Source organism: Bos javanicus, chromosome 20, assembly GCF_032452875.1.
Source record: "Bos javanicus breed banteng chromosome 20, ARS-OSU_banteng_1.0, whole genome shotgun sequence".
Lineage (NCBI taxonomy): Eukaryota > Metazoa > Chordata > Mammalia > Artiodactyla > Bovidae > Bos > Bos javanicus.
In genome coordinates this window covers 64789779-64861867 of record NC_083887.1, presented here as the reverse complement: position 1 = coordinate 64861867, position 72089 = coordinate 64789779, and positions in this window count along the sequence as shown.

Genomic DNA, 72089 nt, shown 5'->3' with positions numbered 1-72089 from the left:
AGGCGGAGGAGGTTGGGGTTGTACCGGACCCTTGGTCTCTCCGTCACTTACTCCCTGTCGTGGGGACGGACACTGTACAGTCTGTGCCAGGACCATGTCTGGTTTGCGTGTCCTCTTTCCTGTGAGTGAGGCTGGAGCAACAGACCTACCCTCACCCTGCCCAGGGGGACGTCCCTCGTGGCTGCTGCTCATTGACGTCAAGCGTGAGTGACGTCAAGCGTGAGTGACGTCAGAGGACAACCGCGTGGCAGAGACTTGGGGTCAGAGGCCTTGAGGACCAACTTTGGTGCCAAAGCCAAGCACTTTAGCTTTCCCTGGTGGATACTTTTACTCAACCTTGCCTGAATCTACTGAATGTCTTTCAAAACACGAAAAGCCATTTGTAGAACATTTTTACAAATGATGTAGGAAATGTTGTGAAATCAAGACATCGTTTGCTCAGGGCGGGTTTTCTCACAGTATTTCCTCTCAGTCATTTTCTTTTCAGGGTTTCTTTTTATGAACGTTCTGTAATTTTCTTTTTTGCAGAACTGTTTGCCTTCACTACACTACACAATCCATTAGAAGAAACAGAATTCGATTTATTTTTACTCTGAACTTATTTTACATTGGAAATTTTCTGTAGCAAATAAGCCCAAATGGCACCCCACTCCAGTACTCTTGCCTGGAAAATCCCATGGATGCAGGAGCCTGGAAGGCTGCAGTCCATGGGGTCGCTAGAGTCAGACACGACTGAGCGACTTCACTTTCACTTTTCATTTTCATGCATTGGAGAAGGAAATGGCAACCCACTCCAGTGTTCTTGCCTGGAGAATCCCAGGGACGGGGGAGCCTGGTGGGCTGCCGTCTGTGGGGTCACACAGGGTCGGACACAACTGAAGCGACTTAGCAGCAGCAGTAGCAGCACTTTATTCTGAAAAAATTACAGTTGTGAAAAAATAATTTGCTAAGAAAAAAAGATAAAAGCAACGTAACCAGTGTTATAACCAGAAAATGCTATGACCTGAATTTTACTGCTTTGTCTAGAAAGTAGGAACATAAAGAGAACTTTCTCCTTTCTTGTGTTAGCTGCAATAGATAATCTTACCAGCTAAAAGTGCTTAGGTTTTTAAGTATTTTTATTTTTCAAATTTTTCTGTGGTCTGACACCTTCCTATGCAAGTGTTTTCTCTCTGTTTTCTCATTGATTTGGACTGAAGGTTTCTGATCCATCAAGGATTAGCGTCTTGCCCTGATATTGAACCATCTATCTTATATGGGACCATGTCAGAATCTTTCTCAGGGATCAACCTGGTTTGCGAGAATGATACATAGGGCGTGATAAGTATTTGATTCTTAGGAAATATGAATATAGATGGTTTGTGTTATTAAATGACAGAGTGACTTGCTATGAAAACAAAAGGTGGATTATAATCATTTCAGTCTTTCTTTATGAATTAAAATGGAGGTGGTATCTGGAAATGAGACAAAGCATCAGTTTTTTTCAAAGCCCTGATATAGTTTATTTTATTATAGGAGAGGGTATGCAGGAGAAAGCAGCCAGATCTGTGTCATACATATTGAGCAGTCACATTTTTTCCTTCATAAAAATGTCTAAGATTTTTCCATATTGTTGTTTAGTGGCTCAGTCATGCCCAGCTCTTTTGTGACCCTATTGACTAAGCCCATGAAGCTCCTGTGTCCATGGGATTTTCCAGGCAAGAATACTGGAATGGGGTACCATTTTCTTCTCCAGGGGATCTTCCCGACCCAGGGATTGAACCTGCATCTCCTACATTGGCAGGCAGATTCTTTACCACTGAGCCACCTGTAAAGCCTCAAGATTTTTCCTAGTGATGTAGGTAATACCTGCTCATTGTACAAAGGTGTAAATATTTGCAACTAGAAAAACAAAGAAGAAACAAATCACCATAAATTTCAATATTCAATACCCAAAAAAGTTTAGTGGCCATCCTTCCAGACCTTTACACATATGCACACATACATACATGTACATATACTCTCTATAAATACATACAAAATGTTCACTGAATATTGTCTTTAAACATACACATATGAAAACACACATATGCATGGGTTAAGGAACAGAGCAACTCTAAGTAAAATAAACTCAAAATGGAAAACGTATCCTACCCACTGCATTTTGAAATATAATTCAGCATTTCCTCACCCCCAACAATCTGAACTCAAAGTTTGATTTTTTTTCCCTAGTGGCATACACTTTTACTGGAAAAATGGTGAAATCCTGCATTATTTGAAATTGCTAACTACAATTATTTTATTCTGTATTACTTCTAGAGCAGCTGGAAGATCCATTTAATGTGATTCAGTTCACCTACCACTAAGCAACCGTCTTGGGTAAAAGCTGCAGCAGCAAGAAAGGATATTCTTTAGGAGCAGCAAATTTTCCTCTGTGTCCATGGTTTTTCTCAATATAGGCAAGGATGCAAGATCTTTCCACAAGCTTCAAATGCTGTTGCTTGTTTCAGAATATAGAAATCCAACATACTGTGGAGGCAGTGACTATGAAAAGAAACTAAAATGGTTGTAGTACATTTGGAAATATTTTTATTTCTGGTTGAATAAATGCATCTGTGTTTAATATAATTCTAATTTATTTTTTTATTGATGGGTAATCAGGTGGCTTGCTTTTCATCTTTATGTCTCCTTGCTTAATGTTCAAGTTGATGTATCTAAATTTTATTTATTTTTATTTTTTTTAATTTTATTTTATTTTTAAACTTTACATAATTGTATTAGTTTTGCCAGATATCAAAATGAATCCACCACAGGTATACATTCTTTCCTTTCTTTTGTGATAAAAATCTTCATACATTCCAGAAACAAGATCTTTGTGACTTTGTCAAATGCTTCACTAAAAGCACTTCAGTCGTTTCCAACTCTTTGTGACCCCATGGACTGTATCCCACCAGGCTCCTCTGTGCATGGGATTTTCCAGGCAAGAATACTAGAGTGGGTTGCCATGCCTTCCTCCAAGGAATCTTCCTGACCCAGGAATTGAACCCATGTCTCCTGTTGGCAAGCAGATTCTTTACCACTGAGCCACCCAGAAAGTCCCACTTCGTATATATTCTATAAGTCTAGAGTGAACCATTTTGATAGTTTCAGTTATTTTTTTCTACAGATAACATTTATTGATTGGTTTTAAAGACCAACTTGGCTTCTTTTCAATGTAATGAATCAAAACCAGCTTAAGTTGAGACACTTCTTCTCAGCTTTCCTGAAGGAGATGCACTTATCCCTGGATACAGAGCAGGTAATCACAGAGCAATATAGAAAGTTGATCATCTGAACAAACTTCAGCTAATAATTAAAAATTCTATCATGTTCAAATGAAGTCTGATTTGTCTGCCTTCTTTCCTTCTCAATTCGTCATGCATGTGTGCTCAGTCACTTTAGTCATGTCCAACTCTTTGCAAACCTATGGACTGTAACCCTTCAGCATCCTCTGTCCATGGGATTCTCCAGGCAAGATTAATGGAGTGGGTTGCTGTGCCCTCCTCCAGGGGATCTTCCTGACCCAGGGACAGAACTCATGTCTCTTAAGTCTCTTGCTTTGGCAGGCAAATTCTTTACCACTAGTGCCACCTGGGAAGCCAAGTCCTTTATGGCACATGCCAAACAGGTGAGAACATTGAGTTGCCTTTCTGGAACTGGACAGAGTATCCACAGGTGCTGGTGTAGAAAGATTAAGACAAGCCCTGAATAGGTGACCCAGATAATTTTCCAGAATGTCATTAATATGTGAAACTGAACTCTTCCCTTACATTCTTTAATCAAGAAGTTTCAAAAATCCTCTGGGTCTCTACCTTAAATGAGTAAGAAAAGTCCAGGGTATAGTCCTTGCCGCAGGTGATGTTCTTTTGGGAAATAAAAATATCTTGGCTTCTTAAAATGTTAAAAATTATAGTAAAATGACTTTGTCATTGTTAGCAGGAATTTTGTCTTTGGCTCTGGGTTTAATCTTTAAATGGAAAGATCATAAAAGTGAAAATCCATGAAGAAACAATAGTCTTTCAATCTGCTCAACCATTTCGCTGTCTTATCACAGATATATTGGTATAGATAAGTGAAGGACTGGTATCATTTGCATTTGTCATAAGATAAAAAGCAATTGTTACCATGCAACAGAGTGAGGTCACAGTTCAAGATCCCACAGCTTTCTTTTCACTGACCCTTCTGCAAGAAGGTCATTTCCCAGCAGAACAACAGCTGCTAAGTCACTTCAGTCACGTCCGACTCTGTGTGACCACATAGACCCACCAGGCTCCCCTGTCCCTGGGATTCTCCAGGCAAGAACACTGGAGTGGATTGCCATTTCCTTCTCCAATGAATGAAAGTGAAAAGTGAAAGGGAAGTCGCTCAGTCGTGTCCGACTCTTCGCAACCCCATGGACTGCAGCCTACCAGGCTCCTCTGTCCATGGGAATTGCCAGGCAAGAGTACCAGAGTGGGGCAGAGTGGATATCAAACAAAGGCCAGGGGCAAAGGATAAAATGGTCTCAACCCTTGTTTGCTGGGGTCAGTAAGTAACTCAGCAGCTTTGTTCCAGGAGGTTCCACTGCTGAAAACTCTTAATCTAAGTCTGAAAAGTCTATGTTGAACACTTTCTATTGTGGGCTTATATCCTCAGTGTTCAGGGGCTAAGCCAAGTTTTCTCAAAAATTAATACGTATTTTCATGTGGGGCTGTCCATGTTCTAGAGCTATTACTGAACCAGGTTTGTGTGTCCAACATGCAACAAGCCAAAATGCTGAGATATTAAGGTTTACAGCAGAGGAAATGTTTATTTACAAGGCAGCCAAGCAAGGAGATGCAAGGGAAAGTCTCAGCTCCACCTCCTGGAAGGTGAAGGGCTTGAGATATGTATGGGATAGAGAATCAAGGTGTTATTAGGCATGGGGCCAAGTCACTCAGTGGTAAAAAGACCCACCTGCCGATATAGGAGATGTGGGTTTGATCCCTGGGTTGGGAAAAGGAAATGACCTCCCTCTCCAATATTCTTGACTGGGAAATCCCATGGACAGAGGAGCCTGGCGGGCTACCGTCCTTGGGATTTCAAAAGAGTCGGACATGACTGAGCAACTAAACAACAACACAGGTGATTGGAGGTAGGAAAAGGTGAGGCAGTCAGTGTTTGTGGAGGTGTATCTGAGTCACACACTTCTTCGTGGGATGCACATTAAAAAATGGAAGTGCTTAGCATGATATGGAGGGGATATTTTTGGTCCTCAGATGTCAAAAGGTCACTCATTGGACACCTGAGCAGGCTCAGTTTTAGAGTCTGTGGTCCCAACCAGTCTTAGCTGGTTTGAATTGAAATTAGGCACAGTTGACCCCAAGTTCCTGGAAAACAAATCAAGCAAACATCTTATTATTTAGGTTATGTGAAGCTCGGAGGGTACGTGATTTGGAACAAAATAATTAAAGTGACCTTGCTCAGGGAAGGCAGGTTGTCAGCAGTGGGGCTTTTAGCAACTTGAAATATAAACTCAAGAATTTCTGTTAGTCACCAGCTTCTGTTAAGCCTGTGGGGCATGGTTTCAGAACCAGGATCACACTAGAGGCAAACCTAAGAACAAAGCCTTGGGTCTTGACTGTCAGCCCCAGGTTCTCAGCCACAGGAAGTTCAACAATCTGTCTTCCTTCCTTGTTCCTGCATCTTTGCCCTCTCCCTCAGTGAGGGGGTTTCCCTCTTCTGGAGAAGTCCTGCCTCGAAGGAAGCTGTTCTGGAGGATGTAAGCTGAGAGTACTCCTTTTCTCAGAGAGATTTGGCAGAAGAGATGGCTGTGGTGACAGTTTCCCTTTATTCCCCACAGCCCTTCAACGCCTATGAGAGGAAGACCTTCCCCTGCAGGGGAGGGATGTTCTGTCTGCAAGGGAAGATAGTGCAGCTGGGTCCCCTGCTTAGGACTTTCCAACGAGCTCTCAGTGCCCAGTTATAGGTGTTCCTTCAGGGCAACACAGAAACAGAAAATTCATAAACTCTTGAAGTTTCTGCTGATTTTCCTCCATAAGTTGCTATAACAGGTGTACGGAAGCAGAATCTAAAGAGAGCAAATAGACTTTTTCCAGATCATTTCCTTTCAAAAGTTATTGCCTGGAAGTGATCAGCATCATATGTTCTGAGAGCACGAAGAGACTAAAGACAGGCTGAAAACAGAAGGCAGCAGGAGACCTGACCTGCACGGGGGTCTACAGTGGACTTCGAGAGGAAGTCCAGGCACGAGCAAACAACACTTGTTTGCAGCCTCCAGAACAGGAGTCTTTCAATCCAGGACTTCTCCGGAAGAGGGACCTGCCCTTGCTGAGGGAGAAGGCAAAGATCAGGAGCAAGGACTCATGCCTGGACTGAGAGCTGCCACCAAGATGAAGGCGTCATAGTGCCAGGACAAGAATGCTCACTGGGGCCTGTGTTTACCGAGTCCTAATTTTCATCTTGCAGGGTTGTCACATCATTTTCATGGGATTTCGGGTCTTGTGGTTCAGCAAGACGTGTGCATGAGTTTGGGGAAATGCCAGGGTCCATGTTTTCCTGGGAAAGTGCCTAAGACGCTCTCCATGTCCCTTCTCACCACGTTTCCCCAATTCTGCAGAACATGCCAACACACACCCCTTTCACACACGTCCTCTCTCACATCCATACACTCAGTTCAGTTCAGTTCAAATCCAGTCACTCAGTTGTGTCCGACTCTGCGACCCCATGGACTGTAGCATGCCAGGCCTCCCTGTCCTTAACCAACTCCCAGAGTTTACCCAAACTCCTGTCCATTGAGTTGGTGATGTCATCCAACCATCTCATCCTCTGTCGTCCTCTTCTCCTCCTGCCTTCAGTCTTTCCCAGCATCAGGGTCTTTTCAAATGAGTCAGCTCTTCGTATTAAGTGGCCAAAGTATTGGAGTTTCAGCTTCAGTATCAGTCCTTCCAATGAACACCCAGGACTGATCTCCTTTAAGATGGACTGGTTGGATCTCCTTTCAGTCCAAGGGACTCTCAAGAGTCTTTTCCAACACCACAGTTCAGTAGCATCAATTCTTCAGTGCTCAACTTTCTTTATAGTCCAACTCTCACATCCATACATGACTACTGGAAAAACCATAGCCTTGACTAGACAGACCTTTGTTGGCAAAGTAATGTCTCTGCTTTTGAATATGCTGTCTAGGTTGGTCATAACTTTCCTTCCAAGGAATAAGCATCTTTTAATTTCATGGCTGCAGTCACCATCTGTAGTCATTTTGGAGCTCCCCAAAATAAAGTCTGCCACTGTTTCCACTGGTTCCCCATCTATTTGCCATGAAGTGATGGGACCCGATGCCATGATCTTAGTTTTCTGAATGTTGAGCTTTAAGCCAACTTTTTCACTCTCCTCTTGCACTTTCATCAAGAGGCTCTTTAGTTCTTCTTCACTTTCTGCCATAAGGGTGGTGTCATCTGCATATCTGAGGTTATTGACATTTCTCCTAGCAATCTTGATTCTAGCTTGTGCTTTGTCTAGCCCAGTGTTTCTCATGATGTACTCTGCATATAAGTTTAATAAGCAGGGTGACAGTATACAGCCTTGACGTACTCCTTTTCCTATTTGGAACCAGTCTGTTGTTCCATGTCCAGTTCTAACTGTTGTTTCCTGACCTGCATACGGGTTTCTCAAGAGGCAGGAGAGGCGTTTATAATAAAGTTTTCCTTAAAAGAAATAGAAACACTCCCTGCTGATCTTCCTCTTTTGTTTTCCAATCCAATATGAATAAAGATTACAAAATAGACAAATCCCCTCTTTAAATTAAACTGGCTTCCTCTGTGGTATTCACGCAATGAGTCAGCCAGTTTATTTTGTTATCAGTGCACCTGCCAAGTAACAAACATCCCTCCGTCTCAGGAGTTCTGATCCCAAGTTTCTGTGCACCCTTGATCATGATGTCTTTTTTTTTTTTTCCTGGTCCATCACTTTTTTAAATGAATGTATTTATTTTTAAATTTTTATTTATTTACAGCTGTGTTGGGTCTCTGTTGCAGCGCATGGGCTCTTTGCCACTGCTCGGGCTCACCCCAGCTGTGGTGAACGAAGGCTGCTCTCCAGTTGTGGTGTGTGGGTCTCTGTTGCAGTGCATGGGCTCTTTGCCGCTGCTTGGGCTCACCCCAGCTGTGGTGAACGAAGGCTGCTCTCCAGTTGTGTGTGTGGGCTTTTGGCTGCAGTGGCTTCTCCGGTTGTGGAAAGCGCTGGTCCTGGGTGAGTGGGCTTGGCAGTTGTGGCTCACAGGCTTAGTTGCCCCCTGACATATGGGATATTCATGGACCTGGGATCAAACCCATGTCCCCTGCATTGACAGACAGATTCCCAACCACTGGACCAGCAGGGAAGCCCCTGGTCCATACCCTTTACGATGTGACTACTGGCCGCTCTCCCAGGTGGTCCCAGTGTGCCCGAGAGTCACGTCCTGGGGTAGCCCTCTCCCACACTGAGGGGGGCTGCTTGTGTAACCAACAGAATGCAGTGGAAGTGATGCACCTTCTGATGGGGCTTATGGAAACCTAGGTCCCATCCCAATCCTGGGCCAGGCTTCTTGTGCACCCCAGAGTGTAGTGCTGCCCTGGGGAGAAGAGAACCCAAGAATGAGTTTCATCTGCAGTTCGCTCTACTAACTTTTCTGACATGAAGAGGTAGCTGGGCTTACAATAATGGGACTCAAGAAATGTAGTGGTGAACATTTTTTTCATGCCTGATTGTGGCCACTACAAATAAACAAATACAATTTCCTGTGTACAAATTTGGGTTTTTCAGCTTAAGCAATTATCTTTGATTTGCAGAACTCATATGTGTGTGTGCTCAGTCACTCAATTGTGTCCAACTCTTTGCAACTGCAACCTGCCAGGCTCCTCTGTCCATGGGATTTTCTAGGCAAGAATACTGGAGCATGTTGCCATTTCCTCTTGAGCTTCCTGACCCAAGGGTTGAACCCTCATCTCCTATATCTCCTGCATTGGCAGGCAGATTCTTTAGTGCTGAGCCACCTGGAAAGCCCTACTTACTCCTATAGTTAAACTTAATATCAGGTTTCCTGACTCAAAGTCAACCACAGTTTTCTTTTTTTTTTCTTTGTTAGTTTGTAGAAATCTGTTGGGTCTCAACCAACAGGGCTTGTGGGAAGAATTTCTTTTCTCCGTGTGCTCATCAGTGACGTCTGGGCAGCTTGCCTCTGGAACACTGAGGAGGCCCTTGACCTTCAGCGTTACATACCATGCCATTGTTGGTTTTGGACACTCATTTGCTGGTAGTAGTTGAGAAATCAGTGCTCTGGTTTCTGCTACAAACTCTTAGGTTTTGGCATCTTCCTTGAACTGAAAGAAATAACGATGTGTACTGTGTTTTACATTTCATTGGCTCTCATTCAAGATACTCCCAGCAGTTGTTGTTTTTACTGCTGTGTGAGTTAGTGCCAGAAAAGACAGTCCTGGCTGGAAAGAGGGGGATGCAGGAAACCGATGCTGGGAAGAGCTAAGGAAACCATCGACAAAATGAAAATACCACCTACTGAATGGAAGGAAATATTTGCAGATGATATGATTAATAAGGGGTTAATATACAAAATATATATACATCTTGTACAACTCAGTATAAAAATCCAATAACCCAGTTAAAATATGGACAGAAGATCTAAATAGATTTTTTTGGTAGAAGATACACAGATGGCCAATAGGCACACAGAAAGATGCTCAACATCACCAATTATTAGAAAAATGCAAATTAAAACAATGAAATATCACCTCAGACAAGTCAGGATGGCTATCATCAAAAAGACAATGAATAACAAGAGAATGTAGAGAAAGGGGAAACTTTGTGCAGTGTTGGTGGGAGTGTAAATCAGTGCAGCCGCAATGGCTGGATGGCATCACTGACTCAAACGACACGAGTTTGAGCAAACTCCGGAAGACAGTGAAGGACAGGGAAGTCTGGCGTGCTGCAGTCCATGGGGTCACAAAAAGTCAGACATGACTGGATGACTGAGTGACCACAACGTTCACAGCAGCATTATTCACAACAGCCAAGATATGAAAGCAGCCCAGTGTCCATCCGCAGGTGAGTGGTTGAAGATGTGGGGTGTGTGTGTGTGTACGCGATGCAATACTACTTGGCCACTAAATGGAATGCAATTCTGCCATTTGATGAACCCAGGGAGAATGATGCTTAGTGAAATATGTCAGAGAAAGACAAGTACTCTTTTTTATCATGTATACATGGAATCTAAAAAATAAAACAAATGGTTGTGTATAACAAAACAGAAAATAGATTCAGGGATATAGAGAAAAAGCAAGTGTTTACCAGTTGGGAGAGGGGCAAAATAAAGGTATGGGATTAAGGAATAAAAAGTATTTTGTATAAAATAGGTAACCGACAAGGATGTATTGTACAACACAAGAAAATACAGTCATTACTTTGTAATAACTTTAAATGGAATATAATCGATGAAAATATTGTTGTGCACATGGAACTAATATAGCATTGCAAATCGACTATACTTCAATCAGAAAAAACACGGTCAAAAAATAAGAAGAAAATTGTAACTGACTAAAAATTTTAATCTATATTTAGGGCTATTTAATATCAGTGAGATAAGTACTTGAGAAACGTATAATAGAGAATTCAGTTTTCTTTCACTTCTTTGCCCTGAGCTTATGATTGTACACTAGATCTAATCATATGAGTCCAATTCAGGTATGGATCAGAGAAGGCAATGGCACCCCACTCCAGTACTCTTGCCTGGAAAATACCATGGGCGGAGGAGCCTGGTGGACTGCAGTCCAAGGGGTCGTGAAGAGTCAGACACGACTGAGTGACTTCACTTTCAGTTTTCACTTTCATGCATTGGAGAAGGAAATGGCAACCCACTCCAGTGTTCTTGCCTGGAGAATCCCAGGGAGAGGGGTGCCTGGTGGACTGCCGTCTATGGGGTCGCACAGAGTTGGACACAACTGAAGTGACTTAGAAGTAGCAAGTATGGATAAGGCCCTTTAAGTATGGTTCCTGGAGTAAAGTCCTAGAGTATCAGATCAGATCAGATCAGATCAGTCGCTCAGTCGTGTCCGACTCTTTGCGACCCCATGAATCACAGCACGCCAGGCCTCCCTGTCTATCACCAACTCCTGGAGTTCACTCAGACTCACATCCATCGAGTCAGTGATGCCATCCAGCCATCTCATCCTCTGTCGTCCCCTTTTCCTCCTGCCCCCAATCCCTCTCAGCATCAGAGTCTTTTCCAATGAGTCAACTCTTTGCATGAGGTGGCCAAAGTACTGGAGTTTCAGCTTTAGCATCATTCCTTCCAAAGAAATCCCAGGACTGATCTCCTTCAGAATGGACTGGTTGGATCTCCTTGCAGTCCAAGGGACACTCAAGAGTCTTCTCCAACACCACAGTTCAAAAGCATCAATTCTTCAGCGCTCAGCCTTCTTCACAGTCCAACTCTCACATCCATACATGACCACAGGAAAAACCATAGCCTTGACTAGACAAACCTTTGTTGGCAAAGTAATGTCTCTGCTTTTGAATATGCTATCTCGGTTGGTCATAACTTTCCTTCCAAGGAGTAAGCGTCTTTTAATTTCATGGCAGCAGTCACCATCTGTAGTGATTTTGGAGCCCAGAAAAATAAAGTCTGACACTGTTTCCACTGTTTCCCCATAGCATCTTTTTATCTGTGTTCTTTGGTCATTAAGTCATGTCTGATTCTTTGAGTCCTAGTGGACTGCAGCCCGCCAGGCTCTTCTGTCCATGGGATTTCCTAGGCAAGAATGCTAGAGCCGGTTGCCATCCCAAGGATAGAACCTGAGTCTCCTGCTGGGCAGGTGGATTCTTAACCACTGAGCCCCCTGGGAAGCCCTATTTTTTTTTTATCTTTGTTGTTCAGTTGCTGAGTTGTGTCCCACTCTTTGTGACCCCATGGACTGCAAGACGCCAGGCTTCCCTGTCCTTCACTATCTCTTGGAGATGCTCAAACTCATATCCATTGAGTTGTTCATGCCATCCAACCATCTTAGCCTCTGTTGCTCCCAACTCCTACTACTCTCAATCTTTCCCAGCATCAGGATCTTTTCCAGGGAGTCAGCTCTTCTCATCAGGTGGCCAGAGTACTGAGCTTCAGCTTTAGCATCAGTCCTTCCAATGAATATTCAAGGTTAATTTCTTTTCAGATTGGCTGGTTTGATCCCCTTGCTGTCCAAGACACTCTCAAGAGTCTTTTCCAACACCATAATTTAAAGGCACCAATTCTTCAGTGCTCAGAATCCTTTATGGTCCAACTCTCACATCTATACAGGACTACTGGGAAAACTATCACTTTGATTATACTGACCTTTTTCGGTAAAGTGATGTCTCTGCTTTTTAATACACTAAGTTTGTCACAGCTTTCCTTTCAAGGAGCAAGGGCCTTTTAATTTTGTGGCTGCATTCACTGTCTGTAGTGATTTTGGAGCCCAAGAAAATAAAGTCTGTCACTGTTTCCATTGTTTTCTCATCTATTTGCCATGCAGTGATGGGACCAGATGCTATGATCTTTGTGTTTTGAATGTTGAGTTTTAAGCCAGCTTTTTCACTCTCCTCTTTCACCCTCATCAAGAGGCTCTTTAGTTTCTCTTCACTTTCTACCATAAGGGTGGTGTTGTCTGCATATCTGAGGTTGTTGATATTTCTTCCAGCAATCTTGATTCCAGCTTGTGAGTCATCCAGCTCGACCTTTCACATGATGTATTCTGAACATAAGTTAAATAACACAATTCATTGGTCCACAATAATTCTGAAATCTAACAAGATCATTGAAGAACACAGTCAGAATTTAAGCATTGAGAATTAGCTCTTGAATCCATGTTTTAGTTGGTTGGTTCCTCATGCCACATCTTAAGACTTTGCATGGCTTTGTAAATGGTTATGGAGACCTGGATCTTGAAAACTTTTTTTTTTTTTTTTTGCCCATAAGAACATAGTTTAATAAAGGAAGCATCAAGATTCTTTTTTTTTTTAAATGTTTGACTTATTTTATTATTTTTTTAAAATTTTAATTGGAAGCTAATTACTTTACAATATTGTGGTGGGTTTTGCCATACATTCACATGAATCAGCCATGGGTGTACATGTGTTCCCCATCCTGACCCTCCCGCCCACCTCCCTCCCCATCCCATCTCTCAGGGTCATCCCAGTGCACCAGCCCTGACCACCCTGCTTCTTGCATCGAACCTGGACTGGCGATCTGTTTCACATATGATAATGTACATGTTTCAATGCTATTCTCTCAAATCATCCCACTCTCGCCTTATCTGTTACTATTTTTTCCCCTTCTTTCACTGCTGCTGGTATATTTTATAAAAGCTTAATTTTTAGGAACTGGCTTCAAGAGTTACCCCAATTGCATATTAATTGACAAAGAAGATTTTTCCAGACCATATGCAGGAGGATCTTTCGGTGAACCAAGAGAATGACTATGAACTAACTCAAAATATATTCTGAGGACATAAATGTGCCCTGTTAATCATTATGGACAAAAGTTATTGATTAAGAAGAGAATGAGATGCCGAGCAAGAGAAACTCTGCCCCATCCCCTGTGTTACATTGCTCAAACTACTTATTTTTAGGTCTTTTCTCTTCAGAATTCCTTAGGCAATCTTAATGAAGATATTATCCAGAGCTATTACCAAATATGAGAGGGATTAAATTTACTCTGTTTGACTGTATTAGGACTTATACAAAACTGTCAGAAGTAAACATGATAGATATTATGCAATGATTTTATGAGATAATTTTCTGAGGATGGAACAGATTATCTAAGGAGGTAATGGATATCTGTTCATAGAGGGTTTAAGGGTAAGTTGGATGGCCATGTGATATGAATTGACTAATTAATTAAACAAGTGTAGCGTTTACTAAAAGTGCTTTCTGTGTGCTAGACATGGTATTTGGCAGCGGGGAGTCAGCTGTAAACAAAATGGACTAGAATCCGTCTTGAAGACTAAACTCTAGTGGAAAAAATAAATTCTAGTTGGGAACGACTAATAAGTTTATAAAAGGAACATTGTATTTTATTATATTTGACATCATGCCATATTAGTGATAGTGATAGATAACATCACCAATGTTAATATTAATGAAATGTGCAATGGGAAGAAACAAATAGTTTAAGGGTGACAGAGAGCGTGAGAAAAGCAGAAGTATCTAACTATGTACTGGTTGTGGACATAGAGGGTGCCAAAACTTTGAGTTCAGAGCATGCTTGTCAGTTTCAACAAGAGCAAGTAGGCCAGGATGCACAGGGCAGAAGAAAGCCAGGAGAGGAAGACAGTGGATGAGATCAGAGAGGTCACAGGAAGCCAGATTGTGGGGGGCCACGAAACTCACGGTGATGACTTTGATTTTCACTTTGACTGAGATCTGGAGCCGTCCAGGACTCTGGGAAGAAAGATGTCATGATCTGATTTGTTCCTTACGAGGATCACCCCAATTTCTGGTTGAGAATAGCACCTAAGGAGTAAATGTAGTAGAAGATCAGTTTTGAGGCTACTGGCCCAGCAGAAAGATAGTGGGGTCTTGGAGAAAGTGGTAGTGGTGGGGGGGTCTCTGTTGTGTTCATAATTTAAAGCCAGAAGGATTTGTCAATGGTTGCACATGGATGCAAAAGAGAAGCAAGGATTATTCCAGGGTTTTTGGTTTTCACAACTGTGAGAGTGGAGTTATCTTTTTATTGATCAAGGGGAGAATTCTAGAGAATCATTTTTTATGTGTGGGAAATTGGAGACTTTGCTTAGAACATGTAAGGTTTTAGGGTATGCATTAGACCTTCAGGTGCAGATGCTTAGAGGATAATGAGATTTACGATCTGGTCTCCTGCGGAGAGACTCGGGCTTGATATAAACTTATTAGCTTATATTTGTAGATAGAAGGCACAAATGTGAATGAGATCCTCAAGTGAGTGAGCATGCATGCATGCCAAGTCACTTTAGTTGTATCTGACTCTTTGTGACCCCATGGACTGTAGACCGCCAGGCTTCTCTGTCCATGGGATTCTCCAGGCAAGAATACTTGAGTGGGATTGCTGTGCCTTCCTCCAGGGCATCTTCCCGACCCAGGTTTCAAACCTGTGTCTCTAATGTGTCCTGCATTGACAGGTGGGTTCTTTACCGCTAACACCACCTGGGAAGCCGGAGTGAGTGTAGACGGAAGAAAATAAGAGTCTGGGTGGCTGAGCCCTCAGGGATTCCAAGAGTTAAGGGGCTGAGATGAGAAAATGTTAGTTTCTCAGTTGTGTCCAACTCTTTGGGACCCCATCGACTGTAGCCTGCCAGGCTCCTCTGTCCGTGGGATTCTCCAGGCCAAAATACTAGAACGGGTAGCCATTCCCTTCTCCAGGGGATCTTCCTGACCCAGGGATCAAAGTCTGGTCTCCTGCATTGCAGGCAGATTCTTTACTGAAATAAGAAGGAACACGCAAAGAAGAGTTTTCTTATTAAGATACAACAGAGATGATGCAGGTGAGCAAGCATCCTGGAAGACACAGGAGGGTGTGTTTTTGAGAAAGAAGAAGTGATAGACTGTATCAAATATAATTAAAGGGTGACTTGAGATTAGCCTACTGAGTTTAGCATAAGGGACTTCACTGGAGACCTTAGAAAGAATAAGCTCCATGGAGCAAAGCAAAGTGAAAGTCTTGTCCAACTGTTGGCAACCCCATGGACTACAGTCCATGGGATTCTCCAGGCCAGAATACTGCAGGGGATAGCCTTTCCCTTCTCCAGGGGATCTTCCCAACCCAGGGATTGAACCTAGGTCTCCCGCATTGCAGGCAGATTCTTAACCAGCTGAGCCACACGGAGCAAAAGTGGCATCAGAAACTTGACTGAAGGGTGAGGCTTTGGTTTGCATTTCTCTGATAATGAGTGATGCTGAGCATCTTTTCATGTGTTTGTTAGCCATCTGTATGTCTTCTTTGGAGAAATGTCTATTTAGTTCTTTGGCCCATTTTTTGATTGGGTCATTTATTTTTCTGGAATTGAGCTATAGGAGTTGCTTGTATATTTTTGAGATTAGTTGTTTGTCCGTTGCTTCATTTGCTATTATTTTCTCCCATTCTGAAGGCTGCCTTTTCACCTTGCTAATAGTTTCCTTTGTTGTGCAGAAGCTTTTAAGGTTAATTAGGTCCCATTTGTTTATTTTTGCTTTTATTTCCAATATTCTGGGGGTGGGTCATAGAGGATCCTGCTGTGATTGAAACATGTATAATATCATGTATGAAACGAGTCGCCAGTCCAGGTTCGATGCACGGTACTGGATGCTTGGGGCTGGTGCACTGGGACGACCCAGAGGGAGGGTAGGGGAGGGAGGAGGGAGGAGGGTTCAGGATGGGGAACGCGGGTATACCTGTGGCGGATTCATTTTGATATTTGGCAAAACTAATACAATATTGTAAAGTTTAAAAATAAAATAAAATTTAAAAAAATGTGAAAAATTAAAAAAAAAAAAGGGATGAGGCTTTGGCAGTGAGTGGATGAGTTTGGTTTGAGGAGGAGCAGAGAAATACATGGTACCTGGAGATGGATATGGGGTGAAAAGACAGTTACACATTTTCTAAAGATGTTCAGAATCAGAGATGGAGATGACCTAGTAGAGAAATATTGGTGAAGGGAGGAGAGAGGGAAAGAATTCCTGGAGCAGTTCCTAGGTTAGGAAAGATGATGGTGGGTTCCAGCTCAGGGCCATTCATCTGTGCACCAGCAGTGGGGCAGAACACGGAGGCAGAGTTGCGTCCAGTTTCCCAGTGAATGGGATGCAGATCTTCAGCTGAGAGGTAGGCTGGGGGAGGAAGTTTGAGAAAAAGGAGAGAAGAGAGTAAGAGTAAGTCAATGGAAGGGAGAAATTAGGTAATGCTAGACAGCATTACCAAGCATTTGATGTTGGAACTCATGCATTTAAAGGGTTTCTGTCCAACCATATTCAGCTATGCTGGTGCAGAGTTGGATCTGATAGGAACTTGTCCTAATTACTGGACCCCCAGGGAAGTTCTGGGACTTGTGTTTTTCTTTGTGTGTGTGTGTGTGTGTGTGTGTGTGTGTGTGTGTTTCTTTTTGAGGAAACAAGAAAACTTGGCAGGCTGTTCAGGCCACATAATTCAGGATGACACCATGGAATGGCCACTTTATTTATTAATTATTTTTATTTATTTATTGGGCTTCCCTGGTGGCTTAGATGGTAAAGAATCTGCCTGCAATGCAGGAGGTTCGGGTTCGATCCTTGGGTCAGGAAGATCCCCTGGAGAAGGGAATGGCAACCCACTCCAGTATTCTTGCCTGGAGAATTTCATGGACAGAGGAGCTTGGTGGGCTATAGTCCATGGAGTTGCAAAGAATTGGGCACGACTGAGCAACTAACACTTTCACTTTACTCGGAAAAGGAATCCAGGCAAGGAATAGGCCTGAACACTTACTGTTCCTGAAAGAGTCTGTCAAGACGGATATTTGCAGGTCCTTGGCTTCTGTTCCTCCCATCACATGTGTATTCTTGGAAGTCCAGGTGACTCTAGCATCTTCTGTAGGAAAATGCTAGGAAAGTGGCCAGACAGTGGACAAGGCCATCCAGCCTAAAATATTTCCTTGGAGTTACTGTCTTTGTGTGAACCCAGAGCTTTGAGAGATGTTTAACTTTATTATCTGGAGGGTTCAGGGTGTGTTGAACCCAACAGACAATAACAAGGGGCCTCCTTTGTGTATGATTTGTTTATAGACTCATCACGGTTTGCTGCTGCAGAGGGTTACAGCTTTGACAATAAAAAGGTTAGAGAGTCTCGTTTTATTGAAGCTAGAGTTTGGAAGACATTTATAGAAAATTCAGTGTCTTTTCAAAATGTGGCATAATTGGGAATGACTCTTTCTTCCTGTCTCCCAATGTGAGTAGAGAATTAGAAATTTAAAAAATGAGTTATAGGAGAGAAAAGCAACCAAGAATATCCAGTCCAAAAAAACCACAGTAAACCTAATCTATTTTGCTGATTTTTCCTTCTCAGTTTTCAAAAACGTTTCTCCATTTGGATTCTGGAAGAAGATCTCTGTAGAGTGAGGTCACAGTGTAGTAGGAAGTGTGTTGACCCAATACCCAGACATTGATTCCAGCCAAATTCTGTTACGAACTTACTGTGGGATTTCTGTCACAAAACAGAATGTTTCTATTCTGTGAAATGAGGACGTTGACTCGAGGCTAGCATGGTCCCAGAGAAATACAATGTGAAACACATTTAAAATATTCTAGTTGCCACATTAAAATAAGTAAAACCAGGTCTAATAATATATTTTGTCAAGATCAATATATCCAAGATATTATCATTTGGGCATGTAGTCAATATAAAAATACTTATTAATATTTTATATCTTTTTTCCCTGGACTAAGTCTTCAAAATCTGGTGGGTATTTGCATTTATATTTCATTCAGACCAGCCAAATTTCTAATGCTCAGTGACCACATGTGGCTAGTGGCCACCATATAGAAGAGTGAAGTTGCAGACGGAGTCAGACGTGACTTAGTGACTGAACAGTGAACAATGACAAGACGGCTATCAGGATCATTTCTGGTCTGACATTCTGAGCATCCAAGTCAATGCCTTTGGAGACACTGTTTTTGGTTTATCTTTTAAATTATTCTGTTTGAAGTAAAGTACCAGGGGTTGTAATATCTATTGGAAAGAAAACAATTGCAACAGTTTACTATTCTTAAAGTGTTAGTCGTTCAGTCGTGTCCAACTCATTGCGACCCCATGGACAGTAGCCGGCCATGCTCCTCTGTCCATGGAATTCTCCAGGCAAGAATACTGGAGCAGGTTGCTATTCCCTTCTCCAGGGGATCTTCCCAATCCAGGGATTGAACCCTGGGTCTCCTGCATTGCAGGCAGAATTTTTACCATCTGAGCCACCAGGGAAGCCCTACTAGATACTCCTAACTAGATGCCAAATATTATACTTAATATTTATATTAACTCATGTAATTCTTACGGTGACACAAGAAGATGGATAATACTTTTTCTGCCCATTTTAGAGATAACAAAGCCGAGGTAGGAGGAGGCTCAGCAAACGGTTCAAGGTCACACTCAGAGGTGATGAGCAGAAATTTCATCTGCAGTTTCAGCTCCAGAACCTTCATGGGGCCCCCCACAGTTCTGACTTCTCCATTCTGTTCAGAAGAAGGGAACCATGGAGTGAAAGTGGACAGACATAGCCCAGGGCGGCAATGTCGTTAGTTATTTCACTTCTTTCTGGGAGCTTTGAACTTCAGGCCTTGCTCGCAGCTAAACTGACTTGTTTGACACATGCTGGAATCCCCAGGAGCTGTGGGGATCATATGGATTGGAAGGCATAAGGAAACCTTTTCTTTGTCCATCTCCAAAGTCTTTCACAAGGAGAGAACTTATCATACATAATTCCTTGAATACCACATTTTCCTTCTTATTTAAGTATGTTCCTCCTGTTGAAGTTGAAACCATAGCTTCTGATACCTCTTCTGCTCATTGTCCCTTAACAAAATTTGAACAACATGTGAGAATTGGACTATAAAGAAGGCTGAGCACTGAAGAATTGATGCTTTTGAACTGTGGTGTTGGAGGAGACTCTTGAGAGTTTCTTGGACTGCAAGGACATCCAACCAGTCCATCCTAAAGGAAATTAGTCCTGAATATTCATTGGAAGGACTGATGTTGAAGCTGAAACTTCAATACTTTGGCCACCTGATGCAAAGAACTGACTCATTTGAAAAGACCCTGATGCTGGGAAAGATTGAAGGTGGGAGGATGCGGGGAGCGAGCTCCGCCTCTGGCAAAGGTCATGAGGAAGGAGGCTTGGCATACGCAAAGGCGGGATCAAGCCTCAGGTGTCTCCCTGGAAATTCTCGAGCAATCTACCCCCAAAACCAGAGTCTGCCTACTTTCTGCTTTGTGCTTTCACCTACACCTCTGACTTTACGGGGGGCTGTCCCCCACTACCTCTCTGAAAAAGAGTTAGCTTACAGCTCCAGTTAATAATTCCTGGGTGTGACAGTGTTTAACCTACAAACTCCTTTGGAAATCCTCTAGCCTGCCTGAATAGGTTTTTCCGGCCACATGTGATTGTTCAGAGCCTCCCAACTGTGAGAGGCAGGAGATGTTCTAAACTGTCTAAACACAGATTCTTTTGAGTAGTTAAAAGATTGATTAGAAATTGTATTGGTGAAGGGATTTTCACTTGTTGGGCCAATGTTTGCTGCTAAGTTTCCATATCCCTTACCTGCTGTGTCCCTGGCAGTGTATTGATTAATATAATTGGTGTAAGTAGTAGCTTTAATGTTTGTAACCTGGGACCCTTGAGTTAATTCTTTTTCTTGTTGTAGCCCACCACACCTTTGCTCTGTAGGAATGCAACTTTATCTAATGCTTTTGGAGGGTGGCTCCTGACCAATCACCTTTAGAGAAAAATAAGTTTTCTGAAGAAAAGGTCTTAAAATGTTAACAGGCCTCCGGGCCAGAAGATGATGCAAATCACCTAAGCTTTTGCATATGAAAAGTTTGCAGGAAGAAAGCCTGGTTTGCTGCAAGACTCTACCCCTTCCCCCATTATCCTCTGTGCATAACTTAAGGTATAAAAACTACTTTGGAAAATAAAGTACGGGCCTTGTTCACCGAAACTTGGTCTCACCATGTCGTTCTTTCTCTTACCTTCTGGCTGAATTATTCAGCCTCTTTTCTCCACTGAATTTCCTCACTGAGCTATCCTTATTCCATTACTCTTTATATCCTTAATTAACGTTTAATTAAGCAATTGTTTCCTGATCTTCGCCTACGCCGTCTCTCCTTCGAATACCCTGGTTCAGCCGGGGCTGGTCCCCGGCAGGAGGAGAAGGGGACGACAGAGGATGAGATGGCTGGATGGCATCACTGACTTGATGGACGTGAGTCTGAGTGAACTCCAGGAGTTGGTGATGGACAGGGAGGCCTGGCGTGCTGCGATTCATGGGGTCGCAAAGAGTCGGACATGACTGAGTGACTGAACTGAACTGAACTGAACTGAATAGTAATCTTCCTGACTCAGAGATGGAACCCTGGTCTCCCACATTGCAGGCAGATTCTTTACCTTCTGAGCCACCAGGGAAGCCCATTAAAGAGACACATTTACCAAATTTATCATATTTAAAGAGTTTATTTACCAAAGATCTTTTAATTTGATTGCAACCTCCCTCTGACTTCCTCCTCTGCTGGAGGTCCAGCCCAGAGCAGACCCTGTTGGGGAGGCAGTAGTCATTTCAACACCCTGTCTTCCTCTTTCCCACCTCAGTGTAACATGCTGCCTTCAGAGCACACAGCATAATGGAGATGTGTGTACAGTTTTCCTTTAATGGACCCCGAGTTTCATGAATATCTTTAAACCCTTCAGGTCTCATTATCTTGATTCCTCAGGACCTAGCCCAGGCTCCTCATTGGGACCCAGTAAAGAAATCTGTTATCATGAACAAGATGATAAACAGAATAAGGGACATTATCTAGGGAAGTCTCAGAGGTCTAAGAAAGGTCTCTAGGCTTCCATCATCCTTTTCAATCCTGGGAAAGAGAAAGGGAAGTATTGACTTGAAAATGACATGTGTTTTTATCTTTGAACGTTTTCATTTCGTCTCATGTTTCAGAGGAAGTATGAAAATACACAGGTAAAAACCAAGTGTAATGTCAGAAATATAGACTTTCTTAAAAACAAATTTTAACTGCAATTACCTTAGCTTTAGTTTTTAAAACATTTCCAAATAGATTAGATCAGGGTGTTGCTTACAACTCTAAGTTAACTTTTGATTAAGCTCCACATGACTTATTTGGGGGAGGGTGTATGGCGTGGCCTGTACAGAATGTTCTAGAATGCTTTTCAAATTATGATTTGGAAGACATTTGTGTTGTGAGCCTAAACTGATAATTTTGAGTACTAATATATAATTTTATGCAAAAACTTTCTTAATGAGCATTTGCTGTTACCATGTTTTTCTGCTTTATGGTATGAGTCATTAAAATAATATTATCACTAAAAACTTGGCCTTGGGACTTCCCTGATAGTCCAGTGGTTAAAACTTCACCTTCCAATGAAGGGGTTGCAGGTTTAATCCTGGGGAGCTAAGATCCTACATGTCTTGTGGCCAAAAAATCAAAACATAAAACAGAAGCAATATTGTAAGAAATTCAATAAAGACTTTAAAAATCGTCCACATAAAAAAATCTTAAATAAAAACTTGGCCTCAACAAAAGAAAAATATGGTTATTTGCAGAAAAAGCTCTAAGATAAAAATCGTAACTTTTAGTGAGCTAAACATTTGCTTGTTCAGTTCAACATTAAGAATTAATTTTCATGGTATATTTCCCAAAGAATGGTAAGCAATAGAATCAAAATCTCATCTTACATCTCAGTTTATGGCAGAATACTTGTGATCTTAGTTTAAGAATGACAGGGCTTTTCATGCTGACCTCTCCATATTCACCGTTTTGGAAGGGTGAATAGATGATAACTCTTTAATCTTAATCCAAATCATGCTATTATTCTCATTTTAATTACATGTCATATAGAAACCCAAGTTAAGTGAAATGTTATCCCCTAAATCAGAACTCCAATTTTTTTCATTAGTAGCCCTGTATTACAAAAATTTCTCAATTATATTACGCTTTAAAATTGTATTGATAGAAAATTTTTAAAAATATTGTTATATAAGTTCTTAAAGGGGCTTCCTTGGTAGCTCAGATGGTAAAGAATCTGCCTGTAATGCAGGAGACCTGGGTTTGATCCCTGGGTTGGGAAGATCCCCTGGAGAAGGGCATGGGAACCCACTCCAGTATTCTCACCTGGAGAATCCCCATGGACAGAGGTGCCTGGCAGGCTACAGTCCATGGGGTCGCAAAGAGCTGGACGTGACTGAAGTGACTAGGCATGGTAAAACACAGCAAGAACTTACAGAGTGCCCTTAGTTTGGCTCTTGGCCTGTTAAACCTAAAATATTCAAAGTTTGAGAAGGAAATGGCAACCCACTCCCATATTCTTGCCTGAATAATTTGACAGACAGAGGAGCCTGGTGGGCTAGAGTCCATGGGGTGGAAAAGAGTTGGACACGACTGAACTCCTTTCACTCACTCATTCAAAGTTCAGAGGGAGACATAATATTAAATGCTTATCTTATAAAAGAAAGATTTTGGAACACCAATTTATGTTTCCACCTTAGAAGCTAGGAAAAGAAGAGTAAATTAATTACAAAAATACTACAAAGATGGAAAGTTCAGAATTTAGGATCAAATACAGTATTCAAAACTGATGGTGAATTAAAAAAAGAGATTGATTTGTGACTCCACAATTAAGGAAAATATAACCATGGGAAATGTAGGAAAGCCAAGGAAAATATAAACTCCAATTGATAAGAAACAATTCCTAAGACTGTCAAGGCACATGTAAGAAATTAATAACTTAAAATTGAAATTCTAGATGATTTTAACACCTGAGAAGTGAGAAGAAATTGATGGATGCATGTGACTGATTTATCCTTTTCAAATCAGAGAGATCTCACAAAGGGTTAAATATTGATATAAAAGTTTGTTTTGTTAAATATTTAATTGAGTCAAATAGAAGAATATAAAAGGCTGTATATTAGTTTTCACAGTAGATTTGAATGAGATATATTTCTTCCCAGTTTGAGATGAAATAAAAATTCAGTTAAAAGTCATTTACAAGGACACACACCAGAAATAAAGCAACACCGTTCTATATGCTGAGTCTGTTAGAAGCACTAGTCCCAGTTTTGCCTGGATCCTATCATCTAATCCTCAAAATGACATTATGAGCAGAGCACAATTACTGACCCAACCGCTTGATTCTAGAAACTGTACTTTGAACAGTTATAAAAAGTGAAAAGGAAGTGTATGGTAAAAGATCTATTAGGAATCAGTTAAAAAAGAAGAAAGTCTGGAGATGTTAGATCAGAATTTCAGCTGAAAAACATTAAATAGGACTGTGCTATGTGTGCTCATTCGTGTCCAACTCTTTGTGACCCTAAGGACCGTAGGCCTCCAGGTTCCTCTGTCCAGGGGATTTCCCAGGAAAAAGTACTGGAGTGGGTTGCCATTTCCTACTCCAGGAGATCATCCCACCTGTATCTCCTACTCCAGGAGATCATCTCACCTGTGTCTCTTGCATCTCCTGAATTGGCAGGCAGATACTTTACCAATACAGCATGTGGAAGCCCCCTATGGAGATAAAAATTATAATCTATGACCAACATAGGGTACATGTCTATTCCTGCTAGTAAAGATGCCAAGTGTATAAACAAACATTACGTAACTTACCAGGAGAAATCTATAACCCAGTTTGAATATTATAATACTCAATATTCAGAATTCAAAGAAATAATTTGAAAAAAATCCAAAGGTGTAATACAATGAACAGCTTTGGTCTAATGAACACACATATACCATTTACCACAGAAAAGGTTTAATATCAAAATGTACAGTGAGCCCTTTGTCACAATAAAAATATACAAATGACCATATAGAAAAGCATTCAGAATATAAATAAGGACATTAATAAAAGAAGTTGAAATGCTAATACACCTATCTGACAACACATTATTTCATAGTAATAGGAAGCAAATTATAAAATCAATTGTATATGTACATATAGTTTATATACAATATGATATTTGCCTATCTCATTGGTAACAATAAACAGATTAATGATGGAAATATAAAGCGATATAAAAAAAGAGCACTTTCACTTTTTAATAGACAGCTTTTCACAGACCATTTAAAGAACAACTTGGCGTGTCTATCAGATATTACGGGTGTGTGTCAAGTGACCAGCACTTCTACCCTTAATATCCCTCACACGCAATGAATAAACCACATGTCCTACTGCATGAGGACAAAGAGTCCTCGGCAGCCTGGTTTGGGGTAATGATCGATCTGAAACAACCTGAATGCTTGCTAGTAAAACGTTGGCTACATGTTCAAGTACACATCTATCAGTCAGTTAGCTCAGTCGCTCAATCATGTCCAGCTCTTTGCAACCCCATGGACTGCAGCATGCCAGGCTTCCCTGTCCAACACCAATTCCCAGATCTTGCTCAAACTCATGTCCATTGAGTCAGTGATGCCATCTAACCCTCTCATCCTCTGTTGTCCCCTTCTCCTCCTGCCTTTCCCAACATCAGGGTCTTTTTCAGTGAGTATCACATTACACTACACAGATTTTAAAGGGAGCTGATATGTATACAACTGAATGCAGTACTATGAAAAGATGGCAAAATCATTTTGTTACATGTAAAGAAGGAAATTTGTAAAAAAGGATATAGAAGAAATTTATCCACTTATGGGTACATACTGTAGATTAGTATGGAAAGGTGGACCCTGTTAAGAGTGATTCCTTTTGGGGAAGAGGTTACAATTACTAACTGAGTGAAGTAGGGAGAGTGAGGGAGAGAAGTTCTGTCCTGGATGGTCCTCTTGTTTTACAGAAAGTATGACATCATATATTACTTTCCAAGTAAAATAAACATGAGGACACTCCAAAGCCCGTAAATATTTCTAGAACAAGTTAAACTTGTTTTACATTAATATTTGATTTTTCACATTTCAAGAAGATATATTTTCAAAATTTGTTTGTGAAGGTTTTAACAATTAAAAATTTTTTGTTAATTTTTTAAAAATTAAAAAAAAATTTTTTTAAATAGGTTTTACCACTGAAGTAACTTCTCCAATGACCTTTTAATTCTCTTGGCTACTGGATTCTTATTTAAATTGTACTTCTGAGGGTTTATTTTCAATTTTATTAGATAAGGCAGTCTCCCTTTTTTTTTTTTTTGCCACCTGTCTGGCAACAAATTTGTGGAGTGAGTTGTCATGGTAACAAGATAAACCCTCCAACAGGGGAAAAGTGAGGATAAAATTGATCCTGTTTTGTTGTCAGTGTGTTGAGGAGCTGACTTAACCCCGGAAAATAAAGCAGAGCTTCAACCGAAGATTCACCCTGGATCTGTTTTACGTATTTACACCAAGCTGGGTGTGAAGAATGCTTGGCAACATCCTTCCTTATAAGACATTCTCCAGCATGCTGCTTCCCACATGTGGTCCTTTACTAACCTCTTAAAAACCAGATCCTCTCTCACGTTTGTTTTCTAAGGTCACCACCTGGGCATCCTGCATGGTTTTAACATCCTCAGCTTCCAACACAGGCCCCACAGCATCTTGCTCCAGGCACCTGTGAACAGCACGTGGGGCTCTGCACACTCAGATGGTGTGAGCAGCATTTGGTATGCATCTTTCACTGGTGTATTTGCTTATTCACACCCCTTGGTGAGGGGGTGTGAGTCTTGTGCCCTCCCGTCGTCTCAGTGTAGGGGAATAGTCACAGGCCAGAAGGCAGACAGGTGGGTTAACATCTCCGTCTGGGTGGTCTCACACTCAGGGCAGGCTGTTACACATTACGGTGGAGACCGCCATTCCCCCGACCCTGCGGATAACTGAGCTCAGACACTGCCAATGCAACCAGTGATCTTCCCGCCTGGAAGATGCCCTGGAAGATGCCCTGGAAAATAAATCAGGGGTGAAGGATGCACCCCGCTGGCATTGTCGCCACCACCCCAGAACCTAACACAGGTCTTCACCTTTGCTTTGGACCCCAGACTGTGGGCTCGGGGGCCAGTAGGCCCCTCCAGGATCTGTTCAATGTTGGGGTTCTGCTGTGACACCGCCATGTGGAGGCTGGTCTCCTCTGGGTCCGCAGTGATTCATTTCAGATGCCTCCCTGCGTCTGATTCATTTCAGTCTGGTTGCCTGTGTTCCTGGGTTTTCCCAGCGCTGTCAGAGACTCATTGTTATTTTTCATAATTAATCCTCCAGAGGCAACTCTGTATTTTTCTCCCAACTTACTTCCCTTCGCGGCTCATTATCATGCTGCCAGGGACACCTGAGCATGGCTCTCCCCTATCTTCATCCCATCCATCCATGGATGTGTGTTCCCTATTGAAATGTGCACCTTCATTTCTTGTATAGTGTGTGCTATTTCTGTGGCAGGCAGAGAGAGGGAAAAAGTGTGGCGAAGCCCTGCATTTCTGAGCAATAGATTTTCAAAGGCTAAAATGTTATATCTTGAAATACATCTGGGTCTACACTCTGTAATCAAAGCATCTTGATGAGTAAATTGAGAAATGGTGAAAATCAATGGGTAAGAATAACCAATCAACTGTCTACCTATCTCACTCAGTGGTTAAGTGTAAAAAGGATGAAATAAGGCCATTTGCAGCACCATGGGTGGACCTAGAGAGTGTCATTCTGAGTCAGATGGCATCACTGACTCGATGGACGTGACTTGGAGCACACTCTGGGAAACGGTGAAGGACGGGGAAGCCTGGCGTGCTGCAATCCATGGGATCACAAAGAGTTGGACACGACTAAGTGACTGAACAATAAAATCAACAAAAATGGCTGAGTAATATTCCGTTGTGTATATATATATGTATATATGTACCACATCTTTATCTAGTCCTCTGTCTACGGACATTAAATTGTTTTCATGTCTTGTCTTGGCTGTAGTTTACTGGCATGGTATTGATACAGTCTTGTCTCTGCTGACCTCAGTCTCTGCTTCCTCCCTGGTTAATCCTAGCTAGCCTCCCAGGCCCTCTGCATGCTGGGGCTACATGTTCTGGCCTTCCTGTGGAGTGCACAGGTGAGTTATCTGGGACCCTAGAAGGTAGATGCCCAGGCTGAGGGTATGTGTAGATCTCAGGACGCCTGTGGCCTCAAGCAGACAGTGTTGTAGCCAAAATGGAAATGAGACTTTTCTTTTCAGATAAAGAAAATAAGGAGGGTGGGATGATTTGGGAGAATGGCATTGAAATATGTATAATATCATATATGAAACGAGTCGCCAGTCCACTTTCGATGCACGATACTGGATGCTTGGGGCTGGTGCACTGGGACGACCCAGAGGGATGGTATGGGGAGGGAGGAGGGAGGAGGGTTCAGGATGGGGAACACATGTATACCTGTGGCAGATTCATTTTGAAATATGGCAAAACCAATACAATATTGTAAAGTTAAATAAAATAAAATTAAAAAAAAAAGAAAAGAAAATAAGGAAACAATGAATAGGCTGGGAAAATAACATAAACAGACCTGAAAGAGTTAAGCAATCTTGGTTATTCTTTAGCTACTACTAACAAACACTTGTAGCTGGACTTGTCCTTCACAGAGCTAAACAGAGCTAATTACTCTCTGACTTCATATGAGTTGTACTCTGCACCTGGCATGCTTCTCCCCCTACAACACTCCTGTAGCATTCTGCACTTCCAGAAAGAAGGTCATGGCTGATAACTTCAGGGACACTAGACCCAGCTGCTGAGTTGTCTGATACCAGCTGCGGCCGTTTTGAAACTTTACAGAAGAAAAAAAAATGCTAGACCCTCAGAGGACATAAAACATCTCCCTATTCCCCAAAGAAAGGGGCATAGTTCTTGAGGTGCTGGCCTGCGTTTTCCCCTTTGCCTAGTAAAAGAATAAAGTCATCTCTCTTTTCCTCCAAGTCTCTATCTCCGTGTTTTATTTTTTCAGCATCGGTGGAGATAGAGTCAAGATTTTTGGCATCAAGAGGACAGCTCATCCAGATTTAACAAATTCTAAAAATGTTAGTGTAAGATCCATGCAGGGCTCACCATCCATGGTCCTCTTTCTCTCCAGAGTAAACGGGTAGGTGTAATGGAAGCCAGTGAAGTTTCCTTTCGTCAAGGTGAGGGGAGATAACAGTGAATGGTTGAAGCTGACTAAGGAGAGAATACAAAAACAGCCTCTGGCAAGATTGTTTAAGAGCTGCCCTCTTATACCTGATGTTTTTGCAAAAGCCTCTGAGTCCCCCAGATTGCAATACAGAATATTTACAAATTGACCTGAGTAAAAGGAAGGCTCCTATATGTGCACAAATGCTTGTAAATGTGTACAGTCAGGACACACAGAAGCTTGTCCAATCATGTGACTCTTGGGAGGTTATCCTGGGAAAAATGGGTGGTGGAGACTTAATTTTCACTATTTACCTTTTTATTTCATTAAAATGTTGTGCCCCTGAAATTTTATTTCATTGAAATTTATGCGTGTGCATTACCTAGCTATAAAATAAAATGGAAACAGAAGAGATAGAGAACACAATATAAAAACAGGAGAAATGCTATCTTGTCCAGCTGCTATGATTAAAAACAAACACTAGGGAATGGCATTTGCATAAGAGAAGATCGTGGTTACAGAGAACCCACAAAGACAGCAATGCTGCAGCTACCACTATATTATTTTTCTTACCTACAACCATGACAAATTAAAGGGTTTTTAGTGCAAATGTTTTCAGGCTATCTATTTTTAAAAATGTAAATGATATTTTTTCTTTCAATGCATTAAAAAAACCCCTTGATTTATGCATAAATAACTAACAGAGCTAAGGGGATCTTTTTTTTTTTTTCCTCCTCTAAGCTTTTCAAATAAAATTTATCTTTGGCTTGAAAACAGCAAGAGAAATTTAAGGCTAATGTTTTTTCCCAAGAAGTTAGAAGTGGCTAAGAACAAGACTTTAGCATGAAAGTAATTCTTCAACCATAGCTAATGGTATTCCATAAATCTTCCATGCAATTCTGAAATAAACTGCAGACAGAAAATTAGACTAGAGAACAGCCCAGGGGAGAGAAAATGGGCCATTTTTAGTACAATATGGCTTTCTCATTTTAACCCAATATTTCAGATTTATTTACTGATATATATATAAGCTCACATAAACCTCCTTTTCCCCCCAGAACTGAAATATAGTTGAAAAAATATGCATTCCTGGTGAAAAATTCTAAATAATCCAGAAAAAACTGCAATAGGTAAGCAATATTCCCAGATACTTAGCCTCTCACATATTCTTAATAACATGCTTTTTCACTAAATGCTATTACATAGAGATCTACCAGCTGTACTAGGGTTCTTTGTACACTTGCATAAAACTTTTCTTAATCGGTCTCCTATGTAAGGCCATTTAAGATATTTTCAAGTTTTAATGTGTGATGCAATGAAATAATTGTATATACATCTTTGAGAACACTTCTTTTAAGGTAAGCACATTTTTATATTGGATTAATATTTATCTCCAATTGTTGTCTTGATGAATCTTTAACTGGTTGTGGTTGCCTCTGTAAAGAATCAGATCATACTTCAAGTATATTATTTAGATTAAATATATTTAAGAGTATGTAGAGCATACAGATTTAAGAATATTTTAGGCTATCCAAATTTAAGAGTATTTCACTTTTTATTAGTGCAAAATGCTCCTCAGGTACCATGAGTGCATGCTAAGTAGGTTCAGTTGGTTGGTTCAGTGGTTAAGCTGCTAAGTTGGTTCATGCTAAGTCCGACTCTTTGAGATTCTATGACCGAAGCCTGTCAGGCTCCTCTGTCCATGGGATTTTAAAGATGAGAATACTGGAGTGGGTTGCCATGCCCTCCTCCGGGGGATCTTCCCGACCCAGGGATCTAACGCAGGTCTCTTTTGTCTCCTGCGTTGGCAGCATGTTCTTTACCACTACTGCCACCTCGGAAGCCACCTCAGGTAACATAAGCGATTGTAATTCCTTGCTAATCGATGAGTACTTCCACAACCACATGCTTGAATTTAAAGAAAAGAAAATAAGTATATAATCCACAAGGGACAGGTACTTAGTTGTGTTCCTGTAAAACTGTATTTATGAACTTTAGGGTGCACAAAATTTTCATGTGTCATAAAATATTTTTCTTTTTTAGATTTTTAAAAACCAGTTAAAATATGAAAAAAATTCTTTTTTTCTCTTTTTTAAAAAATAAATTTATTTATTTGTTTTAATTGGAGGTTAATTACTTTACAATATTGTATTGGTTTTGCCATACATCAACATGAATCCGCCACAGGTATACACGTGTTCCCCATCCTGAACCCTCCTCCCTCCACCTTCCCTGTACCATCCCTCTGGGTCGTCCCAGCGCACCAGCCCCAAGCAACCAGTATCATGCATCAAACTTGGACTGGCGATTCATTTCATATATGATATTCAATGCCACTTTCCCAAATCATCCCACCCTCTCCCTCTCCCACAGAGTCCAAAAGACTGTTCTATACATCTGAAAAAAATTCTTAAATTGAAGTTTACATAAAAACAGATGGTACTATATTGATCCATGGACATAGTTTGCTATCCTTTGCTGTAAATGCAGAGCCTGAGGCAAGTCTTTCTCTTGATATAAATATATTCCTGGATTAAAAACAAATCTAATGTGGGAGATGTTCCACTCACAGTAAATTATCATTAAATTGTTTCCTACAACTACTGTTATAGTAGGACTTATTTCACCCCCTTTCTTTCATATTTTATCTTTATTAAATGTTGTGATGTTTAAAAAATGAATAGACTACATTTTTTAATTGAAATTTTAGGTTTGCAGAAAGTTTAGGTTTAGCAAAATGTACAGAGAACTCAGATACTTCTTCACACTTTCCCTCCTCCTCCCACATTTCCCTGTTATTAATATATTGCATGAGTGCTGTGTATTTGTTGCAATTAATTAATAGATATTACTTCCCTGGTGCTTAGATGGTAAAGAGTCTGCCTGCAGTGTGGGAGATCAGGCTTCAATCCCTGGATCGGGAAGATCCCCTGGAGAAGAAAATCACAATCCACTCCAGTATTCTTGTCTGGAAAATCCCATGGATGGAGGAGCCTGGCCAGCTACAGTCCATGGGGTCACAAAGAGTCGGACACGACTGAGCAACTTCTCTTTCTCTCTCTATTGATACGTTATTATTAACTGTAACATCTAAGTCCATCATTATATTAAGGCTAAGTGCTGTACAGTTCTATGGGTTTTGACAAATGTTATACATCCATCATCACAGTATCATACCGAATATTTCCACTGCCTAACAATTTCCTGTGTTATTCATCCCTCCTTCTCTCCCTCCAAACCCTGGATACCACTGATCTTTTCCATAGTTTTGACTTTTCCAAAATGTCATATAGTCAGAATCATATATTCCATAGCTTCTTCAAACTGGTTTATTTAATTTAATAATATGAATTTGTTTCCCCTATGTTTTTAAAAGCTACTTATTAATTTGGCTGCGTTGGGTCTTAGTTTCAGCATGTGGGATCTAGTTCCCAGACCAGGGCTTGAACCCTCGTCTCCTGCACTGGGAGTGCTAAGTCTTAGCCACTGGACCACCTGGGAAGTCCCTCCTCTGTTTATTTTTAATTCATTTCTTTTTATTGCTGAATTATATGTCACTGTATGAATATATCACAGTTTATTTATCCACTCAAACCATTGAAGGATGTCTTGGTTGCTTTTAAGCTTTAACAATTATGAACAAACTTGCTGTAAACACCTGTGGGCAGGTTTTTTTTTGGGGGGTGGGGGCATGAATTTTCTGTTTGGGTAAATACCAAGAAGTGCAATTGCTAGATCCTATGGTCACAGTGCTCTGGTACTTTGGGCACATGATGCTAGGAGCCAACTAACTGGAAAAGACCCTGATGCTGGGAAAGATTGAGGGCAGAAGGAGAAGGGGACGACAGAGGGTGAGATGGTTGGATGCATCACCGACTCAGTGAACATAAATCTGAGCAAACTCCAGGAGAGAGTGAAGGACAGGGAAGCCTGGTGTGCTGCAGTCCATGGGGTCACAAAGAGTCGGACACGACTGAGCGACTGAACAACAACATGGTCACAGTGTGTTAACTTTGTAAGAAACTGCTCAACTGTCTTCCAGAGTGACTGTATCATTACATAGTCCCAGTGAGCATCTTTTGTGTGCTGTATACCTTCTTCGGTGAGGTATCTGTCTAGATCTTTGTCCATGTTTTTAACTGATTGTTCATTGTCTTAAATTTTGGATAATTTAGCCTTTACCAGATATATCCTATGCAGATATTTTCTACCAGGCCATGGTTTGTCTTCCCCATATCTTAACAGTGTCTTTCACAGAGCAAAATTTTTAATTTTAATGAAGTCCCCATTATCAATTATTTCTTTCACGGATCATACTTTTGGAAGTGTATTTAAAATTTATCACAGAACCTGAAGTCACTTAGATTTTCTCCTAGGTTATCTCGTAAAAGTTTATGGTTTTTATATTTACATCATGATCTATTTTGATATAACTGTGAAAGGTGTACGTTACGTGTCTAGATTTACATGGGGATGCCCAATTGTTCCAGTTCCATTTATTGAAAATACTAGCCTTTTTCCATTTATTAAAAATTAGCTTTGCTCTTTTTTTCAAAGATTAGTGGACTATATTTATTTGGGTGCATTTCTCTTTGTTCTCTTCCATAAATCTATTTACCTTTTTTTTGGCCAATATTCATTTGCCTGTCATTTGCCTCAGAGCAAGTCCTAAAGTTAATAGTCAGCCCTTTCCCTGCTCTTCGGTACTGTGCTTGCTCTTCAGTGCTGTGCTGGCTAGTCTTGGTCTCTTGCATTTCTGTTTACACATTTGGATTCATTTGTTAAGTACGGTTTTTAAACTTTGTATTTGTTTCTCATTTTTGCCTGTGCGGGATCTGCATTGCTGCCCGGGCTTTCTCTAGTTGCGGTGAGCGCGGCTGCTCGCTAGTTTTGCTGTGCATTCTTCTTACTGCTGTGGCTTCTCCTGTCGTGGCCCGCAAGTTCCAGAGCACAGGCTCAGGAGCTGTATGGCACTGGCTTGGTTGTCCCGTGGCTCGTGGGATCTTCCCAGACTAGGGATCAAACTTGTGATCCCTGAGGATTCTTAACCACGAGAACACCAAGGAAGTACAAGGACATTTTTTAGACAACAAACATATTAACATTAGTATGGAGAACACTGATAGATGTTTGCCCTAAAATTAAAATTTATTTTCAAAGAAAGAACAGTATAAACAAAGGTAACATGTATTACATAAATTACAAAATTTGCAATAGCTATATTGACAAAGTATTAATATGCATGACATAATTATTTCTATAAGAAAAAATAGGATAAAAATGACTAAGCAATTCACAAAAGGGAAATCCTGAAGAAATGACTAATAAATAGATATAGAGATTCTTAACCACACCAGCAATCAGAGAAGTGCAAATTAAAATAACTGTTAGAAAATACTCTGTACCTATAGATTGGCAAAAATTATTAACACTTGTCAAGTGATGGTAAGAATGTGGGATCTCAAACATTAAAAACAGTTGCTAGGATTGTGATGTCACTATTTCAGGTATTATAAAAATTAATTTGGAAGTATTTGGTGCAATTACAGACGTGTATATATTAAGACAAACACTTAGAGTATATTCATGTCCAAGATGATGGGTATTAGGATAATCTTTGGAGCACTGCTTGTAGAAGCAAGGAATTAAACTGACCTATGAATTCATCTTTAGAAGACTGTACAAGAAACAATGAAATGTGCATCAGATGAAATCGCAAAGCTCAGATCTAGGAAAGCGCTGGACCTAGAGAACCTTAATACTCAAATGTCAGTCATGTTTATCTTGACAGTGTTTGCTTAAATAAAAACAGGTGCAAAGTTGAACTGATTATTTAAAAATGCTTTTTATTCAAAATAACTTTAGATTTTCAGAAAAGTCACAAAATTGTACAGAAAATTTTGGTATATTCCTTACCCGTTGCTTTAATACTAACATTTTACATAACTATACTGCATAGTTGAAACTAAGAAACCGACTTTAGATTTATTTGGATTTTACTAGATTAATGCCATTTGTATAAGTAATGTACGTGTGTTTGGCCCAGGAGAATATCCAGCACACAACATTACACACCTGATATTTTAAAAAAAAAAATGCTAGATTGAAAAAAATTGGCAACCTGGAATTCTATGTCCAGTGAAAATATCCTTCAACAAAGAAGGCAAAATAAATATATTTTAAGATAAACCAATACTGAGAGAGGTCATCAGCAGTAGTTCTAAGTAAAAGAAACAGGAAAAGAGTTACTATAGGAAGAGAGGAATTTTTTCCAGATAGAAGTTTGGATATGCCTAAATAAAAATGTTTTTACAAAAGAGGTGATATATAAGAGAGTAAATAGAAATAAGGGCTTCCCAGGTGGCACTGTGGTAAAGAATTTGCCTGCTGATGCAGGAGATGCAAAAGATCTGGGCTCGGTCCCTGGATCAGGAATATCCGCTGGAGGAGGGCATGACAACCCACTCCAGCATTCTTGCCTGGAGAATCCCATGGACGGAGGAGACTGGTGGGCCTCAGTACATGCGGTTATAAGAGTCAGACATGACTGAGTGACTGAGCACAGCACCAAGTAGAAATGAACTTGCACTGTATGAAATAATGTTTAGGATATTATATTACAAAAATATTTTTTCAGTCATAAAATGCTAAATAGATTTAAAATCCTGAAGGTTTTTGCATTGTCTAGAAGAAGCTCTATACAGTCAGCAAAAACAAGATCAGGAGCTGATTGTGGCTCAGATCATGAACTCCTTATTGCAAGATTCACACGTAAAGTGAAGAAAATAGGGATAACCACTAGACCATTGAGGTATGACCTATATCAAATCCCTTACAATTATACAGTGGAAGTGACAAATAGATTCAAGGGATTAGATCTGATAGACTGCCTGAAGAACTATGGATGGAGGTTCATAACATTGTATAGGAAGTGGTGATCAAAACCATCCCCAGGAAGAAAAAATGCAAAAAGGCAAATGGTTGTCTAAGGAGGACTTACAAATAGCTAAGAAAAGAAGAGAAGCTAAAGGCAAAGGAGAAAAGGAAAGCTATATCCATCTGATTGCAGAGTTCCAAAGAATAGCAAGGAGATATAAGAAAGCCTTCCCAAATGATCAGTGCAAAGAAATAGAGGAAAACAATAGAATGGGAAAGACTAGAGATCTCTTTGAGAAAATTAGAGATACCAAGGGAACATTGCATGCAAGATGGGCTCAATAAAGGACAGAAACGGTGTGGACCTGACAGAAGCAGAAGATATTAAGAAGAGGTGGCAAGAATACACAGAAGAACTGTACAAAAAAGATCCTCATGACCCAGATGATCACGATGGTGTGATTACTCACCTAACACCAAACATCCTGGAATGTGAAGTCAAGTGGGCCTTAGGAAGCATCACTATGAACAAAGCTAGTGGAGGTGATGGAATTCCAGCTGAGCTATTTCAAATCCTAAAAGATGATGCTGTGAAAGTGCTGCACTCAATATGCCAGCAAATTTGGAAAACTCAGCAGTGGCCACAGGACTGGAAAATGTCGGTTTTCATTCCAATCCCAAAGAAAGGCAATGCCAAAGATTGTTCAAACTACTGTGCAGTTGCACTCATCTCACATGCTAGTAAAGTAATGCTCAAAATTCCCCAAGATAGGCTTCAACAGTATGTGGACCAAGAACTTCCAGATGTTCAAGCTGGATTTAGAAAGGGCAGAGAAACCAGAGATCAAATTGCCAACATCTTTTGGGTCATAGAAAAAGCAAGAGAATTCCAGAAAAACATCTACTTCTGCTTAATTGACTACATGAAAGCATTTGACTGTGTGGATCTCAACAAACTGTGGAAAATTCTGAAAAAGATGGGAATACCAGAACACCTGACCTGCCTCCTGAGAAACCTATATGCAGGTCAGGAAGCAACAGTTAGAACTGGACATGGAACAACAGACTGGTTCCAAATTGGGAAAGGAGTACATCAAAGCTGTATGTTGTCACCCTGCTTATTTAACTTATGGGCAGAGTACATCATGAGAAATGCTGGGCTGGAAGAAGCACAAGCTGGAATCAAGATTACCGGGAGAAATATCAATCTCAGATATGCAGATGACACCACCCTCATGGCATAAAGTGAAGAGAAACTAAAGAGCCTCCTGATGAAAGTGAAAGAGGAGAGTGAAAAAGCTGTCTTAAAACTCAATATTCAAAATACAAAGATTGTGGCATCCTGTTCCATTACTTGGCAAATAGATGGGGAAACAATGGAAACAGTGACAGACTTTATTTTCTTGGACTCCATAAATTGTTGCAGATGGTGACTGAAGCCATGAAATTAAAGGACACTTGCTCCTTGGAAGAAATTGACAAATCTAGACAGCATATTAAAAAAACAGAGATATTACTTTGCCGGGAGCTGGAGAGAAACATTCCACTCGTGACAAAGGTGGCTCGGCATACGCAAAGGCGGGATCGAGCCTCAGGAGTCCGCCCGGATATTCTCGAGCATCTACCCCCCCAAAAACCAGAGTCTACCTACTTTATTGCTTTGTGCTCTCACCTCTGACTTTACTGGGGGCTGTCCCCACCACCATCTCGCTCTCTCTGTCAAAGAGTTAACTTACAGCTCCAATTAATAAAGTTCCTCGGCAATTAGGAGTGTTTAAATCCAAACCCCTCAGATGGCTCTCTAACTCGCCTGACAAGTTTACCCAGACTCCTGCAGCTATGCATACGATTGTTTACAGTCTCCCAGCCTCCAGAGGCACGGGAAGCTTAAGATATTCAAATAGCTTAGAGCCTCTCAGAGAGTTAGAAACTGTCAGAATAAGACTAGTAAGGGATTTCATTGATGAGTCAATGCTTGCTGCCAAGTTTTCACATCCCCTGAATTGTATCCTTGAATATGTATTAACTAATAGTTGGTATATAGAAAAAATAAGTAGTGGCCTTGGTGTTAGTAACTTTAGACCCTTAAGGTAATAAATTCTTTCCTTTGTTGTAAACCCATTACACATCCGCCCTATAGGAATGCAATTTTATCTTCGGAAGATGGCGCCAAACCTTAAAATAATTACTCTTAGAGAAAATAAGTCTTTGTTGATAAGTCCTTGTCAAGAGTCATAAAATGTTAGTAGACCTTCTGGCCAGAAGATGATGTAAATCACCTAAACCATTTGTATATGATGAATTTGCAGAAAAGAAACCCTGGTTTTTGATAAGGATCAAAAACTGCTGACTTTGCATCCCCTATTATCCTCTATGTGTAACTTAGGGTATATAAGCCCCTGTTGAAAATAAAGCTATGGGCCTTGCTCACCAGCGCTTGGTCTCCCCATGTCATTCTTTTCACATTCTGGCTGAAGTCTCCATCTGGAGCGCGGAACCCACCACGCTTACTAATTATGCCTGGGCTTCTAAGACCCACTCGAGAAGGTGTCTAGGGTGGGACACCTTCCGCTATTCGAGAGGGCACCTGCGGCCTACGTAAGTGGTGCAAACTTCTTGTCTTGAAGTTTTATTGGTCTCCCGCGTAAACCAAGCTACTCAGCCTCTTTTCTCCACTGAATTTTCCTACTGAGCTATCCTCATTCTGTTATTCTTTATATCTCTAATTAGCATATAAATAGTCGCCTAGGCCGTCTCTCCTTCAAATACCCTGGATCAGCCGGGGCTGGACCTCGGCATTACTTTACCAGAAAAGGTCTGTGGTGGTGGTGGTTGTGGTTTAGTCACTTAAGTCGTGTCCAGCTCTTGTGGCCCCATGGTCTATGGCCTGCCAGGCTCTTCTGTCCATGGGATTCTCCAGGCAAGAATACTTGAGTGGTTGCCATTTCCTTCTCCAGGAGTTCTTCAATGAATTGAACCCAGGTCTCCTGCACTGCAGGCAGATTCTTTACCAACTGAACAAGGGAAGCCCACAAAGGTCTATATCAGTCATCAGTTCAGTTGCTCAGTTTTGTCCCACTCTTTGCAGCCCCATGGACTGCAGCACGCCAGGCTTCTCTGTCTATCACCAACTCCTGGAGCTTGCTCAAACTCATGTTCACTGAGTCAGTGATGCCATCCAACCATCTCATCTTCTGTCAATCCCTTCTCCTCCTGCATTCAATCTTTCCCAGCATCAGGGTCTTTTCTGAGTCAGTTCTTCACATCATGTGGCCAAAGTATTGCAGCTTCAGCTTCATCATCAGTCCTTCCACTGAATATTCAGGACTTATTTTCTTGGATATCCAGGATTGACTGGGCCATATTGTCAGAGCTATGGTTTTTCCAGTAGTCATGTATGGATGTTAGAGTTGGACCATAAAGAAAGCTGAGCACCAAATAATTGATGGCTTTGAACTGTTGTGTTGGAGAAGACTCTCGAGAGTCCCTTGGACTGCAAAAAGAACAAACCAGCAAAGGAAATCAGTCCTGAATATTCATTGGGAGGACTGATGCTGAAGCTGAAGCTTCAATACTTTGGCCATCTGATGTGAAGAACTGACTCATTGAAAAGATTCTGATGCTGGGATGGATTGAAGGCAGGAGGAGAAGGGAATGACAGAGGAAGAGATGGTTGGATGCATCACTGACTCAATGGATATGAATTTGAGCAAGCTCCAGGAGTTGGTGTTGGACAGGGAAGCCTGGTGTGCTGCAGTCCATGGGGTTGCAAAGTTGGACACGACTGAGTGACTTAACTAAACTGAACTTGCATTGTCTAGAAAGATGATCAAACAACCCCAAATTTTATAAATAATGTGAATATAATCTCACGACTCATGGAGGAATGTCTTAGTTATTAAAACTATAAAAATGGGGTACACAAGTTCTTAACAAGTAAAGGATGACTTGTTACAGAAAATTTCAGAGAAGTTCATTATACAGATTCTATTTTCAGATCTTAATTCAATTAGGCTACACTTGGGAGTGAAATGAGAGACTGGATGGGAACTAAAGGGCAGAAATAAAATACAATGCAATAAAATGATACACCACAGGAAACTTGTACAAATCAATGATGATATTTTGTTATGAATAAAGAGAATAATCAACTCAAATTTTAACTTGGAACCCATGAAAAAACTGTGGAAGCAGGAGGGCTTAGGTATGCAAAGCCTACAGAGGACTCGTATATAGAAAAGCCTTGTATGTAGTAAATAATGTTGATGTTTTAGAGACGAGTAGCACACTTTTCTGTTAATCTCCAGATAGTAAATATTTTAGGCTTTGTGGGCCAGATTGTTTTCATCACAACTACTCAACTCTGCCATAAGTGAAGCAGCTGCACACAATACACACATGACTGTTTCCCAGCAAAATTTTGTTCACAAAACCAGGATGTGGGCTGGATTGGCAGTCCTCAACAGCAGCCAGAGCAGGTAAATGTTGGTAAGCTTTCAGGTTATCATCCTAAAAAGATTTTATGTTATCACTGAAACTATGATGATTTACATTATCATCATTTCAATATAAAGCCATTTAAGTGCCATGATGTGAACTTGATTTAAAAACAGCAAAAACAAATTCCGTAATTTATTGTTCTCTGTGGTGAAGAAACTGCAGAAGAAGAATGTAAACAAGGAGGCCAGGTAGAATATGGTTGAAACCCAGAGAGTCAGAAATGGTTTAGACCAGCAGTTGGTAAACTACAGTCCGTAGACCAAAGTTAATTTGGTTCTGTTTCTCTCTGAGTAAAAAGAATAATTTTTACATTTTTAAATTGTGGAAAACAAACCCTGCAACAGAGATCACACATGACCTTCAGAATCTAAAATGTTTACTATCTGGACCTTTGAAGAAAACATCTGTGGACATCTGGCAGTATAGAAGATACCTTGTAAGGAGAGATGAAGAAGGTGAAAAATACAGTGGATATTTAGAGATAAAAAAAAGAAGAGAGATGGGAGTGACTTCTAATTTTCTGGCTGTAGCATCTTGTAACATGTGGCTCACCACCTTGGTTATCCATGCCAGTCTTGTAACTGTCAATGCTTTCCTTGTCAGCTAATAAATATACACCTCCAATCTAGACCTCTTTTATGAATTTCACTCATGTGTTCATCTTTCTGCTGTTGCTGTTGTTCAGTTGCCAAGTCATGTCTGACTCTTTGTGATCCCATAGACTGCAGCACGCCCAGCTTCGCTGGCCTTCACAATCTCCCAGAGTTTGCTCAGATTCATGTCCACGGAGTTGATGATGCTATCTAGTCATCTCATCCTCTGCCTCCCTCTTCTCTGCCTTCAATCTTTCCCCATATCAGGGTCTTTTCCAATGAGTCAGCTCTTCACATCAGGTGGCCAAAGTATTGGAGCCTCAGCATCAATCCTTCCGATAAATCTTCAGTGTTGATTTTCTTTAGAATTGAAGGATTTGATCTCCTTGCTGTCCAAGGGACTCTCAGTCTTCTCCAGCACCACAATCTGAAGACATCGATTTTTCGGTGCTCAGCCTTCTTTATGGTCCAACTCTCACATCTCTACATGACTACTGGAAACTTCTCATTTACACTTGATTCTGAATTTTAACACTAGCTCTGACAGCATCCCCATCCTCACTCCCTGGATGACAGGGCTGGTCTCATGACATGCCTTCCCTGTCAGCCTGATGAGATTAAATCCAAATTGCACTTCAAGCCATCTGTACCTTTAGTCGAGTCTCTAAAATTCCAAATTCCAGTTAGAATGTGAAAGTTGTCTTTTATTTATTTATTTTTTAATGGTAGAAAGTGGGACTTGAGTTGAATTCTTGAAATTTTTCTTTTTGTTGCTATTTTTCATGATGCTAATGATCAGGAGAGGCAGTTTAGAGATTGATTATTTGGATGTTGTTAATGCTTTTTGGCATGTGTGAATTATTTTTCACGCTGGTGTGAAACCTCTGGCTGTTAAACCTTCTGTAAATCAGCCTGAAAACTATGCATTTCAGAATCAGTCACAACAATGGCTAATTAACTCCCCATTTATGTTCTGAACAGAAGTTGTGAAGTTATGAGTCTTAGGAGACTCAGCCAGCAGTTATGGTTCGTGGCATCATCACTTTGGATTTTTTCTCTCTTTCTATAAGTCGTCAGGCTAACAGTAGCTCAGGCAGCACCTGCTAATAGAAGGAGATGCACTGGGCTTCCCTTGGGCTGGTCCAGAGGCCGCCTGCTGTGCTCCTGCTGGGGATGCTCTGGGGAGGTATGTTGGGCCCAATAAGCTACTGAGCAGATGCTCAGTGTCAGAGAATGATCGAGGTGCAAATCAATGATAAATTAGCGAGAGAAGCTCATGCTTCACAGCCCTCTGATTTTAATGTTCTGCTTGGGACCACTGCAGCAGGCAGCACTTCCAAATTAAGCAAAAGGAAAACCTCCCTCACGCACACAGTGCAACATGCTTTCTGTTCTCCAGGCAGTTTCTGAACAAGGTCCAGAGACATTCAGCATAGCTTGGTGGGAGAAGAGAGACATCTTATAGACATTGTCATGCTTCCTCTCTCTTCTGCCAAAACCTTGATGTTAACAAACTGAATAGGTCCTCTGTGTTGCTTATCCAACCAGGCAATGGCAAGAGAAAGAAAAGTTAGCAATGGGAAATAGGGAAGATTTTACTTATATTTGGTATTTCCTAAGCCCTAGCAATTTTAAAGAAAAATAGAAGTATGATTGTGGGCAAGGGATCTATCCAAAAAAAAAAAAAAAAACCCACAGAAAAAAAGATGTTGGCACTTCCCTAAAACAGAAGCATGAAAATGATTTAACAGCAACACAGACTAAATTCCCAAGGTCAGTAGTTTCATTTCCCATCATTGCATGGAACTGCCATCTGGAGGATTCACAGAAAAGCAAGATGCTCCCCATGGAATCACTAACAAAACTTTTTTTTTTTTTTGCCTATAGACCAGAAAAACATGAAATCCCTAATCCTTTTACAACAATCTCCTTCAGTAATGATTTACTCCCACCTGTCCAAGACAGGTTAATAGGAAAGATTCAGAGGAGAGTGACTTCTGGTTCAATTCAATGCGAAGAAGCAAAACTCAGGCTGAACCTCTTACTGTGTCACCTCCTGCCTCTCCCCACTCCTGCCAAATTTCACATATTGCCTCTCCCAGAAAAGCAGGGGACAGCCACCATCTGGGTGATGATATCAGAAACCTGTGAACTTGGCTATGGGTGAGAATGAAGCTCTTCACTGCTTTCTTCCTCCTCAAACTCTTCTAGCCCCAGGACCTGCTCCAAAAACGTCTCCTTTTAGGAGAATCACAGAGATTGGACCTGGCACAATAAACGCAAGGATTGAGAACATTCAGAGTTTCCAATAGGGCTTTGCTGCCTCACTTCAAATGGGAAGCTACAGTGATGAATTTAAGATTTAAGCCCTACAGTGTGGCATTTCCAAGCCATACTTGTAGGATCCTGCAATAAATGGTGGGGAGAGCTTTAATGACCTCCAGGAAAGTTCTGAGGATTACCCAACACTGAATCAGCTTCAGAGTCAATTTATTATTGTTTTTAAAGTTTTTAATTTTATTTATTTGGGTTCATCATATCTTAGCTGTGGCAGGTGGAATCTTCATTGCGTCATACAAGACCGTTTTGTCGCAGTGCACAGATTCTCTAGTTGTGGCGCTCGGGCTTAGTTGCTCCACGGTGTGTGCAACTTAGTTCCCTGACCAGGGATAGAACCCATGTTCCTTGCACTGCAACACAGACTCTTAACCACTGGAGCACCAGGGAAGTCCCCCAGATCAATTTCAGTGGAGCTTAGAAAGGCTGAGATTCAGGTCACAAACCACATTCTTAAGTAAGTGGGTTCTGAGATGCCCAAACTTGGGGTTAAAGGCCACTCGTGGTTGATTAAATGATGTTGCATGAATTACCTGGGTGAGATCCCTGGGTTGGGAAGATCCCCTGGAGAAGGGAAGGGCTACCTACTCCAATATTCTGGCCTGGAGCATTCCATGGACTGTATAGTCCATGGGGTCGCAAAGAGTCAGACACGACCTAGCAATTTTCACTTTCACTCCTCTATCAAAAAGTTGAATTAGACTGAAGTTCATGGTTGTCTGAGAATAAAATGTGATAACACATATGAAGCATTCCACACAATGCCTGCTAAATATGAAGCTCAGAAATACTATTAACTTTCTAATCTCTTCCACACAGGTACAAAAGGCCCATAGTGGGCTTTGTTATAGATTTAGATAGACATTGCTACAGTTCTATAGACTTTCTAGACTCATTATCAGCTGAGATATTTTAACTGTAGTAAGAAATTAGATTCCTTCAAAAATCAAACTCTGTGCTGTGTTGTGTGGCAACCCTTTGTGACCTCATGGACTATAGCCCTCCAGGCTCCTCCGTCCATGGGATTCTCCAGGCAAGAATACTGGAGTGGGTTGCCATACCCTCTTCCAGGGGATTTTCCCAACCCAGGGATCGAACTTGTGTCTCTTATGTCTACTGCATTGACATTCAGGTTCTTTACCACTAGCACCATCTGGGAAGCCCTGGGAAGCTAGCTAATGGGAATTTGAAACTATTTTCAACTCAAGGTGAATATGGAAAGTTTCTAGGGAGTTTAGAATTCTGCCATTGCAAGCCCCCATGGTCTTCCTCTACAGCAAAATTGGAAATAATTCACAGGATGTAAAAGTCTTCCGTTAGACATGAAATATTAAAATTGAAGAACATTTTAAAGATAATTTTTTTCAATGGAATTCTCCAGGCAAGAATACTGGAATGGGTAGCCATTTGCTTCTCCAGGGGATCTTCCTGACCCAGGGATCGAACCCTGATCTCCTGCATTGCAGACAGTTTCTTTACCATCTGAGCCACCAGGGGGGCCCCAAAGATAGAAGAGCTGTCCTGCTACATGACAGAATGACCCCAGCAGGGAATAGGAGGCAGGAGGCAGGAGGGGGCAGTCTTAGACGTCTTGACCAGGTAAAGTGGTGGACGTTTCACTGGGGCAGCTTTTAGAATAAAGTGGGGGCTCTTGGACATCCAGAAGGTTCTCCTCTCTCTTCAAATTAGACTATTTCCTCTCTGAGCTGTTACAACCAATGCACTTATCAGTGTAAAACGATTCTCGTTTCATTTCTTTTCCTATGTATGGAATCACCCTGCTTAATCCTCACTTGCTTATGTTGCTGTTCAGTTGCCCAGGCATGTCCAACTCTCTGCGACCCCATGGACTGCAGCACGTGAGGCCTCCCTGCCCCTCACCATCTCCTGAAGGTTGCCAAAGTTCATGTCTATTGCATCGGTGATGCCACCTGCTTAGAGTGAGAATCAAATGTGATTTCACACGCCCAGCCTCTAGCAGTATGCAATTATTATAACACTGCTTTCAAAGAAGTTTAAATCCATTATTTGGAAATCTTAATTCAAACTGCTACCCCTATTTTAAAAAACAATGTTTCTTTCATTATTCTGCAACTTAGAAGAAAGTAAGTAATTTTTCTCAAGTGTTTGACAATTGCTCACACGGTAAAGCACTCAGACAAAGCAACATTTTGGAGGACATGACCAGGTCAAAGGAAAAACTTGGGGGATCTTAATGTTGAAAATGAAAACATGGATCTTAGAAACTGTCTTTGAGCTTTATATCATGTACGTGTTAAAAAGAGCTAGCAGGTAATATGAGAATGACATTTCCTTTAAATTTTTTATTCTAAGGGTATGAGTTGGATATGACTGTTTATTTACATTTATTTACCTCAAAATCTGAGAACTTATTCAATTTGTCTTCCCACTGAAACCAATCAGCTTCTCAGCACGGATGTCCCAGAAAGCACCGTCATCGTCACTGTAGTAGGGACCGTTTCCTTACGTGTCACTTCTCACCGATTGCCAGTGGAGATTCTGCAGCCGACTCCCGTGTATCTCCTCTCTCTTCTTTAGGAGGTCCCTGCTGTGGATTCAATGCCTTTGACCTGCAGGGCTTCCCCTGGGCTGAAGGAAGCTGCCTGCCTGCTTCAGTGAAGTTTAACCTGCTCTTCTATTTTATTTCAGATATGCCAGCAGCAGCGGGATGCAGAAACAGCTGATTCTGCTTCCATTTCTTTGGCCAGACTGTTGGTACAATTGCATTCTTTCACGAGGAAGCTATCAATGTCTAATTGTCTGTTTCTTGTGACGCTAGTACCATTGTTGATTGATGCCTGTATCTGTTAATCCACTGGGCTTGTCAAATGGTAACACTCCAATATTATTTCTGTTTTATTTGTTAGTTGGAATATTCTTTTCAATTTTTCATGTAACAGTTTTTAGTGTATATGTGAAATCGCTCATTCGTGTCCGACTCTTTGCAACCCCATGGACTGCAGCCTACCACACTCCTCCGTCCATGGGATTTTCCAAGCAAGAATACTGGAGGGGGTTGCCATTTCCTTCTCCAGAGGATCTTCCCGACACAGGGATTGAACCCGGGTCTCCCGCATTGTAGGCAGACGCTTTACCTCCTGAGCCACCAGGGAAGCCAAATACAATTGTGTGTGTGTGTATATATATACACACATACATGTATAATCTATCTCCCTGTATATCTCTCTAACATCTATCAACCCATCTATCTATCCATCTACCTATTGAGAGAGAGAGTATAACATTGTGTTTTGATATACATATATTCCATAAGAACATTACTATTGTTAAGACAATTAACATATTCACTTCCTCATCCATTTACTGTTTTTTTATGATGAAGTATAGTTGATTTACAATGTTCGATTCATTTCAGGTGTACAGCAAAGTGATTCAGTTATATATATATATGTATATGTATATATACATATTCTTTTTCAAATTCTTTCATTTTATAGTTTATTACAAGATATTGCACATAAGAATAGTAACTGTAGTCATTATGCTGCACATTAGATCTCAAGACTTATTTATCTTAACCAGCATCTCCCCATCTCCCCCACCTCCCTGCCCCTGGTTACAACTCTTATACTCTCTGCTTCTATGTATTTGACTTTTTGAAATTCCACATATGATTGAGATTATGCAGAATTTTTCTTGTTCTGTCTGGCTTATTTCACTTAACACGTCTTCCAGTTTCATCCACTTGCCATGTTGCCGCAAGTGGCAAGATTTCCTTCTCTTTAAAGGATGAATAACATAGCCTTGTGCATGTGTGTGTGATATTTTCTTTATCCATTCATCAGTTGATGGACACTTGGGTTGTGTCCATCTCTTATCTATTGTGAATAGTGCTGCAATGAATTTAGAGGCACACATCTTTTCCAGGTACTAATTTCCTTTCTTTTGTGTGTATACCCAGAAGTGGGATTGCTGAATCATACAGTAGTCCTATTTTTAATTTTTTGAGAAATCTCCATACAGTTTTCCACTATGACTGTACCAACTTACATTCCTACAAATAATGCCGAAAAGTTTCCTTTTCTCCACATCCTCACCAACATTTATCTAGCTTTTTTTTTTGTTGATAGTAGATATCTTAACAAAAGTGAAGTGATATCTTATTGTAGCCTTGATTTGCATTTCAAGATTTTTAATCATATCTTTTGTCATTTAAGGTAATAATGTTCAGTTCAATTCAGTTACTCAGTCATGTCTGACTCTGCAACCCCTTGGACTGCAGCATGCCAGACTCCCCTGTCCATCACCAACTCCCGTAGCTCGCTCAAACTCATGTCCATCGAAACAGTGACACCATCCAAGCATCTCATCCTCTGTCGTCCCCTTCTCCTCCTGCCTTCAGTCTTTCCCAGCATCAGGGCCTTTTCCAATGAGTCAGTTCTTTGCATCATGTGGCCACAGTATTGGAGTTTTAGCTTCAGCATCAGACCTTCCAATGAAAATTCAGGACTGATTTCCTTTAGGATTGACTGGTTGGATCTTGCAGTCAAAGGGACCCTCAGGAATCTTCTCCAACACCACAGTTCATAAGCATCAATTCTTCGGCGCTCAGTTTTCTTTATGGTCTAGCTCTCATATCCATACATACAAGGTAATGGTCACAATTTGGGGATTAAGACATGGATAGATTGTTGTGGGGATGGATGTAGCATTTTCAGCCTACCATATCACCCTACAAAGAGACTTTATACTCCATTATAGTTAGTCCCTATTCCAATTCTCAGTCCTAGGCAACAACTAAATTATTTTGTCTCTCTACAACTTTTTAGTTTTTAATGATTTAATGTAGAAGGGACATTTTATTGGTAGTGACTCCTATATATTATTTAAACACTGGGTTGTACCATCTTTATATTTCTGAATGTGGTCTTTCATCCATTTAAATTTATTGGTTTAAAATTATCAACATTACTAGTGTTCAAGAAAAACACTCATTTTGGGTACAGTGTTTCTTGATAGTTTCTCCAGATTTATTCCATTTTCCAATAGAATAATGCATGCATGAGTGGAATTTTTAGTGTTAATTAATGAGTACAAAGATCTAAAATAATACTCTTTGTAATGATATTTATGTTTCCTTTCATGTTACATAATTTAGTCTCCCAAGAGCTTTGTTATCCAGGAATTAAGAGGGCAAGATTTAACTGTTACAGCTCATTTCCATAGTTATTTGTCCATAGATAATCAAGAAAAAACCAGAGATACCTCAGATATTTATGGAATTTCACCCACTCTGTATTCATAAAAGCCTCATGCCTAATTAAAATACATGGACCATTGACAGGGTGCTTTTTCAGGTGGATTTGAGATTACAAACATATAACATCTATAACTTAGTCAGGTGTATTTTTGTTTACTAAGTCACACTCCTTTATAAGTACATTCTTTAACTTAAATGTAGGACTGCTGTAACAGTTTCCCAGGCTGAGTACCTTAATAGAAATTATTGTCTTAGGGTTCTGGGGACCAGAATTATGAGACCAAGATGTTGACAGGGCTGGTTCCTCTTGAAATTTGTGAGAGGAAAGTTGTTCCAGGCTCTTCTCCTGGCTTCCAGGAGTTTCTGCTCAGCCTTGTGTTCTGTGGCTTGTCCAAGCCTCCCCCCCTCGCTGCCTTTGTGTTCATGTGGTGTCCTCCCTGCATGCGTCTGCCTCCTAATTCTCCCGTTTTAGAAGAATGTCAGTCATATTGGGTTAACACCTACCAGTACGACCTCATCATAACTCAGCTAATTACATCTGCTTCCCAAGTGGTGCTAGTGGTAAAGAAATCTGCCTGCAAATGCAGCAGACATCAGAGTGTGGGTTCAATCCCTGGATTGGGAAGATCCCCTGGAGTAGGAAATGGCAACCCACTCCAGTATTCTTACCTGGAGAATTCACAGAGAGGAGCCTAGCAGGCTACAGTCCATGGGGTCACAAAGAGTCAGACACGACTGAGCATGCACCCAGTTATATCTGCCAAGACCCTACTTCCAGATAAGGTCACATTCTGAAGTAATGGGGAGATGGGCTTCAACATGGATTGGGGAGGAATGTAATTCAGCCCATTAGAGCTATTAGTCATACAACGTATCCTGAGCCCTTGCCTCTGTGACTGTCACTAGCAATTGACAATAACTGGGAAATCTATTCCACGTGGCAGTGCACTCCTGAAAAAAAAATAAAAACACATAACGTTAAAGTCGAGTTACGTTTTATTCATTCAGTGGACAAATATGAGGATGTAAATCTGGGACACAGCATCTTAGATCGCTCTGAGAGAGTGTGCTGAAAAGGTGAAGGGTGGGGAGGGGGGAAGGACATCTATGAGTTTTTGCAACAAAAGACCAGGTGGTCAGAACATCCAAAGATTACAGTTAATAAAATAGAAAAGCAGGCATCTCAGGTTAATGAAATTAAGCACTTTTCTATGTACAGCAAGATGGAAAGTCTGGGCTCACTGAAATCGTTCCTCTGATGTGCACCTTGGCTCCCCAGGGCCAGGATCGTCTGCTTTTTCATCCTGAGTTTCCTTGGGTGCACTGTCAGGGTGCCTGCCGCAGTTGACTCTAGATGGCGGGCATCCTTTGTTTCCATCCTGTGTTCCCTTAGGGCTCACCATCCTGGTGGCTGGAATGTGGTGGCCTGATGGCTGCAACATCCTTTGTAAACTGACATAGCAGGCCGCATTGTCAGTCCAGGTGCCAGGGCAGGACACAGCGCACGACAACCCTGCTACCATGGTCTGTATACGCACCGGAAACCTCAGCGTCCCCTGCTGTCCCACCGTAAGGAATCCCTCGCATTCTACTGCTTCCGTTGTCACTCCAGGCTTCCTTTACTGAAACAGGAAGTGCCGTAGTTCTGACCTCCTCAATTTCCTGTAAGCGCAGATTGTGCCTGACCCGACTCTTCAGGAATTCTACATGCAGACTTCCATTTGGTGTTTCCAATTGCATTTCACAATTACATGCTTGAAAAACCCACGTATGAAAGCTTGCTTTGCAGAAATTAAATTATAACGCCACCATAAATCTTTAATTATATGAAAACGTGCTGCTCTTACCATCATCCAGTTTTATGAACTTTCCAATACACTCCGTCTAAAACTTTATGGGAATACTGTCTCTGTCGTATTCATTTATTTTAAAATGAAAAATTGTGTGAAAATATATGATCTATGAAATATCTTTGTCATGTATATAACTACTGTTTCACACTGGTGCTGCAATTCTGGATAAAGAGCTCAGAACTCAGACACACTCAGAAGATAATAACTAATGTACAGATAGCTCAGGTGATATCCAGGGTTGAATCTATTTGGGTAACATCTCAATGAGAGCAGAGATACATCAGAAAACTAATTAACCTTTAACCAGGAAAGACATTTAGGGGAAATACAGTGCGTGAATCTAAGTAACAATTTATTTCTGCTATAAACACCTATGTGCTTTTCTTTCTTTCTTTCCTCTCTCCCTTTTAGCTACACCCCATGGCTTCTGGGATTTTAGTTCCTCAGCCAGGGACTGAACCTAGGTCCTCAGCTGTGAAAGTCCTAAACACTCAACCACCAGGGAAGTCCCCTGTGTGCTTTTCAAACTGTTTACATGATAACCCATTTTGTAGGTGTCTGGATAATGTTAGTGGTGTGACTTTCAGGGAATATAAAGGGAAAAGCATTGCCTGAATTATTGTGATGTGAATGTATGTGTAGGATTCCTTTGATTATGTGCGTAGACTAACAATGAAATTGTGCAATGAAATCATGTGAAATGCTGGGCTGGATGAAGCACAAGCTGGAATCAAGATCGCCAGGAGAAATATCAATAACTTTATATATGTAGATGACACCACACTTAAGGTGAAAGAAAAGAGGAGCTAAAGAGCTTCTTGATGAATATCTTTTCACTTTCATCTTTGATGAAGGTGAAAGAGGAGAGTGAAAAAGCTGGCTTAAAACTAAACATTCATAAAGCTAAGATCATGGCATCTGGTCCCATCACTTGATGGCAATTAGATGGGGAAACAATGGAAACAGTGAGATACTTTGTTTTCTTGGGCTCCACGTCACTGCAGATGGTGACTGCAGCCATGAAATTAAAAGATACTTGCTCCTTGGAAGAAAAGCTATGGCAAACTTAAACTATATTGAAAAGCAGAGACATTACTTTACTGACAAAGGTCCATATAGTCAAAGCTATGATTTTTCCAGCAGTCATGTATGGATGTGAGAGTTGGACCATAAAGAAGGCTGTGTGCTGAAGAATTGATGCTTTTGAACTGTGGTGTTGGAGAAGACTCTTGAGAGTCCTTTGGACTGCAAGGTGATCCAACCAGTCCATCCTAAAGGAGCTCAGTCCTGGGTCTTCATTGGAAGGACTGATGCTGAAGCTGAAACTCCAGTACTTTGGCCACCTGACAGGAAGAGCTGACTCTTTAGAAAAGACCCTGATGCTGGGAAAGATTGAAGGCAGGAGGAGAAGGGAATGACAGAGCATGAGATGGTTGGATGGCATCACTGACTCAATGGACATGAGTCTGAGCAGACTCTAGAAGATGGTAAAGGACAGGGAAGCCTGGAGTGCTGCAGTTGGTCAGGTTGCAGAGAGTCGGACATGACTGAGTGATTAAAGAGCAACAAATTAAAAAAAAAATTACTTGAAAAATTAAAACCACAAACATGATATAATTAAAAATAATTTTGAAAAGAAGAAAACTTTTCTAATTTTGAAAAAAAAATTCGCACAATGTAAGTGTTGCAAGTTAAATTTTATCTGGAGCAAAATGAGGACTGCAGCCTGGGGGACAGAGGCAGTGTTTCAGATAGCTCTGATAACTGCTTTGAAGAGGCAAAGGGAGGAACTAGAATATATAGGAATTTTTGCAACATAGAGCACATTAAAAGATTACTGTTAATTAAAGGATCCAGATATGCCAAGTTAAGGAATTTAGTGCTTTTCTATGTATGTTGTTGTTCAGTCCCTAAGTCGTGTCTGACTCTTTGCAACCCCATGGACTGCAGCACTCCAGGCTTCCCTGTCCTTCACCATCTCCTGGAGTAGCTCAAACTCATGTCTGCTGATGCCATCCAACCCTCTCATCCTCGATCCTTCCCTTCTCCTCCTCTCTATGTATAGGTAGATCAAGAGTCCGGGCTCCATGAAATCATTCCTTTGATATGCATCTACTATCTACAGCTAGTATCCTGTGTTTTCACATTGTGAATTTCCTTAGGCCTCATAGTGAGGAGTGGCTGCAGTCTGATGGCAGGAATTCTTTCCTTCCTGAGTTCCATCAGGGCTCAGCAGCTCACACTCATGGTGGCTTCAAATGCTGATAACTGGGACATCCTTCATTTACTGATATGGCAGGAAAGATTCCATTTCTCACTAATTATTGATCAGAAGCATTAAATGAGAAGATGGGTGGATTCATCCTGAGTGGGGTTCAGAATGAGGCTCCCCTAAATATGCCACTTTGTCATGTAGGCTATTTTGAGCTGAAGACATTCAAGACCCAAAAAAGACTCAGAAAGAGCCTTTTACTTCTCCCTCACCTGCCTAAAAGATTATAGAGCGAGAGTCTGGTCCAGGAAGAGAACCATCACCAAAGAGAACTACAAGGTGTATGGGTTGGATGTGGGGCACTGGGGGGAGCATGGTAGGGCCTGGAGATCAGACTCCTCTCTGTGTCTCATCGTCTCCAAGTGGCCCAACCAGCATCTCTTCACCCCGTAGTTGCCCTTCTCATGTTCCCGTGAGCTACGTTCCCCCCCTTTGCTGTCCCAGCACCCCGTTCCCTTCTCCTTAGCTCAGGACGGTGTGTGCGTGTGTGTGTGTGTGCTAAGTCCTTTCAGTCATGTCCGGCTTATTGTGACCCTATGGACTGTAGCCCACCAGGCTCCTCTGCCCACGAGATTCTCCAGTCGAGAATACTGGAGTGGGTTGCCATCTCCTTCCCCCCGGGGATCTTCCTGACCCAGGGATCGAACCTGCCTCTCTTGCACTGCAAGCAGATTCTTTGCATTGCAAGTGCCGCCTGGGAAGCTAAGTGCCAATTGCCTGACTCCCTCTGGGTCTCACAGTCTTATAGGACTCCTCTATTTAAATAATTAAGTTTGTTTTTCTCCTGTTAATTTATTTTATGACAATGTAATTACTAGACAGCCAAAAGAACCTCAAAGGGTAGAGGAAATGTTTTCCCTCCTTCTCAACAACCCGCATTATTTAAAAAAAAAAAAAGAACAAAAAATAAAACAAAATGTACAGAACAAACAAAAATGCAGAAATGAAAAAAAGTTTTTTAAAAAGCAAGCGTGAAGAAGAGAAGTATATATAACATGAATACTGAACAAAGAGCAGGGAGTGCTGCCTCCATTTATGCACTGGAGTAAATAAATAAAAATGAATACAAGCCTTGCAAGAGCAAAGGATCCAGGGTAAAGGATATGCATTTTCAGATCTCAGATTCGCAGCATCAGGATCCGACAGGACTGTAACTGTGAGAAGAGGACTTGGTTGACACCGACAAGACCAAAGGGAAATGACAGGTACCCAGGAAATGGGGTTTCAACAGAACAAAGTTGAGGATTCCTAACAGCAACATTAAAGAATCTGCGGATGAAGAATTTTCCACACAGTATAGAATCAAGGAGCGTTGGAACTCGTTCATTTCAGAGGACACGTTTGCAAACCATGGACAGATAACTGCAGCTCTCTGCCTGCCGGCTAGCATGTTCTGGGCATGAATGCTTGTGCGGCACTTTACTCCAGGGCTACAGAGCTTCTAGGTTTCTTCTTTTTGTTTGGTTGTAAACTTCTATTCTGAGGTGGCTTCTAAGACTAGAAGGAATGGCTTGGTAAGGAATATGCCTGCCCAGGCAGAAGATGCAAGAGAAGGGGTTTGATCCCTGGGTCGGGAAGATCTCCTGGAGAAGGAAATGGCAACCCACTCCAGTGTTCTTGCCTGGAGAATCCCATGGACAGAGGAATGTGGCGAGTTATGGTCCCTGGGGTCGCAAAGAGTCAGAAAGGACTGAGCAACTGAGCACATTAAGTAAAGCGAGAGGTTTCTTTCACTCTGGCAATGACTTTGAAGCAATACTGACAGTCTGTGATAAGACCTGGAAAGACACTGTATTTGGTTGTTTCATAAAGTCTGGAAAAGTCAGATTAAGCTGCATTCCTGAATGCAATTTAACTATGCATTTCTGAAACATGATTGTAAATGAAAACCAACTGTTCAGCATCAGAGAAACAAGCTAATTGCATTGTCCCCAAATAAAGGTACTTCTCCAAGTTCAGCTGCAGGAATGTCTCGTCCAATCAATCCATGTGAACAAACCAACTGTGTCAGGCTTTCAGTGCTGCAGTGGTGGTAATGGTTTAGTTTCTAAATCGTGTCTGACTCTTGCGACCCCATGGGTTGTAGCCTGCCAGGTTCCTCTGTCCAGGGGATTTTCCAGGCAAGAATACTGGTGTGCTAAGTTGCTTTAATCGTGTCTGACTCTGCATCCCGTTGGACTATAGCCCACCAGGTTCCTCTGTCCGTGGGATTCTCCAGGCCAGAATACCAGAGTGGGTTGCCATTTCCTACTCCAGGGGATCTTCCCCACCCAGGAATTGAACCCATGTCTCTTATGCCTCCTGCATTGGCAGATGGTTCTTTACCACTAGTGCCAACTGGGAAAGAGCCAAGAACCCTGGAGTGGGTTGCTATTTCCTTCTCCAGAGGATCTTTCTGATGCAGGGATCAAACCCAAGTCTCCTGCACTGCAAGTGGGTTCTTTACTGCTGGGCCACCAGGGAAGCCCTTGGTGCTACAGGAAGCCTAGCATTTTCTGGCACTCACTTCCAAGGGATAATGTGATAATATTGATATTATTGTTACTAGTTATGGAAAATATTGCCCCACCAGGGCGTTAACCTCTATAATATATAATACGACTATAAAAGTAGCAGAATGCCATTCGTTCATTAGACTATAATAACTAAAGTGCTCTCACTATACTGAGTGCCAACATTCTGGATTAGTCATTACTGAATATTAATCTGAGTGAAGCATTGTGGAACAGAGCCCTCCATCTGCCCAGAACCGTACAAAGACATAGCTTTCTAATGAGGCAGGGACAGCACCTGAATAGCAATTCCTTTTGTATTTTCTCTATGCTCCACTTTCCCTCCATTACAAATCTCAGAGCCATTGTAGGGGAAAGGAGTATGTCAACTGAAAAAAATGCACATCCTAAAGGTTGAGAATTATGTTTTATTTGGTGGAGAAAACAGGACTTAAGCCCTGGATGCAGCTTCTCAGGTAGCTCTGAGAGTCTGCTCTGAAGAGGTAAGGGAAGAGCCAGGAACATAGGAGTTTTTTTTTTTTTTTTACAACAAATACCAGGTAGTAGGAACTTCAAAAGATGACTGTTAATTAAAGAAAACAAGATATATCAAGTGAATGAATTTAGCACCTTTCTGTATACGGGAAGATGAAGAGTCAGGGCTTATTGAAATCATTTCTTTGATGTACTCTTTAACTAACTGGGGCTTCCTTGGTGGCTCAGACAGACAGCAAAGAATCTGTCTGCAATGCAGGAGACCCGGGTTCGATCCCTAGATTGGGAAGATCCCCTGTAGAAGGGAATGGCTACCCTCTCCAGTATTCTTGCCTGGAGATTTCCATGTATAGAAGAGCCTGGTGGGCTACAGTCCATGGGTTGCAAAGAGTAGGACATAACTGAGTGACTAACACTTAGCTAACTAGGACCAGTATCCTGCTTGTCTCCATCCTGAGTCCCCTCAGGGCTCACCATGGGGGTGGTTGTAAGTGATAACCTGATGGCTGCAACATCCTTTGTTTACTGATATGGCAGGCAACATTTTTTCATTCACAAGTAGAAACAGTTAAGACCACTAGCTTCCAGTAATATAAGGATTACCACCAGCTGAATTTTAGAGATAAATCATATGCTGATACATATTGGTATGCTTATTAGAGTGGCAATGATGACAGCCCCAACATATATACAGAAATAATCAAATGTTGTGTCAGTTCTGACCAGGGATAAGACATGTATTAGGGAAAACATCTCTCTCACCAGAATTTTAACCCAACACACAGGAAATGGTTAAGTCGTAAAGGATCATTAGGTTGTGCACACATGATAATTGAGAAGATAATATAAAAAATGAGAAGAAGGTCTACAGGTTAATAATTACTGAAAAAGATAACACTTTTGACTTTATTACAATGGCATAATATATGTGCACATCTGTACACACGAAGAAAAATATGCAGAAGTAAAACCTATTGTACAAGGAGTTTAGGATTTGAGGTGCACATTTTAAAAAATCTTTAATCATTTATTTTATGGTATCATAATAAAAGATAGTACTAAAATCAGACTTTCCTATTTTCCAAAATAAGGTATGACTTTTATGGGACTTTATTTTATTATTAAATAAATAATAAAGTAGAGGAAAGCAATAGAATGGGAAAGACTAGAGATCTCTTCAAGAAAATGAGAGATCTAAGGGAACATTTCATGCAAAGATGGGCACAATAAAGGACAGAAATGGCATGGACCTAACAGAAGCATAAGATATTAGGAAGATGTGGCAAGGATACACAGGAAAACAAAAAAGATCTTGATGACCCAGATAACCACAATGCTGTGATCACTCACCTAGAGCCAGACTTCCTGGAATGCGAAGTCAAGGGGCCATTAGAAAGCATCACTACAAACAAAGTTAGAGGAAATGATGGAATTCCAGTTGAGCTATTTCAAATCCTAAAAGATGATTCTGTGAAAGTGCTGCACTCAATATGCTCGCAAATCTGGAAAACTCAGCAATGGCCAAGAACTGGAAAAGGTCAGTTTTCATTCCAATCCCAAAGAAAGGCAATGTTAAACAATGTTCAAACTACTGCAAAATTGCACTCATCTCATGCTAGCAAAGTAATGCTCAAAATTCTTTAAGCTAGGTTTCAACAGTACATGAACCAAACTTCTAGATGTTCAAGCTGGATTTAGAAAAGGCAGAGGAACCAGAGATCAAATTGCCGACATCCATTGGATCATTGAAAAAGCAAGAGAATTCCAGAAAAACACCTACTATTTCATTGAGTAAAGCCTTTGATTTTGTGCATCACAACAAACTGTGGAAAATTCTAAAAGAGATGGGAATACCAGACCACCTTACCTGCCTCCAGAGAAATCTGTATGCAGGTCAAGAAGCAACAGTTAGAACTGAACATGGAACAATGGACTGGTTCCAAATTGGGAAGGGAGTACTTCAAGGCTGTATATTGTCACCCTGCTTATTTAACTTCTATGCAGAGTACATCATGTGAAATACTGAGCTAGATGAGCTAGATTCTATAAGCTGGAATCAAAATTGCTGGGAGAAATATTAATAACCTCAAATATCCAGATAACATGACCCTTATGGCAGAAAGTGAAGAAGAACTCAAGAGCTTCCTAATGAAACTGAAAGAGGAGAGTAAAAAATTTGGCTTGAAACTCAGCATTCAAAACACTAAAATCATGGCATCCCATCCCATCACTTTATGGTGAATAGATGGGGAAACAATGGAAACAGTGAGAGACTTTATTTTTGGGGCTCAAAAATCACTGCAGATGATGACTGAAGCCACGAAATTAAGACACTTTCTCCTTGGAAAGAAAGCTATGACCAACCTAGACAGCATATTAAAAAGCAGAGATATTACTTTTCTGACCAGGTTCATCTAGTCAAAGCTATGGTTTTCCAGTAGTCTTGTACAGATATGAGAGTTGGACCATAAAGAAAGCTGAGTGCTGAAGAATTGATGCTTTTGAACTGTGGTGTTGGAGAAGACTCTTGAGAGTCCCTTGGACTGCAAGGAGTTCAAACCAGTCAACCCTAAAGGAAATCAACCCTGAATATTCATGGGAAGGACTGATGCTGAAGCTGAAACTCCAATATTTTGGCCACCTGATGGGAAGAACTGACTCATTGGAAAAGACCTTGATGGTGGGAAAGATTGAAGGCGGGAGGAGAAAGGGATGACAGAGGATGAGCTGCTTGGATGGTATCACAGAGTTGATGGACATGACTTTGAGCAAGCTCCGGGAGTTGGTGATGGACAGGGAGGCCTGGCGTGCTGCAATCCATTGGTTCGCAAAGTGCTGGACACTACTTAGCAACAGTACTGAACTGATTTTATTATTACTTTTAGAAAAATAGAAAAATGATTTTAATACATATTCAAAAAACAAGCAGAGATGGAAGTGATATGATTTTTGGAGATCTGAAAATATTTTAGTGACTCCCATTGAGGAAGATCACCAACCATCAGCTGTGTCAGCCTCTAGTGTCAGCCTAAGCGTAGCCTAATCTCTTCCTTCAGGGTGTGGCCAAATATCCCTCATTGCTAAGGTTTTGTGGACACTGAACAGGATAACTTAGGTAACGCCTTCATGCCTCTTGGATGGCAGAAATATTATCAAACAGCTTTTGGGCAATTACAATTTTTTGGCTTTCAGAAACTTCCCAGGTTGTACAGCAGTAAAAAATCCACCTGCCAATGCAAGAGATGCAGGAGACGTGAGTTTGATCCCTGGATCAGGAAGATTCTTTGCAGTAGGGAATCACAACCCACTCCAGTATTCTTGCCTGAGAAATCCCAAGGACAGAGGATCCTGGTGGGCTACAGTCCATGGGGTTGCAAAGAGCTGGACATAGCTGATTGACTAAACAATAACAACACGTCAAGATTACCACGCTAAAGTAAATGAATAATTTAATTCCACTCAATGGGGTTGAACCTGTCTGCTGTTACAGTGAAATTTGATTTTACAGTGTAAAAAGGTGGCATTTAGAATTCTGTTTTCCTTCTTGCTTTTTACTGCATTCTTTGTCTATTTTAAGATGGTTCCCCATAGGAATATGTCCTTCCTGAGTCTATCAAGAGATGAAATATGTCACCATTCACAGAGTCCTGAGTGAATACAGTCAGAAAAGGAAATTTCATGAAAACCAAAGCTCAGAAATCCTGGGCCTCAGTGCTCTGTGTGTTGGCCAGACCCTAGGGTGGTGGGATCTGAATTCCCTAGGAGTTGGTGGACTAATGAGTTGCTGGTAGAAGGCAGCCAGGCTCTTCCCCTCTTTCCTTCTGCCCTTCTCTCCTTTCTGCAAGGCTGGGGCAGGTTTCAGGGCCAGGACTTTGCCCTGGGTCGTGAGTGTACGAGCATGGTCTGATTCTATCTTGATATCCAGTCTCAAGGGATGATGACTGGTCTCCCCTAAGTGGCAGCAGAGGGCTGATGGAGTCCAGTCAAGGGGAAAGATGGAGAAAGCAGTCTAGCCTGCCCTGCACCTGCCTCCCTATGGGGCCGTGGTCCTGTCCAGGTTCCAGGGGATGCTAGTGGAACTTGGTGGTTGACTTTATGTTAAAACACATGCCCCCTTACCAGGTCTGCCCTCTGTCCAGAGATGGAGGTCGTAACTCTCTGGATCTTCTCTAAGTTGCTGTGAAGAGAAGTTGATAGGATTCAGGAACTGAAAATCTCCCTGAGCATCAACATCACACCTTCTTTTTCCTACCCACAGAACGTTCACTCATCACAGGAGGTGTGTTGCTGTGCTCTATTGTTCAGTTGCGTCTGACTCTTTGTGACCTCAAGGACTGTAGCCTGTCAGGCTCCTCTGTCCATGGGATTCTCCAGGCAAAAATACTGGAGTGAATTGCCATGCTGTCTTCCAAGGGACCCCCTCAGCTCAGGAATGGAACCTGCGTTTCTTGCATCTCCTGCATCCGTAGACAGATTCTTTACCACTGAGACACCTGGGAAGCCCCATTACAGGAGGTGCCCGTCCCCTTCGGTCACCCAACCTAAGGTCTAGGAATCTAAAAATCTTAGCATATAATCACAAGCTTTAAAACAAAACCTTAAAAATATTCTTAGCAATTATGTCCTCATTTAGCCCAGCATCCACTTTGAACACAGGAAATGTTCTTGCCCGTTAATTTTCAGGAGGCTTAAGAAATCACGTTTATGTTCTATTCTAGTTTTATTCTTCTTTCTGTACTATCTTAAGCGTCATCAGGGTAGGATTCAAAAGGGAAAAATGAATAGATAGAAAGACAAGCCATGTTCCTTGGACTCTTCCAGAGACTTCAGGCTGGAATACTATATTCTATTAACTTTGAATGGATTTTGGATTCATTCCATTTCATAGAAAAGAAGCAAAAGTAAAATCTGACATTATATCAAAAATACATTGCTCTCTCAGCCCTTTTTACGTTGACTGTGGTGATCAGATTTTTTTCCTGATCTTTTCAGCTGTGGTCTTAATGTATTAGAGAGTAAATCCAAAAATGGAAAGTTTAAATTTAATAGGAGATACCAGGAAAGCTAGGCTGAAATAGACAGGTCTCATTGAAATTGACTTGCTTCAAGCCCTGCTTAGAGCAGCCTGTATTCACTCATCAGCTGTAATTCACTAGTTCAGAAATTGTCCTTCTTGTATTACTTTTTTATTTGTTACACAGCCCTAATCTAACAAGCTATGAGGAATGATGTTGCATCTTAACACTTTTAATCTCTCTAGGGTACTTCTCTAAAATGTATCTGAATTCAGATTTAATTAATTATATGAATGATCTAAATGTGAAAATAATTTCCTGCTCTTGATAGATTACGCTCAGTAGAAATATCTCAGGAAGAGAAACAGAATGAAATTAGGTCCACATTATTATTTTTGAAAGGTTGACTTACTTTGACACTTTTTAGCTCAATCACTGAACTGATATATGGCTTTTTCAAAGTAGTACCATGCACATAGGAAATGACTCTTTGGGCAAATTTTATCTAAATAAGAAAAAAACCTTTGTGATCACTACACCGCTAATTTAAATTTTACTTATAATTATAAGTAGAATATATGTATAATATATAATGTTTATACAATAAATATTTTTTATTGCATTTGTAATTTTAAGAAAATTGTACACGTAAGGATATTATGTAGTATATGTATAGCTACCTTTAATGTATAAGTTCACATGTAATCTCACTAACCAAATGTAAATCATTAGAAATTTAATTCTTTTCAAGATAATTTTGGCTAAAAAATAATTTAAATACACAATTTTATATCATTAGGTTACTATAAGAGATTTGGGTAAAAATCTGCTTCCATAAAACTTAACAGTGTTCCCACTCTTGGGCATATACACAGAGAAAACCATAATTTGAAAAGATACATGTATTCCAATGCTCACTGCAGCACTGTTTACATAGTCAGGACATTGAAGCCCCCTAAATGTCTATTGACAGATTAGCTGATGTGGTACATACATACATGGAATATTAGTCCACCATAAAAAAGAACAGGATAATGCCATTTACAGCAATATGAGTAGACCTAAAGAGTGTCGTACTAAGTAAGTCAGACTCAGAAAGACAAATAACATGATATCATTTCTATGGGGACTCAAATGGGGCCCTGTTTCAACCTAGAGGGGTGGGATGGGGAGAGAGATGGGAGGGAGGTTCAAAAGGGAGGGGATATATGTACACCTATGGCTGATTCATGTTGAGGTTTGGCAGAAAACAACACAATTCTGTAAAGCAGTTATCCTTCAAAAAAAAAATTAAAAAAAGGAGGCATGCTGGCTCAGTTGTGTCTGACTCTTTTCTACCCCTGAAGTTCTCCAGGCTCCTCTGCCTGTGGGATTCTCCAGGCAAGAATACTGGAGTGGGTTGCTATTTCCTACTGCAGGGCATCTTCCCAACCCAGGGATCGAACCCACATCTCTTGCATCTCCTGCGTTGGCACTTGGATTCTTTACCGCTGTGCCATGTGGGAAGCACCAACCCCCCACCAAAAAAAAAAGTACAAATGAACTCATTTACAAAACAGCAGTTTTGAACTGATCCTAGATCAGAGACTGAACCTGCATCCCTGGCACTGGAAGGTGGATTCTCAACTGCTGGACCGCCAGGGAAGTTCCATGGCCTTAGATTTTAATTGAACTGCTGCTTTGCTATCTAACTCATACTTTTCTTTTTTTAATTGCATACCCAATTTTATAATGTATAGGTAAGGAGTAGTTCCCTGTGTGTGTTCTTTGGGAAGCAGTGGAAAGCATATTTATTTTTAAATTACCTTTAAAACCTTAAAAATTCATAAAAATATAAAGCACCAACCCAGTATGATTACAAAATTTAACAAAATGGCAGAACCTAAACAAATTGGTAGCTCAGATGGTAAAGCATCTGCTTGCAATGTGGGAGACCCGGGTTCAATCCCTGGATCGGGAAGATCCCCTGGAGAAGGAAATGGCAACCCACTCCAGTACTCTTGCCTGGAAAATTCCATGGATGGAGGACCCTGGTAGGCTACAGTCCATGGGATCTCAAAGAGTCAGACACGACTGAGCAACTTCACTGGTTCAAACAAATTTTGTTACTTTTAAGAGGTGAGTATGTTTTAATATTTAATATACATATAGTAATAGTGATCATTACATGCCCGCTTTTTGACCTCTCATGGTTGGCCTTGGAGCTGTCCCGGCACCTGTGGGTATGGTCAGCATGCTGTGTTACAATGAGCACATACTGCGGGTCAAGGTCTATCGGAAGTCAACTCATCTGCCACCTTGGACCTAGTTGGTTCTAAACAGTTTATGTTGTCTCCTTCTGCTGTCATCCTTTTAAAAGTTGTGCCCTGTAGCCTTCCTGTCCCAGCTGCACAGGGCCTTATTTCCACCTGGGGTCTTTGGTGAGTCGGCTGGGGGCCTCCCTGGATGAGGCAACACATTCATTTCTGTAGATGCCGTTGTCCACTCTGCATTCTCCTCTGGATCCTCATAGTTAGAGTTTCCATGGGAACACACTGGGGTGCATGAATCCCAGACTGCTACATGAGAACAACTGTCTCTAGCTGCTCTACAATTTTTAACTGCTGAATTATTTCCTGGCCCTTTAGATATATACTCTGGTCACTGAACAGAAGGACAAATCTCCAAGCTCAAAGAGTTCTGAATGATGCAATAAAAATCCAGATTTCTGATTGGTTGGAGGAAAATCTCATGAGAGGATCATGGGTTTATCCTGCAATTCCAGCTCTGAGTGGTCCTGTCTGAGGCATCATTCTAGTAAGTGATCCTGAAATTTGTTTCACTCGAATTGCCGTCGCTATGGCTGTACATTTCTGACAAAGATACTATTCACTGATACGTGACAATACAAAGGAATTTAGGTTTTAGACAAAAGTGCCCATTATGACATTTCTCATGTGGACATTGCCTTCAACCTCTAGTGGCTGATATAGAGTAAGTAATGCATGGTTGCCAGTAAATTAAATTATGTCAGCTTTGCCATAAACCTACCATCTGATGTGCTTACAAATAAAAGCCTGAAATGCACTAGGCCATCAAAAGATAATACCATGTGCTTAAACTTCCTCTTGGTGTTTCCTTCTCCAGTCTCTTCTCATCATTTTTTGCTCTACCTGAGAATACTGAGAGTATAAACCATATATCTTTTCTTTACTTTTAAAATAACCAAAAATTACAATTAACAATTGTCTGGATGGTAGGCTTAATTTTTTTTCTTTCTCATTTAGATAAATATAATTCTATAAGTCTATTTGGTGCAGGCAGATGTCTATACCCACATTCATTTTTAGTTTTAATTTTTTCATTTTGTGATTTTACTAAACGCTCTGTTTTATTTTGGGGCACAACTTAAAACACTGTCAGGAAAGTTTGATGAAACTTTAAGAACAACACTGTCTACATTTGAGGACTACAATGAGTTGTTTTCCAAAACTGGCGAGATGAAAAATAACATTGTCTGCAGGTTAAGCTAGGAAATAATTTAAAAAAAAACAACAACCAGATTCCTAATGGATAAAAGCAAGGGTTTATAAAGTCATCATACAGGGTTATAATAGTAACCCAGGCTTTGTTGCAAGTGACTGAAGGAATCAAGGTATTTAAATATAAAAGGTGTACTTTGCAAAGGGGATTCTGAGAGTAAGCACGGCCATTTGATAGTGGAAGGCTTTCTTCTTGGCCACTCTTAGTGATGGTGAGTACACAGGAAGGTCAAGTGTTGCCAGAATTTGATGCTGTTATGGTGCATGATCCTGCCAGAGTTTCCCACTCTCTGCTCTCTACTAGCAATGTGGTAGCATGTGCGTTGGGACAACAGAGAAGGACAGCATCATTTAATTTCTATTCCAATGTGGAACTGTGCTTGAGCTCATGGATGAATGAGGGCGTTCATCGTCTCCTCCTCCCACATTTAAATTTGGGGAATGTCCCACTCTCTGGTTGGCCATCACGTAGAATTGGGGGAGGGGACTAGTTGAGATTCTCAGGGGTTTCTGGGTTCGCTTACCCCACAGAGAGAGTGAGGTGCGTAGGACCTGGGTGTATGCCTTTAATGCTCAGTGACACTCCCATCAGAAATTGTGAGTCAATAAAAGTTTTGGAGTCAAACTTAGATAATTCGAGTTATAGATAATAAGTCAAGAGAAGAATTCAAGTATATGATGATATGTCACCAAATAATATTATCTGTGAGGATGCATAAAATATTCCCCCGCTTCTTTTCTCCCTTCCTTCCCATGTTTCTGAAGCTCTGTATTTTCCTGAGGCTCTGTCACTGACACTAATGAATTTTTTTTTTTTTTTTTTACTTTGCATGGGGATTTCATTTTTGTGATAGCTGGTGAATGTGAAATTTTTTCTCTAAACTGTGAACAGGTTGCTGAGCTGCTGTGTGAAAAATGGCTTTAAGTGTAGCAATTAAACATTGAAACTGCCTGCTGCATTTTGCCATATCTGACTCTACAACCCCTGCTGGGCATATAATGACCTCTGTCATTGGGGTGAGGACTCTTATTTCAATCTGTCAATTGTTTATTATTCTTCAGTTTACCTGTGCAGTAATGGCCTTAATATAGCTGGTTTAACAGCAACGCATTTAAATTTTAGGAAGCACACTAAAATGGATAGCAAAAGATATAATGAAAATTATTATATAAAGTTGAACGCAGTGACAGAAACATTAGTGGAAAACTTGAATAAAATTTAAAATTTCTTTCAACTTCCTTGAAAAGATAAAGTAATCTTTTAGATAAAATTAGCTTACATAAGGGGACAGGCTTATCATTAATGTCAAACAAATGTTAATTTAAGAATTTCATACTCTTGCTAGAGATAAAATATTGATGTAGAATTTCTCTATTAAATACTCAAAACAAACCAAAATGAAAGCAAAAGAAATCAAAGGAATTATTTAAAAAAGAATATTTGTGATCATGTTGTCAATCAGCAGGCAAAGTGGAGTAGTATGATTAAATTTGAAAAGATAACATGTTTGAGAGTTTTACCAAGAAATATAAAAAGTTGATAGCAGTCACTCTTCCCAATCAAACCTCTTAATGTTAGAGCTGAATGCTATCTGATTATTTAAGTTGAAAAGTGTAGAAGTCTCTCTAACAGATATTTAAATACTAATTGTAATTTTAAAGAAATATTGACTAATTTAGTAAGCATTAATGGCATTTATAAAAGTGGGAAGAAAGACCCATAAATCAAAAGATGTGGGCAGCAAATTGATTTTTTTCAACATATTTTGAGAGTTTTCATTTTTCACTCTTGCACTTGACTAGTATTCTTTCATTATATTTGTAGACCATCCTGGTGACCAACAGCTTTTCTTGTTTATTTATATACAAGTTTGGATTCAGTCGTGTTTATGCTATTAACTTAAAGAACCATGGATTCCATTTGTCTAGTAAATTCTCTGTTTTTTTCTTCAATTTTATCTACCATTTTCCAATATTGCTGTCAGGGGAAAAAAATAAATGTTGGTCATTTTCAGATTTTAGGAACATTAGAGAAGTGTTAAGATAAAGGTTACTAAATTCATGAGTTTATCATGACAGGTTAGATGTTTTGCTAATTATAAATCTTCATTTTAGCACAATTTTAATTATAAGCATAAACGGAAAAGTCTTGATCAATAATTTGTAAATATTGAGTTTTGGTCAATAATTTGTAAATATTGAGTTTTAGGAACCTAGCTTGGAAAATAAGAATCCCTGAAAATCTGCTCTGGACTGGAAACCATTTCCGGATCTATGTGCTGCTCTTTACTCTGCTCTGCTTCCTAAAATTAATACTGAAATCCAGTGCTCAGTAGCAGATTTATTTTAATTGCATAGGTTGTGATTTTTCAGTGAAAATTACTAAAATATATTGAGCTGAGCCAAGGAAAATCTCAGAAAAATGAGATATTTCTTAGTATAACAATGTAGTAATATTCAATTTAAATTATAATCCCTGAGAGGGATTCATGTAGAATTCTAATTTATTGAAAATTCTGACTCAAATAGAATGGGAAAAACTGTGTGAACTCTTATGCTATCTTCCCCAAAACACTTATCCTCACTAGTTATTTTTTTAAAACCACAACTTGCAAAAGATTAGAGTGTGATGATTATTCTAAGTTTTTAAAGTAAATTCTCGTGTGTCTATCAGTCACAATGAAAGTAAATCTTCCTAATCAATTTGGTGGAATTTGTTCTACAAAAAGAAATATTTTTTCAAAATAATGTAGGTTTCCTTTAATACCTAATTTGAGGAAATTCTTCAAAACCCAAAATGCACATTAAGTAAAATGAGTGTTGGTTCATCAGATAATTTTGAGGCTTATATACAGAGAGGATAATCACATTTGAAGATTTCACTCTAGCCCTTTTGACACTGCCTTGATAATTATCCTCACAGGAGTCTTTAAGGGTCTTCAGACAGTCCTGGAAGGTTATGGAGTGAATGTGTGCAAACACTGATGGCCACAGTTTGCCCAAGGAATTTAGGTCAGCTAAAGAGATCAGGCCCAAAGCTCCAATTTCAAGTATGCATCCAAGCTCCCCAGACAAAGGTTTAAATATCAGATTACAAAAAGAATTCATGGGAGTGACCTGACAACAGCATTTTGTCATTGTTGATGATAATCATAATAACAGTTTGGCATTTACTGAGCACCAAATTCTACTCGAAGCTCTATGACTCATGACTCATAAACATTATCTCATGGGATCCTTACTTTAACTCTTTATAGTGAACTTGATTTCCACACTGAAGCCCAGAGGGCATGCATCACTTGCTGGGAAATTGCCAAGTCAGTTGCTAAACCCAGGATTCTCTAACTCTGCAGCCCACGGTTTCCATCCTGGGAGTTAACATTCAACAAACGGGCAATGTTTTCACACATGACTAATCTGGATGCTTTCAGACATGACGAATCTGAAAGTCAAAGTTAGTGGACCCACAGATTTGGCCCTAGATTGACCCAAAACTATTTTATTCATTATTCTCAAAGAGAAAAAAAAATATATTGTTTTTACTTCTCCCTTTATCACTAGATCAGATTAAGAGAACATGCATTTTCTCCCCAAAGTAAATCTGCCCCAAATTTAACTCTAGTGATTTCTATCAAAAACATTAAAAACTAATAACAAAATATTTGACCCCACTTAAACTTCCAGTAATAGAAAATTTGTTGACTAAAATATGGTTCACCCATAAAATAAGGTACTATACTATCATAAAAGTATATAAGGAATAAGATTTATGTAATACTGTGGAGTGATTTTCAGGCTGAATGATAAAAGTATGTATTGTCTGCTACTTTTTGCCTAAGCAAAGGAATACATGCATATACATACATACATATGTGCACATATAATACACATGCAGTACACACACACAGCTCATAAACACACACGAATGCTGATCAAAAATAAACCCGAGGTATTTCTTTTCATGTTTTTATGTGTCTTTTAGAACTGGGAAGAAGTTAAATTTAAAAATGGTTATATTGGAGGAAATATAAAATATTCATATAGTATTATATATGTGTATATGTATGAATAGATGAGAATTTATGCTACCAAGTTCCTTAACGTGAATTTAAATTTAAATTCATTTTAGCTACTGAAATAGGAAACATTGGTTAACATCATGGTACTAATAAAAATATAGTTACCATGGATTTATGCTGTTGAATTATAACACATCCTTGTTTTGTAATTTCCTAAGTGTAATAGAGCAAATGTATTAGTATATAATGTGCAGGCCAGGTTGTAACCCTCGGAATACCTGGAGTACATAGGATGGAACATATGAGGGGTGGTCCGGGCTGGCACAGGGGGAGAGCCACCACGGAGCCCAGCCCTGGCACAGCCTGGGTGGGACTCAGCCATGCCAGGGCCAAGGGCAGACGCTCCCTCCAGATGGACCAGCTGGCTAGGGTGTTGGGGGACTTCAGAGTGGAAATGTCAATCCAGATCTGAATTAAACACATTTTAGATGTAACTGAATTTTTCTCTCTGCACGAGAGTGTTTATAAACCAACACACTTTTTTTTTGGCTAAGGGCATGCAGGATCTTACTTCCCCAACCAGGGATGAAACCTGTGCCCTCTGCAGTGGAAATACTGAGTCTTAACCACTGGACCATTAGGGAAGTCACCACAAGAGTGTTTAACCCAGAGGGCCTGGAATATTTAGTGCATCAGTCTTAGTTTATTGTGCTGTGCTTAGTCCCTCAGTCGTGTCCGACTCTTGTGACCCCATAGACTGTAACCTGCCAGGTTCCTCTGTCCATGGGATTTTCCAGGCAAGAATACTGGAGTGGCTTGCCATTTCCTTCTCCAGGGGGTCTTCCCGACCCAGGGATCAAACCCAGGTCTCTTGCATTGCAGTCAGACTCTTTACTGACTGAGGTACAATTCCATTCTGTCGCTCAGTCATGTCCAACTCTTTTTGACCCCATGGACTACAGCACACCAGGCTTCCCTGTCCATCACCGACCCCTGGAGCTTACTCAAACTCATGTCTCATCTCATGATGACCCCATGAACAGTTTGAAAAGGAGCTACAAGGGAAGCCCAATAAAACCCTGAGTTTATTACCCAATGAAATTTTGTTTTCCCCTGTGGGATGGAACTAGGACCTTACCAGAGGAAAGTCTGTGCTAACATACATGTAACAATAGAGTGAACTCATGGTTGACATATATGTAACAAAGTAAGAAGGCATGCGTGTAAACATGCCTCTGCCTCTCTTTTGTTTTTAATCTTTTATCCCGAGGTTGTCTGCCTTTCCACAGGGGGCATCCTACTCTTTGCAAAATTCTCATTCCTATTTCCACAGCCCCACACCCTCCTATTACGCTGCAGGTCACAGATGACCTGGGTCCACACTGGATATTTCTCAGTGAGAGGTTTCAGCAGCTTCTCAGAAACCACATTTTAAAGCAGATAGTTTAATTTGCATCCAATACCCCTTCTTATCAATTGTGTTCAGGTCCATTAGTTGTCCTTCAACCTTTTAGGGTCCTTGTGTTCTATATATTTAAAGAAATTTGTGTGTGTGCACCCTCAGTTGCTCAGTCTTGTCCGACTCTCTGCAGCCCCATGAACTGTACCTGTCCATGGGATTTCCCAGGCAAGAAAATTGGAGTGGGTTGCCATTTTCTCTTCCAGGGGATCTTCCCAATCTGAGTCCAAGAGTTGAACCTGAGTCTCTTGCACCTCCTGCCTTGGCAGATGGATTCTTTACCACTGAATCACCAGGGAAGTCTTTAAGAAATTTAAAGACGCTTTACCGTCTGAGCCACCAGGGAAGTTTAAGAAATTTGGGTGATCGCAAATAGATTTTCTAGGTGTGTAACAGATTATCAAAATCTCAGCATGGGTAATGGTGTAACAGCACACAAATGGGCCATCTTCGAGATACCCCTGAGTTTATTCAGCTCAATCCATTTACATTCTAGCCATTCCACGCTTGAGTATAAAGACACGAATAGAATCTCTGACTTCAACAAACATAACTTTTACCTTATGGCTCTTAAAAGCTTCCCAGTAAACCACATCACTTCTGCAGCAGGAGACAATGGAATTGCCATGGTCTTTATTTTGGGATTTCTTTGCATCTTCTTATTTCTGAGAAAGGGGAGGTCAGTGGTACTCATTGTACATAGGGAGACACTGAAGTGGTGCCCAAGCCTTGATACTGATACTTTGTCATCCTTATAAGAGATAAAGGAGCATCTCCAACCTCAAATTCCATGGCTTGGAGAAGCCTAAAGCCTTCACAATTTCTGTACTTTTAGGCGCCTCCATTCCCATAGCCCCATGGTCTGGAGTTCAGCTCTTGCATATTTGTGATTTCTAGACTGCTCTGTGGTGACTCAGACATGAGCTTCTCTACACTTTCCCAAATGAGCCAAGAACCCCCTCAACTGGGTGGACCTCAGCTATGGCTCTGCAGTGAACATGCAGGGGAGGAAATGACCAGCAGGCTCGCCTGATGTTTCTGTGCTGTCTACTTTCATTCTGACCCTCAGTTGGTGGGGTTGCTAGTCCTTCTCGCATGACAATTGGTAAATAAATTCAGGAATGTATAAGTCTATTATGGAGGCATGTGTGTTGAAACATTATCCTAACCTGTATGCATTAAAGCAGGAGATACTGCCAGCTCCATTTGGGGAAAAAATAGACCTTGGAAAAATTCATTCAACCTTAAATGTTATTTGCTATGGTTTCATTATCCAAGGCCGATGTCACTGTTGAACCTACAAACTCTTAACGCTGATACAGAGTCAAGAGGTCTTTCTCTTCAGTCCCTTGTCATGCCTTCCAAGTTCACTTAAGCCTTTTTACACAGCAAACAAAATGTCATGCATTTGAAAAATCTGTCACTAAAACAGACTGTCCAATTGTAGCTTTATTGCTGTTTATATTGCTCTAGAGTAGTTTAAAGAAAGACATATAAAGAAATAAAGAGTTCACAGCTATAGTTGTCTCAATAAAACAGCACCTTTCTAAATATAGGTCTTTTGGAAATATAAAATTCATGTAAAATGCTTCTTTTACTAAAATATGTATAATTTACCTTAAATATTAATGCTTATATATATATTTGTTGGTTTCTACTTGTTCTTTTAGATATATTTTCTCTTCTAGCAAATGCAATAAAATGGAAGATTCTGTGTGATTCCAGTGTGCATGAACAACCTATTACTCTTGAAACTCAGTTTCACAATTTCAAAAATCTCTTTGGTTGATGTATTTTTTTTTCATGTTAGAAATATGATGGAAAGTGCAAGTTTGAACATGATTTAACGGAAAGAAAAGCCTGTATCTATGCTTCATTTGCTTGTTATTTGTTTTCTTTGACCTGCTTGCTCATACCCCTGTCTAAGAAACTAAAATTAGCATGAAATAAAATTCTCTTCAGGAACGGGGAGATGCAAACGGGTATAAAAGATATATATATATTTTATACATTGTCAAAGGTTATTTTCTTCTGTGGGCTCAGGCTAGAGAGTGACAGGCTGACTTCAGTAGAGGCGTGTGGAAGCCAAGAAGGGCAAAAGGGTGCCCCTGCCTGGCCTGGGGTGCACAGCAACACGCGGACGTGTACACGGGGTAGCCCGGGGAGAGGGGATATGGTGGGGATGAAGACAAAGCTCATTTTGGACATCATTCAATTCTAAGCTTAGGAATTTGAAACTAACCAGCTGATCTGTGTGAAAATTCTTAAATGGTGCGGGAAAGGGATATCACGAAAGGAATACCCTGGAAAAGCTAGGCAGAGTGCGTGGTCTGTGTCACAACAGGAGAGAAAGTGGAGCAGAGGGAAGTCATGGGGAGGAACTACAGTTGTCTAAGCAGCGGTCTCTAAGCTGGAGGGTACATGCCAATTCATCCAGAGGTGCTACGTTTTCCAGTGCATGTGTGCGTTTATTTTCAAATCATTCTTTTTAATGCCATCCTTTGTACTTGTTTCATAATGTAGGTAATATTTTAGCAGTTGTGTATAATTTATGGGTAAATCAATATAGATGCCTTGGGCAGGGTGGCCGATAACTGCTTACTGGTGGAGATTCTGGTATGAAAGT